We start from the raw sequence: 67,450 nt of genomic DNA, 5'->3' as shown, positions 1-67,450 counted from the left end.
AACAATAATGTCCAGCAGTGAGGTTTTATCTACATCAACCTTAACCTCTACTTGAGTACCCAAGTGAAAAATTAATACTTTCTCCATCTGCACATATGTTGACAATCATATTACACCCAATGCACCAGTTAACAGTTATGAGTATTATACATATCAATGTATATTATGCAAACCCAAAAAACCTCATTTATAGGGGAGTCAAAAATTGTTCACTATCATACATAAACACATATACACAGATAAACTCGCACATATACACAGATAAACCCTAAAACAATGAATTAAGCCGCGAAAGATATATATGTATCGATTATATAGAGTAATTGAAGGTGAAATGCATACCTTATACTTTGATCAGTGTTGAATTAAGTGGCGAGTGGCTGTATTGTTCACTATCTCGATCGATCCCCTCTTTCCATGGAACCCTAATCCCGCGTGTGTGTTTGGATCTGTGACATTAAACTCTCGTACCCCACTAATGACCCAAATTCATGTTTTTTTACTTTTAATTTATTTTATTTTAATTACTTTTTTTTAATTAAATCATAATGGATTAACGTTTTATTAACGTCAACTAAACGGAGTGGTATGTGATGGATGAAGTCAAAAGTTGGGTGTTACCACTTGGAAGCCCAAAATAGTCATTGGTACCATTTGGAAAAGCCAATTCTACAATGGTACCATTAGGAATTTCCCTTAATCATTCATCAACGTTACATTCAGATTTGCCAAATGACCCTTTAGTCACTAGTTGCAGTAAGGGTCATTTGGCAAATTTGAATGATTTATATCTGAAAGATTAATATATCTATATGATCTGAATAAATCTGAAATATGAATGCTGAGTGAATAATATTATTTGATATATAAATTTTCATAATATCTAAATGAAATATTTTCCCAATTTTACCCATCTGATTAAGTAAGGCTATTTGACAATTTTTGTTACATTATATTCAAATGAAATTTATTAACACAAAATATATATTATAAATTCTATTAACTTACCATATATATTATAAATTATAAATATATGTAATATGTAATATATAACTATTATATATTGGAAGTATTATAATATATATATTGTAAATTATCTGAGTGGGATGTTCTTCTCTAGGTTGATTTGACGGAATAAAACATGTAGCTTTACTCAAAAAAACAAAAACAAAACAAGCAGTAAACAAATGGCCCTAAGTTATGTCTTGACTTTTTATTCGTGTGAAAAGACTAATTTATCCTTTTGTCTAATATTTGTTAAAAATTTGTGATTTTGGGGAATCGAACTTAAGTGCACCAACCAACATCAATTTCATTCATACCACTACACTAGCTTGTCATTTTTGTTTTATTACCATATATATAATATGTATTTGACGTGTAAGCAAAAAAATATTTGATATTTGAATTTTTATATTTAGTTTTGATAATATACTCGCCTGTAACCCGTGCTGTGCACCTGTGTATTATAATAGTTAATAATTTTCTTATATGTGTTTGAATTAATAAATTATTGTGATATGTTGTTGAAGGTATTCAAAACTTGAACATTTTGTACCATGGATGGAAAAATATAGAAAAATCAAGCCAAATAAAATTGTTTAAACGAGTAAAATTCTTAAAATTGATGTAAAAAAGCATGCATGTTATGTTTAGAACACGACAATATTAGAAAGTTAATTACAGCGATAGTCAAGACGATAAATTAACTAAATGTTCATAAAATATATATATCAAAAATCATTTTAAATTCTATTATATTAAACTGGTCGCATCAAATTCTTCAAAAAGAAAATTAATCTATTTATAAATGGAATAAGTAGAAACTGTACCCATACAATTACTAGAAAATGATTAAACTGTACCCATACAATTACTACAATTACTGGTCGCATCAAATTCTTCAAAAAAAAATAATCTATTAGGGCTAGTTATATATAAAATAGTGACTTGTGATGTATAAACGGGTAATTTCTGTAATTAAAAATTGTGATTAAAAATTTGTTTGGGAATGGTTTTTTGTTTGAGGCAGATTTGTATTGCATTGGATTAAGAATCTCTCTCTTTCGGTCAAAGACTATTTTTTTTCATTTTTCAGCTAATTTGGTTTATATTGCATTAAGACACCCCTTCCCCCAGGTTTCAAGCTCATTTACTAGTATTAGGATTTCAAACTTATTTGTTAGTATTAAGGTTTCAAGCTTATTTGCTAGTATTATTATTGTCAGTATCAACAATATAAAATTTAATAATTTTTTGTGCATTAAATTATAAATTAATTAAAAACCTTTATTTAACATATTCATTTTTTTAATTTAAATATGAACAATACTTTTCTAACTTAAGAAAAAGAATAATAAAACTATACTCAAAAACTATAAAATTACATATAACAATAATGAGATACAATCAGGTTTCAATATGATCTATATTAGTAATTAAAACTTATAATCAGATATTTTTTCTATATTATCATTTAAAATATTTATTTTATAGATATATCGTGTGGTGTTTTGCACTTTACAATAATACTAATTTGTACATATTTCTTAAGAATAGCCTAATTCATCATACTGGCCAACAAATTGGTAGGAGCCCATATCGATATCATCCCTTACAAAGTTCTGTTATAGATATTTTGATATGCAACGCTCTTACCCTATCTTAATCGCAACTGTTTCTTATAATTTCTCTTCAAACTCCCATTTATTTGTAAAATTCGCAGTATTACTCCTCCATGTCAACAGAATAATTACAATTTTAAATAACTTTCGCTATTACCAGCAAATATAATCGTGGAGAGAGAGAGAGATCAGGTCTTTGTGGGAATAGATACGGGTTATTTTCTCTATATATTTTTTTTATCTAATATAGATAAAATAGTATAATTGGGCTAGAGTTAAATAGGGGTTCTTAAAAAGTTGTATCAATCCAGGCCCAAACTAGGCTTTGTATGGATATTAAATTATCCGGGCTTTTCCAAAATCAGGATTTTATCCAAACTTTTTAAGCTTCTGGCAGGCCCGTATTTTGATTGAAAAAAAGGAGGCCTATTTAAGGCCCGGGCCGAGCTTTTTGGACTTTTTTCCGAGCTTCGAATTTTTTGGACATTTCTATCTACAATAAAAAAATTAAAAAAATATGTACATCAAATGTAAATTTTTTTATATACATTATTTAAAATCCTAAAACATGTGCAATAAAAAAATTAAAGATACTTTTAGAATTATGCAACTAATTCAAATTATTCTCGTCCAAAAACATAAAATTAAACATATAACTAGTTACAATCATATATGATCTAAATAGGCATGTTCAAACTTATAATCATGTTAATTGTCTATTTTATCTCTTAAAATATATAATATATTTTGGATAGTTGCTTTGCGTATTATAATTTTTATTTGTATTTTTTGAATATTTTTTGTAGAACATTTTTATTCATCATATTGGGCCTAAAAGTTGTTCAGATGGCCCAAAATTTGGTTATAAATATTTCTTGTACAATGCTTTTACCCTATATTCACCGCAGCCGCGACTTTCCTCTCCATGTCCCTCTATCTATAAACTTTATCCTTTCCTCCTTGTGTCTTTGTATAACCGGATAATAAAGCTCAAGTTACCCTAATACCAACAAGTGAAGGCAATCGTGAATTGAAGTGATGTGATCGATGTTTGTAATATTATCCGAATTTTCATCCATTTTCCTATTACGCGTGAAAGATGCGTGAGATAGCAACTCGGTAAATCCTTGTTGATTGTGGCACATTTCATAATAGTGCTTATATGAATGAATTGATGGTTACCTGCTTTTTTTTTTAATATTTATACCATAATTTTGTTGGTTCTTGAATGTTTTATTTTCGATTGATTTGTTTGTTATTAAATCGAAAGTTAAACATAATTCAAGAGTTTTTTTTTTTTTTACAGAAGCTCAATCTAAGAGTTTGATTTTATTTGATATACATATTTAATATGTTTATATACATGTATATGAAATTTGCTACCCGCCGTTATACGTTGAAGCAGTTTAAATTTTGATTAAATTTGGTTTTGAAAAAAATCACAATAAATCATGTTCAAGTTGAAATTTAAATTTTTAGTTGTTATAAATCGCTATATCTATATATTGTATGCCAGCCTCGTGGAGGTAAAAAAATATCACATAATTTAGTATAAAATATGATTTTGCTACAAGAATTACTTTATTTGTATTAAAATCTGTTGTATCAATATATTATTTGCAAGTCTTGTTCTGATAAAAAAGATCATATGCTCTAAAATGAGTTTCTCCTAAATTACACATATTGTATATTTATAAGGTTTTGAATAAAATTCTTAAATGCTTTTACTATAGAAATCATTTATTATATGTAATTTGTTCTGATTTGCTTTGTAAATTAAGTTGCAGGAAATAATGAAGAAAATGCTCCAGAAAATCACACATGTATCCTCTTCTGGTAAGGTAATGTTTTATATTTAATTTTTTTTTTTATTATATTGTACCAGAATTTGTTTCCCATGTAATACGCATATATCACATATTTATTACTTATGTGCCAAATCTTATATCTTACAAATATTATTAGTGGATCTAATCGACATAATTACTTGGTACAGCTTGATGTGGATGGAAATGGAAGGAGAGATTAGAAATGGAAGGAGAGATCTGTTGGGTTTGTGGAGTCAGATTCGGAATAGGACTTGGTTAGAAATATTTGGACTCCTATTAGAGTTAGATATTTCAAAGTTAGACTCCTATTTTGGTTAGGCCAATTTCTTCTCTTATAAATACTCCCATGTAATTGTAAAATCACAACACAACAAATTGTGAGAGATCAATAAAATTAGTGTGGCTTGTGGAGTAGGATTTTCCGAACCACGTAAAATCTTTGTCTTGTGTGATTGTCGTTTATTTTTCTTGTTCTTGTTTATTCGCTTTTGGGTTTTGCTTTCGTTGTTGTATACTCAACAACTGGTATCAAGAGCCGAGGTTTTTCAGGCGAGTGGGAGCGATGGCAGAAGATGGGAAAATAAAGATCGACAAATTTGATGGAAGAGATTTTGGGTTCTGTAAGATGCAAATAGAAGATTATCTATACCAGAAAAAGCTACATGAACCGCTAGAAGAGAAGAAGCCAGCTTCAATGGATGAGACAGCATGGAAGTTATTGGACAGGCAGGCTCTGGGTGTTGTCCGATTAACTTTGGCGAAGAACGTTGCTTACAATATCGTCAAGGAAACGACAACTCATAGATTGATCAAAGCATTATCAAACATGTACGAGAAGCCGTCTGCGTCAAATAAAGTATATCTGATTCGTTTGCTATTTGCCACGAAATTGAATGAAGGTGATTGTGTTGCTGATCATGTTAACGAATTTAATTCCATCCTATCAAGACTAACATCTGTGGATATTAAATTCGATGATGAAGTACAAGCCTTATTGTTGGTATCCTCTTTACCGGATAGTTGGTCAGGATTTGTCACTGCAATTTCTAATTCATCAGGGAGTGGTAAGATGACTTTTGATGGAGTTCGAGATTCGATTCTTGGAGAAGATATTCGTAGGAGAAACTCAGGAGAGTCGTCAGGTTCCTTGTTGAGTGCTGAGGGTAGAGGCAGAAAGACCGAAAGGGGACAGAATCAGGGGCGTCACAGATCGAAGTCACAAAAGAGAGGACAATCCAAAGATCGCAAGGATATTGTTTGTTGGAATTGTCAAAAGAAAGGTCACTTCAGAAATCAGTGTACGGCTCCCGCAGCTCCTAAAGGTAAGAAGAAAGAGGATGATTCGGCTAATATAGTTGAAGAAGTGGTGAATGATGATGCGTTAATTTGTTGTGTTGAATGTTCTGTTGAATCATGGGTTATGGATTCTGGTGCGTCATTCCATGCTACCCCTTGCAAGGATTTGATGTTAAATTTCAGAGCTGAAAATTTTGGTAAAGTCCGTCTTGCTGATGATGAGACTTTGGATATTGTGGGCATGGGAGATATTAATCTCAAAACCTCTTTGGGAACTGATTGGACGTTGAAAGATGTAAGGTACATTCCTGGACTGAAGAAGATGTTGTTATCTGTGGGTCAATTAGACAAGGAAGGGTATCGAGTTACTTTCGGAGACGGACAATGGAAGGTTATAAAGGGGAATCTTGTTGTTGCTCGCGGAGAGAAAAAGGGGACGCTGTATATAGTTGAACAATCTAGCTGTGAAGTAAATTCAGTTGCAGATGAGATTGGTTCTTCGACTTTGTGGCACCAAAGGCTTGGACATATGAGTGAAAAGGGCATGAAGTTGTTAACTTCTCAGGGGAAGATTCCAGAGCTGAAGAATGTGGAAGTTGGTTTCTGCGAGGCATGTGTTCTTGGAAAACAGAAACGGGTTACTTTTGCAAAATCAGGGAGGACACCCAAGGCGGAGAAGTTAGAGCTGATTCATACGGATGTATATGGTCCAACAACAGTTGCATCACTAGGAGGATCTCGCTACTATGTCACTTTCATTGATGATTCCACTAGAAAGGTATGGGTTTATTTTCTGAAAAATAAATCGGATGTGTTTGTTACTTTCAAGAAGTGGAAGACTGAAGTTGAAAATCAGACTGGTTTGAAGATTAAGAGTTTGATCTCAGATAATGGTGGTGAGTATAGTAGTGATGAGTTTAAAAGCTATTGCGCAGAATATGGGATTAGAATGATTAAAACTATTCCAGAGACACCACAACAGAATGGAGTTGCGGAGCGCATGAATAGAACCTTGAATGAGAGGGCCAAGAGTATGAGATTACATGCAGGGTTGCCAAAGATGTTTTGGGCAGATGCAGTTAGCACAGCGGCGTATCTCATAAATAGGGGACCTTCAGTTCCTTTGGGGTTCAAGATTCCTGAAGAAGAGTGGCAGGGAAAGGAGGTAAATTTTTCACACTTGCGAGTTTTTGGGTGTGTTTCTTATGTGCGTGTCAAAGATTCTGACAGGGACAAGCTTGATCCGAAAGCGAAGAAGTGTATCTTCATTGGTTATGGCTCAGATGATATGGGTTATCGTTTCTGGGATGAACACATGAAGAAGGTTGTTAGAAGTAGAGATGTTACTTTTAACGAGAATACAGTATATAAGGATAAGCTTGCGGTCGATTCTGGATTTACAAAGGAACAATCTGAAAAAGAGAAGGCAGTGCTTGATGATATTACAGAAGAAGATCTTGCAAGAAATAGTGGGAGTTCTGATAATGTTCCAGTTACTCCAGAGGCTGAGGTAAGAAAATCTAGCAGAACTGTGAGGCCACCACAAAGATTTTCACCTTCAGCATATTATATGTTATTGACCGAGGATGGAGAGCCTCAGTGTTATTCAGAGGCAGTTCAGGTGGATGATTCAGTTAAGTGGAAATCAGCCATGGAAGAAGAGATGAATTCTCTTGAGAAGAATGATACTTGGTCTTTAACAGAATTACCAGCAGGGAAGAAGGCTTTACAGAATAAGTGGGTGTTCAGGATCAAAGATGAACCTGATGGCAGCAAGAGATACAAAGCAAGGTTAGTAGTCAAGGGGTATCAACAGAAAAAGGGTATTGACTATACTGATATATTTTCTCCGGTTGTTAAGATGACTACTATCAGAATTGTGTTAAGTATTGTGGCTGCTGAGGAATTACATCTAGAGCAACTGGATGTTAAAACCGCGTTCTTACATGGTGATCTTGATGAAGACATCTACATGGTACAGCCAGAGGGTTTTCAGATAGCTGGAAAAGAAAACCTTGTTTGCAAGCTTATAAAAAGCTTGTATGGTTTGAAGCAAGCACCACGACAATGGTACTTGAAGTTTGACAGCTTTATGATGAGGAATGGGTACACAAGGAGTGCAATGGATCATTGTTGTTATTTTAAACGGTTTGACTCATCATATATCATATTGTTGTTGTATGTTGATGACATGTTAATAGCAGGATCAAACATGAGGGAAATCAACAAGTTAAAGAGACAGATGTCTGAAGAGTTTGAGATGAAAGATATGGGTGCAGCAAAACAGATACTTGGTATGAGCATCATGAGGGATAGATCTGAAGGTACATTAAAATTATCCCAGGAGAAGTATATCGGGAAATTGTTGGAGAAATTCAGTATCCAGGATGCGAAGACCAGAAGTACACCGTTGGCGGCTCACTTTAATCTTACAAAGAAGCAGTCACCTAAAACGGATGAAGACAAGGAATATATGGCTAAAGTTCCATATGCGTCTGCAGTTGGTAGTTTAATGTATGCTATGGTGTGTACAAGGCTAGACATTGCTCATGCAGTGGGAGTTGTTAGCAGGTTCATGTCTAATCCAGGGAAAGAGCATTGGGAAGCAGTCAAGTGGTTGTTGCGCTACTTGAAAGGTACATCCAAGATTGCATTACGTTACAACAAGAAAGATGTTATCTTGGAAGGATTCTCTGATGCAGATTTGGGTGGATGTTTGGATACAAGAAAGAGTACTACGGGATATATTTTCACTTTGGATGGCACCGCAGTTAGTTGGATGTCTCGACTTCAAAAGAGTGTTGCTCTTTCAACCACGGAAGCAGAATATATGGCTATCTCTGAAGCAAGCAAGGAGATGATTTGGTTGAAGAATTCTCTTGAGGAGTTGGGCAAGAAACAGGCGGACAGTGCTTTATATAGCGACAGTCAGAGTGCTATTCATCTTGCGAAGAATCCTGTGTTTCATGCGAGGACAAAGCATATTCAGCTGAGATATCACTTTACGAGAGAGTTGATTAGCAATGGTACTTTGTCCTTGAAGAAAATCCTTGGTATAAGGAATCCTGCAGATATGTTGACTAAGGTGGTTACCAGTGAAAAGTTGAAGCTTTGCATAGCTTCAACTGGCCTTCAGAATTGATTGATGAGAAGGCGCCGCACTAGTTTGAGTTATTGACTGAAGTAGTGGATTTTACTAGATTTACAAGTGAAGTGAAGTGAAGATGAGGTCAGACTCCAAGTGGGAGATTGTTGGGTTTGTGGAGTCAGATTCGGAATAGGACTTGGTTAGAAATATTTGGACTCCTATTAGAGTTAGATATTTCAAAGTTAGACTCCTATTTTGGTTAGGCCAATTTCTTCTCTTATAAATACTCCCATGTAATTGTAAAATCACAACACAACAAATTGTGAGAGATCAATAAAATTAGTGTGGCTTGTGGAGTAGGATTTTCCGAACCACGTAAAATCTTTGTCTTGTGTGATTGTCGTTTATTTTTCTTGTTCTTGTTTATTCGCTTTTGGGTTTTGCTTTCGTTGTTGTATACTCAACAAGATCATTTGCACATCATTTATTTCCCCTCAATTTTCCTCTGACCCAAAATGAGGTGAAGATTGTTTCTTCCCTACATTTTACAAATTTCATATAATACAAAAGAAATTGGAGTATTGGAGTACAAGATTCATAAAATATAATCTAGTCATTTGAATTTTAATTATTTTTGTTCTAAAATATTTGTAGACATCCTACAACCTGCCGATTATGTTTTAAGACATAAACATTGTAATCAAAAGATAGAACAGTTATTTTTATAAATCGTAGGACATTATATTCTGCAATATAACTTATAAGCAGAACAACAATCTTAATGCTTGTTAAAGTTGAAAGACTTTAATGATTAATTGACAATTATGTTTAATACTACATATAAATGATAAATTATATATAAATTTGGATAATAAGAGTAATTATTTATGATTAAACTAAAAAATTATGATTTGTACTCCAATACTCCAATATAAACAATGTTTTTATGTACTCCATATAACTTAACTCTAAAGATATATGCGTGCATGACTTAAATCTTTTCTTTACTGTTAATGATATACATGAACATGCACAAGTTGAAGGTAAGCAAGTTTCAAGAATGGTAAAGTCTCTGCCACAACATGAAATTTATTTTTTGAGACCAACGAATGAAACCAGAGGTAATTACGGTGCACCGCCGTTAGCACCACTACATCCACCAATGAGATTGTTTGCTTTTTGAAAAATAGAAATTATATATTTGTCGAATGAAAATATTATTAGAGAAAAGAAAGTGGGCCTACTAACACACATAAACCCTCATATTTTGGCCGCTTCACCATTTCTCTTTTTTTTTCTCAACCCCGTGTAAGGATATAAAGGTTAACTAGTTGTTTCATTGGCTTTTTTTGTGTGGATTTCAGCCAGTTGCTTGAAGGAAATTCTGGGAACATGTCTGGGTCTTCCCAGCAATTGCGTGCTCAAATGACCAATGTAAGTAACTAAAGTATATGTTCTTTCTATCTATGATAATAATATGCTTGCTGTATTGGAAGTTCATTGTTCATTGACTTGTGTCTGATTGATGCTTATGGGACATAAAGACTGAAGCGAACTCGGGCAACCAGAAATCTCGCAGTCACAGCCTGGATTGGGCAGTGCAGGTAACACTATCAGAGCACTTTTGTATGTAGAGAGTCCTTGTGAGTAAGAGTACTGCAAACTACCAGCAGGGAAGTGTCCACCCCCTCATCACTCCAGTGGGAGGTAGAGGTCATGGGTTAGGGTCTTATAGTCAGGATAAGTGCGTGTGTTTCTATAAATATACAATATATATGTTATAGCTAGCAAAATAAACTGTAACATCTCTTAATGTATAAACGGGTCTTATCACTAATCCATTCGATTGATTAGACAGTTTTCTAAAACTTCACCCATTAATATCTGCACAGTTGTTTACTGAACTTTTTTTCTGGCTGATGGACATCTTTTGGTAATTGAAATGTATACTGTATGACTGTATCATTTCTATTATACGACCTCTGTACTGATTTTTGCAAATAAAGACTATATATAAGAAGGAATGGGTAGCTATGATATTTACTCAATTGCCTTGCTGTTTCTTCAGGATTAAAACAAGGGGTCACTGGTCTTCCACAGAAGGGTTGGGCTCTGGTGAGTTATACATATATTATGTTCAGTACAGCATTGCTGTATTTTTTCACATCATAACATGAACGTGTATGCCTGACCATTTGTCATCAATCTGTCATAATTTAGGGAATTGATCAACTAAAGCCGAATTCAGGTCTACAAGTACATCAGCCGGATCTACTGGATCAGAATCGATTTCCCCTGTCCTCATCAATCCAGCAAGCATTAGAACAAGCTCAGGCACAAGGATGTATTGGAAGCTCACCTAATTATGGGTTTGGTGGATTACCACGGGGTGGATTGAAAGTAAAAGATGCTGAGCTGGAAAAAAATAAAGGATCGATGTGTTCACAAAAGGTTAAGAAAAAATATAAGATTGACTTGGCCAAGTATATGTATATATAATATATTGCCATAAGGCAGCCACCGGTAGATGCATTGCTTGCATATTATAAATTATTTCTCATCCATTATATATAGCCATAAGGCTGCTCAGCTATATATGTGCTTGCACAGCTTGAATGCTAATCTATAAATATTTCTCATCCTGTTTAAAAAACATGCCAAGAATGAGATAATCACTACATTATTGTAGTATAATCTTGATTTGGTAAGATAATCACTGCATTATTGTAGTAGCTATATATCTGATTCACTTTTATATGTTAGAAGAATCCAGGATGCTGCTGCACACCACTGAAAGAAGTTCATTAATATGTTCAAGCCTCAGTGGACAAATAGTCTTTTGTGGCACGTCCAGAATTTCAGAAGGTATAAAGTTTCTATATTTTATTTATTCAGAAGATTCTATTTAATGAAGAAGAACTTACAAGACGAAGACTCCACGAACAAACCTAATTCTTATTGTTTATTTGACGAAGAATATTTGATTTAAGTAGATACAGATGAATTAGACAGTACATCTGTGTATCAGTTACTCAAATTAAATATATGAAGTCAAGCAGAAGTGGTAGTTCATTCAATCGACAAATCAAGACGAAGTTATTAAAGTTTAAAGAAGACAGGAAGCAGTTCTACTGAAGATTGGGTGATTACATATTTAATGGACTATTATTTCACTTCTCAAATAATTATATTAATTATGTAATTTATTTATTAAATTAATTAACTCTTGAATTAATTTAATTTATGAGTTTATATAATTAACTTAATTAAGTGGATAATTTTCTATTAAATATAAACAACAATTACATTTCTAAAACATCTAAATCAACTCAGCAAGACAATCTAAGATTGTCTTGCCGAGTGTATCTCAAAACAGCCAAGACAATTCAATTGTCTGACAGTTTACTAAAGCCAAGCAAGACAAGACAATGGGTTTTGTCTTACCAATTGGGGTATTCGGCATGACAATCACTTTGTAAATCAAAGCATTTGTAAAGCTTTCAAGTTGTTCGTAACTTGCTTGATCGTTATATCCACAATTTTATGTGCTTTGATAACCTGGTTGTTTTAATCACTAATCTAAAATATACCCTGTCGAATTTATTCTACGAACATTAGTGGACATTAAAACTGAACCATATTAATTATATAACGACTTAAAACATTGTTATATTAATTAATTATAATCTGATTAACAAGTCATATTCCAATCAGATTCACTTCCGCGATTATTTGGTATCGATTGTATTCAACCCCCTCTTCTACAATCGTATCTGTACCTAACAGATTGACTAATTTTTCTTTTGTGAATAATTAATATATATTTTTTATTCTTGTCACATATTATATATTATAAGTATTCTTTACATTTTGTGTTATATAAAATATATTTAAATCTAATTTATTTAACAAAAATATAAAATGCTACTTAGACAATGTATGTTTTTTAGACGTTTTTCTTGTTTTAAGTTTTAAATTAATCTAAAAGAGAATAATATTTATGTGGTATATAATTATTCCTTTAAGTACATAAATATTCCTTTTAAGTACATAAATATTATTCTCTTTTAAGTACATAAATATTTTTCTTTTTTATGTGGTATATATACCACATATTAAATTAATTTAAAACTTAAAACAAGAAAAACGTCTAAAAAACATACATTGTCTAAGTAGCATTTTATATTTTTATTAAATAAATTAAATTAAATATATTTTATATAACACATAAATAAAGAATACTTATAATATATAATATGTGACAAGAATAAAAATTATATATTAATTATTCACAAAAAATAAATTAGTCAATCAATAAAAAAACTTAAAAAAAAGAATTAAATTTATAATAAAATACTAACATAAGAATGTATAGGTAATAATGATAATTTTAATAATAATCGACTAACTATTAAAAATATATAAACAAAGAATTCTAAACATACAATATAAAATAAAGTTAATTGTTAGTTATTCAAAACAAAATTAGTTTAATCAGAATAATCATCTAGATACATAAATTTAAAAAGGAGAGTATAATTTCATTTTTATTGAGAAGGAGAGACCTAGGATTTTGGCAGTTAATACATGTGTCTTCTGTGTTGTCCGCTATTATTTTCAGCGGATACCTCTGTGTGTCCGCGGAAAGACCTAGTGTCCGCGGTTATTTTCAACGGATACCTAAAAAATTCTCCTTTTGTATCAGCAGTTGGATCGGGGACACAGTATGTTGTGTAAATGTTCCCTGACAATCAATTGTCAGGAAACAGGACCCTATAATATATTGCCATAAGGGTACATGCATTGCTTGCATATCATAAATTATTTCTCATCCATTGTATATAGCCATAAGGCTGCTCAGCTATATATGTGCTTGCACAGCTTGAATGCTAATCTATAGATATTTCTCATCCTGTATAAAAAACATGCCAAGAATGAGATAATCATTACATTATTGTAGTATAATCTTGATTTGGTAAGATAATCACTGTATTGTATTATTGTAGTAGCTATATATCTGATTCACTTTTATATGTATCTCGGATGAAAATGACCCAAATGCCACAATCATCCTCTCAACATGAGCAACTGCAATAGGTTTGATTTCTTTTCTATATCTTTAATAGGAATTTTTAAGAGGCCGAACTGAAATGTTAAAGTTTAGTAGCAAAACCTTCCATTCCCCTACCAACACAGGTTGGAGTGAGGCACAATTTTCAACAATGGAATTTTTCTGTTCTTCCCTATATTGTTCACTTTCTAGAAAGCAGGATTATTCACTCACCCGCCGCACCGCACACTCGATTGTTGGGTGGGCGGGGATTCTTATTAAATAATTAATTCTCTAATTAGCTGATTACTTAATATAAGTTTATTAGTCTATACTACAACAATTGTGTTATTAAATAATCATTATGTAAATTGTTAAGCATAATCCACATATTTGAATATTTGGTTTAATTATTAATGTGAAACCTGAAAAACATGCATAATATATATTTTTAATATAATAATATTTACCGAATCCCCCTGCACCTGAATCCCCATATTTGGATTGCCGAATTCTTGTATCCCCGTAACGCCCACTCACGTACCCGCACCCACACTCATGCTTCCTAGTTCGCTTTTGGGTTTGATTTAATTAATGCTCTTGTCTTGTTATTTCCATACAGAACAATAACAGAGAAAGAAAACAGCAGTCGTCTTCTGGACCAACTAATAGTAAGGGTAAGGTAAACACAATGGATCTTTCACCAAAATCCCCGGTATCGACTCATACCCCTGGCGATGAGAAAAATACTGCTAGTAGTCCGCAGCATGTAAGCATTGGACAAAAAGGGTTGATGATGTATGGTTCGGAAACAGCAGGTCTTGCATCACCTGAAAATCAGTTGGTAGGCCCTTCTATGTTTCACAAACACACTCGTCAATCTATATGCTAGTGTCAATTTGCATCTTAGAAATACCAATGTTAAGTACTCTTCACTTTTTATCATTGGTTGCCTTGTTTCCATCCAAGCTATTCAGCTCTTTTGATGATTGGTGGAGAGAAGGTATTTATCTATGTATTTTTGTTTCCTGCGACCTTGTTTTAAATATTGCACTTAGTCTACCATTATGGACTTGTCTTTTGGATGATTAGGTTGGGGGTACTTTTTTCGTCATACTTAAATGATCTTAATTGCCATGAGCCTAGTTTGAACTAACTTGCTATGCTGCAATCTTTCACGTTCTGTTACTTCAATTTTAATTTTAAAACTTGCAAATGACTGGACCAATAACTGTAGTCGATATTGGTACCTCAATACAACCAATCATTTCTGGATGTGTGACACTTGACATTGTAGACTTTTAAATAACACTATATAATGTATTTGTTTCCTTTTTATACATAAAGCTATCTGTACTTTGCTAACACTATATTCTTTAACATTCTGTACAGGGTTTAGAGTTGTGGAATATTGCTGAGAATAAAATCATGACAGTTCGAGCACATGAAAATATGGTTGCTGCTTTAGCACAGTCCACTGTAACATGAATGATTGCTTCCGGAAATCACGACAGTTCTGTCAAGTTATGGAAATAATCTTTCTGGTAAATTAACTGAATTATCTCAACCATCGACGCAATCTCTCTTGAGGAAACTGTGTGAAAGTTCTGAGTATCTCTCCTGAGGATACTGAATGTTTTGTGTTGGTAGTGTCAATGAACGATATAATACCTACAACTTCATTTTGTTATAGAGATAGCAGATTAGGGAGGAACACATAGTGAGCTGTTCAGAAGATTAAGAATCCTAGAATCTTCTTAGCTATGGATATAACAATAACAGTAGGAAAATAATGGTACTTTTGAATTTTAATGATTATTTTATTTTGGATATTCAGATAAGTCCTAAATATGTTGCTTCTTTTTTTCTTTGGGATTTAATGGGGTAAGTTATACGGATACTGATTACTCCATCCCACCATGTATGTGTTTCCTGTATATGAACTCTGGGATAATGGTATGCTACTGCAGATCTGTTGCATTCTTTGCATAATTGCATTAGTGTCATTGGTGATGACAGCCAACACAGAAAACTTAGAAGTAGATGATGGATCAAGAGATAAAAATCTTGATACAAAAACATTTCATGAAATTAAAGTTGCATTTGCTTTCCTGTGACAGAAGAAAATAACACTGCAACCAAATTATCAATATCGATGAAACATAAGAATATAAAAACAAACCAATTCTTAATTACAAACTAAAAACCAGTTCCACAATCACTATTTGCAGCTATATGAATCACCCGTTTATTCTTCATTAATTACTATTTTATACATAAAATCAGCAATTTTGTTCTTCATAATTCAGAAAATCTACTTATGTTAAGTATTGGTGGTCGACTATTGACGAGCTCTTATAGTTGTCGGAGATCCGTGATGGTAGTAAGTGATGGAAGGAGGTGTGTGATGCCGGTAACTTAAGGGGGCTATATGTTTGTGGATGAAAGAGGCTGAATAGACCTGAATAGAATCATTCAGTTATTAAGTTCGTTTGTTAAATTTTTTGACCAGCTCCATATGCAGAACGATTCAAGAAAGTTGCTGACCGAGTAATCTAAATTTCACAGGTTGCAGCGCTCAACCAAAAAAATTTTTGTATTTGCACTTTTCCATGTTATTTTATTTTATTTGTGTTTACAAGATACCTAAATATAATTAAAAGCACATGCAGGTGGTATGACAATAGGTAGATCATCATATGCAGGCCATTGGTTTTGGTCAGGTATGGGGTTAATGCTAAAACTATAAGAAAGCTTGTATGTCCTAACAGAGTACCATGCACAACCCAAGTGAAAAATTAATACTTTCTCCATCTGCACATATGTTGACAATCATATTACACCCAATGCACCAGTTAACAGTTATGAGTATTATACATATCAATGTATATTATGCAAACCCAAAAAACCTCATTTACAGGGGAGTCAAAAATTGTTCACTATCATACATAAACACATATACACAGATAAACTTGCACATATACACACATAAACCCTAAAACAATGAATTAAGCCGCGAAAGATATATATGTATCGATTATATAGAGTAATTGAAGGTGAAATGCATACCTTATACTTTGATCAGTGTTGAATTAAGTGGCGAGTGGCTGTATTGTTCACTATCTCGATCGATCCCCTCTTTCCATTGAACCCTAATCCCGCGTGTGTGTTTGGATCTGTGACATTAAACTCTCGTACCCGACTAATGACCCAAATTCATGTTTTTTTACTTTTAATTCATTTTATTTTAATTACTTTTTTTAATTAAATCATAATGGATTAACGTTTTATTAACGTGAACTAAACGGAGTGGTATGTGATGGATGAAGTCAAAAGTTGGATGTTACCACTTGGAAGCCCAAAATAGTCATTGGTACCATTTGGAAAAGCCAATTCTACAATGGTACCATTAGGAATTTCCGTTAATCATTCATCAACGTTACATTCAGATTTGCCAAATGACCCTTTAGTCACTAGTTGCGGTAAGGGTCATTTGGCAAATTTGAATGATTTATATCTGAAAGATTAATATATCTGAATGATCTGAATAAATCTGAAATATGAATGCTGAGTGAATAATATTATTTGATATATAAATTTTCATAATATCTAAATGAAATATTTTCCCAATTTTACCCATATGATTAAGTAAGGCTATTTGACAATTTTTGTTACATTATATTCAAATGAAATTTATTAACACAAAATATATATTATAAATTCTATTAACTTACCATATATATTATAAATTATAAATATATGTAATATATAACTATTATATATTGGAAGTATTATAATATATATATTGTAAATTATCTGAGTGGGATGTTCTTCTCTAGGTTGATTTGACGGCAGTAAACAAATGGGAATCGAACTTAAGTGCACCAACCAATTGATTTGACGGCAGTAAACAAATGGGAATCGAACTTAAGTGCACCAACCAACATCAATTTCATTCATACCACTACACTAGCTTGTCATTTTTGTTTTATTACCATATATATAATATGTATTTGTCGTGTAAGCAAAAAAATATTTGATATTTGAATTTTTATATTTAGTTTTGATAATATACTCGCCTGTAACCCGTGCTGTGCACCTGTGTATTATAATAGTTAATAATTTTCTTATATGTGTTTAAATTAATAAATTATTGTGATATGTTGTTGAAGGTATTCAAAACTTGAACATTTTGTACCATGGATGGAAAAATATGGAAAAATCAAGCCAAATAAAATTGTTTAAACGAGTAAAATTCTTAAAATTGATGTAAAAAAAGCATGCATGTTATGTTTAGAACACGACAATATTAGAAGGTTAATTACAGCGATAGTCAAGACGATAAATTACCTAAATGTTCATAAAATATATATATCAAAAATCATTTTAAATTCTATTATATTAAACTGGTCGCATCAAATTCTTCAAAAAGAAAATTAATCTATTTATAAATGGAATAAGTAGAAACTGTACCCATACAATTACTAGAAAATGATTAAAATGTACCCATACAATTACTACAATTACTGGTCGCATCAAATTCTTCAAAAAAAAAATTAATCTATTAGGGCTAGTTATATATAAAATAGTGACTTGTGATGTATAAACGGGTAATTTCTGTAATTAAAAATTGTGATTAAAAATTTGTTTGGGAATGGTTTTTTGTTTGAGGCAGATTTGTATTGCATTGGATTAAGAATCTCTCTCTTTCGGTCAAAGACTATTTTTTTTCATTTTTCAGCTAATTTGGTTTATATTGCATTAAGACACCCCTTCCCCCAGGTTTCAAGCTTATTTACTAGTATTAGGATTTCAAACTTATTTGCTAGTACTAAGGTTTCAAGCTTATTTCAATCAATAATTTATTTCAAAAAAAAAAAAAAAGGTTTCAAGCTTATTTGCTAGTATTATTATTGTCAGTATTAACAATATAAAATTTAATAATTTTTTGTGCATTAAATTATAAATTAATTAAAAACCTTTATTTAACATATTCATTTTTTTAATTTAAATATGAACAATACTTTTCTAACTTAAGAAAAAGAATAATAAAACTATACTCAAAAACTATAAAATTACATATAACAATAATGAGATACAATCAGGTTTCAATATGATCTATATTAGTAATTAAAACTTATAATCAGATATTTTTTCTATATTATCATTTAAAATATTTATTTTATAAATATATCGTGTGGTGTTTTGCACATTACAATAATACTAATTTGTACATATTTCTTAAGAATAGCGTAATTCATCATACTGGCCAACAAATTGGTAGGAGCCCATATCGATATCATCCCTTACAAAGTTCTGTTATAGATATTTTGATATGCAACGCTCTTACCCTATCTTAATCGCAACTGTTTCTTATAATTTCTCTTCAAACTCCCATTTATTTGTAAAATTCGCAGTATTACTCCTCCATGTCAACAGAATAATTACAATTTTAAATAACTTTCGCTATTACCAGCAAATATAATCGTGGAGAGAGAGAGAGATCAGGTCTTTGAGGGAATAGATACGGGGTTATTTTCTCTATATATTTTTTTTATCTAATATAATAGATAGATAAAATAGTATAATTGGGCTAGAGTTAAATAGGGGTTCTTAAAAAGTTGTTTCAATCCAGGCCCAAACTAGGCTTTGTATGGATATTAAATTATCCGGGCTTTTCCAAAGTCAGGATTTTATCCAAACTTTTTAAGCTTCTGGCAGGCCCGTATTTTGATTGAAAAAAAGGAGGCCTATTTAAGGCCCGGGCCGAGCTTTTTGGACTTTTTTCCGAGCTTCAAATTTTTTGGACATTTCTATCTACAATAAAAAAATTAAAAAAATATGTACATCAAATGTAAATTTTTTTATATACATTATTTAAAATCCTAAAACATGTGCAATAAAAAAATTAAATATACTTTTAGAATTATGCAACTAATTCAAATTATTCTCGTCCAAAAACATAAAATTAAACATATAACTAGTTACAATCATATATGATCTAAATAGGCATGTTGAAACTTATAATCATGTTAATTGTCTATTTTATCTTCTAAAATATATAATATATTTTGGATAGTTGCTTTGCGTATTATAATTTTTATTTGTATTTTTTGAATATTTTTTGTAGAACATTTTTATTCATCATATTGGGCCTAAAAGTTGTTCAGATGGCCCAAAATTTGGTTATAAATATTTCTTGTACAATGCTTTTACCCTATATTCACCGCAGCCGCGACTTTCCTCTCCTATGTCCCTCTATCTATAAACTTTATGCTTTCCTCCTTGTGTCTTTGTATAACCGGATAATAAAGCTCAAGTTACCCTAATACCAACAAGTGAAGGCAATCGTGAATTGAAGTGATGTGATCGATGTTTGTAATATTATCCGAATTCTCATCCATTTTCCTATTACGCGTGAAAGATGCGTGAGATAGCAACTCGGTAAATCCTTGTTGATTGTGGCACATTACATAATAGTGCTTATATGAATGAATTGATGGTTACCTGCTTTTTTTTTTTTTAATATTTATACCATAATTTTGTTGGTTCTTGAATGTTTTATTTTCGATTGATTTGTTTGTTATTAAATCGAAAGTTAAACATAATTCAAGAGTTTTTTTTTTTTTTTACAGAAGCTCAATCTAAGAGTTTGATTTTATTTGATATACATATTTAATATGTTTATATACATGTATATAAAATTTGCTACCCGCCGTTATACGTTGAAGCAGTTTAAATTTTGATTAAATTTGGTTTTGAAAAAAATCACAATAAATCATGTTCAAGTTGAAATTTAAATTTTTAGTTGTTATAAATCGCTATATCTATATATTGTATGTCAGCCTCATGGAGGTACAAAAATATCACATAATTTAGTATAAAATATGATTTTGCTACAAGAATTAATTTATTTGTATTAAAATCTGTTGTATCAATATATTATTTGCAAGTCTTGTTTTGATAAAAAAGATCATATGCTCTAAAATGAGTTTCTCCTAAATTACACATATTGTATATTTATAAGGTTTTGAATAAAATTCTTAAATGCTTTTACTATAGAAATCATTTATTATATGTAATTTGTTCTGATTTGCTTTGTAAATTAAGTTGCAGGAAATAATGAAGAAAATGCTCCAGAAAATCACACATGTATCCTCTTCTGGTAAGGTAATGTTTTATATTTAATTTTTTTTTGATTATATTGTACCAGAATTTGTTTCCCATGTAATACGCATATATCACATATTTATTACTTATGTGCCAAATCTTATATCTTACAAATATTATTAGTGGATCTAATCGACATAATTACTTGGTACAGCTTGATGTGGATGGAAATGGAAGGAGAGATCAGAAATGGAAGGAGAGATCATTTGCACATCATTTATTTCCCCTCAATTTTCCTCTGACCCAAAATGAGTTGAAGATTGTTTCTTCCCTACATTTTACAAATTTCATATAATACAAAAGAAATTGGAGTATTGGAGTACAAGATTCATAAAATATAATCTAGTCATTTGAATTTTAATTATTTTTGTTCTACAATATTTGTAGACATCCTACAACCTGCCGATTATGTTTTAAGACATAAACATTGTAATCAAAAGATAGAACAGTTATTTTTATAAATCGTAGGACATTATATTCTGCAATATAACTTAACTTATAAGCAGAACAACAATCTTAATGCTTGTTAAAGTTGAAAGACTTTAATGATTAATTGACAATTATGTTTAATACTACATATAAATGATAAATTATATATAAATTTGGATAATAAGAGTAATTATTTATGATTAAACTAAAAAATTATGATTTGTACTCCAATACTCCAATATAAACAATGTTTTTATGTACTCCATATAACTTAACTCTAAAGATATATGCGTGCATGACTTAAATCTTTTCATTACTGTTAATGATATACATGAACATGCACAAGTTGAAGGTAAGCAAGTTTCAAGAATGGTAAAGTCTCTGCGACAACATGAAATTTATTTTTTGAGACCAACGAATGAAACCAGAGGTAATTACGGTGCACCGCCGTTAGCACCACTACATCCACCAATGAGATTGTTTGCTTTTTGAAAAATAGAAATTATATATTTGTCGAATGAAAATATTATTAGAGAAAAGAAAGTGGGCCTACTAACACACATAAACCCTCATATTTTGGCCGCTTCACCATTTCTCTTTTTTTTTCTCAACCCCGTGTAAGGATATAAAGGTTAACTAGTTGTTTCATTGGCTTTTTTTGTGTGGATTTCAGCCAGTTGCTTGAAGGAAATTCTGGGAACATGTCTGGGTCTTCCCAGCAATTGCGTGCTCAAATGACCAATGTAAGTAACTAAAGTATATGTTCTTTCTATCTATGATAATAATATGCTTGCTGTATTGGAAGTTCATTGTTCATTGACTTGTGTCTGATTGATGCTTATGGGACATAAAGACTGAAGCGAACTCGGGCAACCAGAAATCTCGCAGTCACAGCCTGGATTGGGCAGTGCAGGTAACACTATCAGAGCACTTTTGTATGTAGAGAGTCCTTGTGAGTAAGAGTACTGCAAACTACCAGCAGGGAAGTGTCCACCCCCTCATCACTCCAGTGGGAGGTAGAGGTCATGGGTTAGGGTCTTATAGTCAGGATAAGTGCGTGTGTTTCTATAAATATACAATATATATGTTATAGCTAGCAAAATAAACTGTAACATCTCTTAATGTATAAACGGGTCTTATCACTAATCCATTCGATTGATTAGACAGTTTTCTAAAACTTCACCCATTAATATCTGCACAGTTGTTTACTGAACTTTTTTTCTGGCTGATGGACATCTTTTGGTAATTGAAATGTATACTGTATGACTGTATCATTTCTATTATACGACCTCTGTACTGATTTTTGCAAATAAAGACTATATATAAGAAGGAATGGGTAGCTATGATATTTACTCAATTGCCTTGCTGTTTCTTCAGGATTAAAACAAGGGGTCACTGGTCTTCCACAGAAGGGTTGGGCTCTGGTGAGTTATACATATATTATGTTCAGTACAGCATTGCTGTATTTTTTCACATCATAACATGAACGTGTATGCCTGACCATTTGTCATCAATCTGTCATAATTTAGGGAATTGATCAACTAAAGCCGAATTCAGGTCTACAAGTACATCAGCCGGATCTACTGGATCAGAATCGATTTCCCCTGTCCTCATCAATCCAGCAAGCATTAGAACAAGCTCAGGCACAAGGATGTATTGGAAGCTCACCTAATTACGGGTTTGGTGGATTACCACGGGGTGGATTGAAAGTAAAAGATGCTGAGCTGGAAAAAAATAAAGGATCGATGTGTTCACAAAAGGTTAAGAAAAAATATAAGATTGACTTGGCCAAGTATATGTATATATAACATATTGCCATAAGGCAGCCACCGGTAGATGCATTGCTTGCATATTATAAATTATTTCTCATCCATTATATATAGCCATAAGGCTGCTCAGCTATATATGTGCTTGCACAGCTTGAATGCTAATCTATAAATATTTCTCATCCTGTTTAAAAAACATGCCAAGAATGAGATAATCACTACATTATTGTAGTATAATCTTGATTTGGTAAGATAATCACTGCATTATTGTAGTAGCTATATATCTGATTCACTTTTATATGTTAGAAGAATCCAGGATGCTGCTGCACACCACTGAAAGAAGTTCATTAATATGTTCAAGCCTCAGTGGACAAATAGTCTTTTGTGGCACGTCCAGAATTTCAGAAGGTATAAAGTTTCTATATTTTATTTATTCAGAAGATTCTATTTAATGAAGAAGAACTTACAAGACGAAGACTCCACGAACAAACCTAATTCTTATTGTTTATTTGACGAAGAATATTTGATTTAAGTAGATACAGATGAATTAGACAGTACATCTGTGTATCAGTTACTCAAATTAAATATATGAAGTCAAGCAGAAGTGGTAGTTCATTCAATCGACAAATCAAGACGAAGTTATTAAAGTTTAAAGAAGACAGGAAGCAGTTCTACTGAAGATTGGGTGATTACATATTTAATGGACTATTATTTCACTTCTCAAATAATTATATTAATTATGTAATTTATTTATTAAATTAATTAACTCTTGAATTAATTTAATTTATGAGTTTATATAATTAACTTAATTAAGTGGATAATTTTCTATTAAATATAAACAACAATTACATTTCTAAAACATCTAAATCAACTCAGCAAGACAATCTAAGATTGTCTTGCCGAGTGTATCTCAAAACAGCCAAGACAATTCAATTGTCTGACAGTTTACTAAAGCCAAGCAAGACAAGACAATGGGTTTTGTCTTACCAATTGGGGTATTCGGCATGACAATCACAAAGGGATTGTCCTACTGAATACACACCCATGACAAGACAATGTTAATTGTCTTGCCGTGTGTATTGATCCACTGCCAAGACAATTCCAAAGCCAAGACAATTTCAATTGTCCTGCCGAATATATAGATTGTCTTCCCTTGCTTTGCTTTGTCTTGCCCATGACTAGTTTGTCTTACCCTTCTTATTTTGTCTTTCCAACACTTGTAATCGTCTTATCTCTTAATTGTCTTACAAGTTCATTCCTTTGCCTATATATATGGCTTAGTTTCTTCATTTGAAAGTGTTCATCACTTTGTAAATCAAAGCATTTGTAAAGCTTTCAAGTTGTTCGTAACTTGCTTGATCGTTATATCCACAATTTTATGTGCTTTGATAACCTGGTTGTTTTAATCACTAATCTAAAATATACCCTGTCGAATTTATTCTACGAACATTAGTGGACATTAAAACTGAACCATATTAATTATATAATGACTTAAAACATTGTTATATTAATTAATTATAATCTGATTAACAAGTCATATTCCAATCAGATTCACTTCCGCGATTATTTGGTATCGATTGTATTCAACCCCCTCTTCTACAATCGTATCTGTACCTAACAGATTGACTAATTTTTCTTTTGTGAATAATTAATATATATTTTTTATTCTTGTCACATATTATATATTATAAGTATTCTTTACATTTTGTGTTATATAAAATATATTTAAATCTAATTTATTTAACAAAAATATAAAATGCTACTTAGACAATGTATGTTTTTTAGACGTTTTTCTTGTTTTAAGTTTTAAATTAATCTAAAAGAGAATAATATTTATGTGGTATATAATTATTCCTTTAAGTACATAAATATTCCTTTTAAGTACATAAATATTATTCTCTTTTAAGTACATAAATATTTTTCTTTTTTATGTGGTATATATACCACATATTAAATTAATTTAAAACTTAAAACAAGAAAAACGTCTAAAAAACATACATTGTCTAAGTAGCATTTTATATTTTTATTAAATAAATTAAATTAAATATATTTTATATAACACATAAATAAAGAATACTTATAATATATAATATGTGACAAGAATAAAAATTATATATTAATTATTCACAAAAATAAATTAGTCAATCAATAAAAAAATTAAAAAAAGAATTAAATTTATAATAAAATACTAACGTAAGAATGTATAGGTAATAATGATAATTTTAATAATAATCGACTAACTATTAAAAATATATAAACAAAGAATTCTAAACATACAATATAAAATAAAGTTAATTGTTAGTTATTCAAAACAAAATTAGTTTAATCAAAATAATCATCTAGATACATAAATTTAAAAAGGAGAGTATAATTTCATTTTTATTGAGAAGGAGAGACCTAGGATTTTGGCAATTAATACATGTGTCTTCTGTGTTGTCCGCTGTTATTTTTAGCGGATACCTCTGTGTGTCCGCGTAAAAAACACGCGGAAAGACCTAGTGTCCGCCGTTATTTTCAACGGATACCTAAAAAATTCTCCTTTTGTATCAGCCGTTGGATCGTCGATCCAACGGCTGGGACACAGTATGTTGTGTAAATGTTCCGTGACAATCAATTGTCAGGAAACAAGACCCTATAATATATTGCCATAAGGGTAGATGCATTGCTTGAATATCATAAATTATTTCTCATCCATTGTATATAGCCATAAGGCTGCTCAGCTATATATGTGCTTGCACAGCTTGAATGCTAATCTATAGATATTTCTCATCGTGTTTAAAAAACATGCCAAGAATGAGATAATCATTACATTATTGTAGTATAATCTTGATTTGGTAAGATAATCACTGTATTGTATTATTGTAGTAGCTATATATCTGATTCACTTTTATATGTATCTCGGATGAAAATGACCCAAATGCCACAATCATCCTCTCAACATGAGCAACTGCAACAGGTTTGATTTCTTTTCTATATCTTTAATAGGAATTTTTAAGAGGCCGAACTGTAATGTTAAAGTTTAGTAGCAAAACTTTCCATTCCCCTACCAACACAGGTTGGAGTGAGGCACAATTTTCAACAATGGAATTTTTATGTTCTTCCCTATATTGTTCACTTTCTAGAAAGCAGGATTATTCACTCACCCGCCGCACCGCACACTCGATTGTTGGGTGGGCGGGGATTCTTATTAAATAATTAATTCTGTAATTAGCTGATTACTTAATATAAGTTTATTAGTCTATACTACAACAATTGTGTTATTAAATAATCATTATGTAAATTGTTAAGCATAATCCACATATTTGAATATTTGGTTTAATTATTAATGTGAAACCTGAAAAAAATGCATAATATATATTTTTAATATAATAATATTTACCGAATCCCCCTGCACCTGAATCCCCATATTTGGATTGCCGAATTCTTGTATCCCCGTAACGCCCACTCACGTACCCGCACCCACACTCATGCTTCCTAGTTCGCTTTTGGGTTTGATTTAATTAATGCTCTTGTCTTGTTATTTCCATACAGAACAATAACAGAGAAAGAAAACAGCAGTCGTCTTCTGGACCAACTAATAGTAAGGGTAAGGGAAACACAATGGATCTTTCACCAAAATCCCCGGTATCGACTCATACCCCTGGCGATGAGAAAAATACTGCTAGTAGTCCGCAGCATGTAAGCATTGGACAAAAAGGGTTGACGATGTATGGTTCGGAAACAGCAGGTCTTGCATCACCTGAAAATCAGTTGGTAGGCCCTTCTATGTTTCACAAACACACTCGTCAATCTATATGCTAGTGTCAATTTGCATCTTAGAAATACCAATGTTAAGTACTCTTCACTTTTTATCATTGGTTGCCTTGTTTCCATCCAAGCTATTCAGCTCTTTTGATGATTGGTGGAGAGAAGGTATTTATCTATGTATTTTTGTTTCCTACGACCTTGTTTTAAATATTGCACTTAGTCTACCATTATGGACTTGTCTCTTGGATGATTAGGTACTTGGGGGTACTTTTTTCGTCACACTTAAATGATCTTAATTGCCATGAGCCTAGTTTGAACTAACTTGCTATGCTGCAATCTTTCACGTTCTGTTACTTCAATTTTAATTTTAATACTTGCAAATGACTGGACCAATAACTGTAGTCGATATTGGTAACTCAATACAACCAATCATTTCTGGATGTGTGACACTTGACATTGTAGACTTTTAAATAACACTATATAATGTATTTGTTTCCTTTTTATACCTAAAGCTATCTGTACTTTGCTAACACTATTTTCTTTAACATTCTGTACAGGGTTTAAAGTTGTGGAATATTGCTGAGAATAAAATCATGACAGTTCGAGCACATGAAAATATGGTTGCTGCTTTAGCACAGTCCCCTGTAACAGGAATGATTGCTTCCGGAAGTCACGACAGTTCTGTCAAGTTATGGAAATAATCTTTCTGGTAAATTAACTGAATTATCTCAACCATCGACGCAATCTCTCTTGAGGAAACTGTGTGAAAGTTCTGAGTATCTCTCCTGAGGATACTGGATGTTTTGTGTTGGTAGTGTCAATGAACGATATAATACCTACAACTTCATTTTGTTATAGAGATAGCAGATTAGGGATGAACACATAGTGAGCTGTTCAGAAGATTAAGAATCCTAGAATCTTCTTAGCTATCGATATAACAATAACAGTAGGAAAATAATGGTAGTTTTGAATTTTAATGATTATTTTATTTTGGATATTCAGATAAGTCCTAAATATGTTGCTTGTTCTTTTTTTTTTGGGATTTAATGGGGTAAGTTATACGGATACTGATTACTCCATCCCACCATGTATGTGTTTCCTGTATATGAACTCTGGGATAATGGTATGCTACTGCAGATCTGTTGCATTCTTTGCATAACTACATTAGTGTCATTGGTGATGACAGCCAACACAGAAAACTTAGAAGTAGATGATGGATCAAGAGATAAATATCTTGATACAAAAACATTTCATGAAATTAAAGTTGCATTTGCTTTCCTGTGACAGAAGAAAATAACACTGCAACCAAATTATCAATATCGATGAAACATAAGAATATAAAAATAACCCAATTCTTAAATACAAACTAAAAACCAGTTGCACAATCACTATTTGCTCCACAATCACTATTTGCAGCTATATGAATCACCCGTTTATTCTTCATTAATTACTATTTGATACATAAAATCAGCAATTTTGTTCTTCATAATTCAAAAAATCTACTTATGTTAAGTATTGGTGGTCGACTATTGACGAGCTCTTATAGTTGTCGGAGATTCGTGATGGCAGTAAGTGATGGAAGGAGGTGTGTGATGCCGGTAATTTAGGTGGGGCCATTTGTTTGTGGCTGAAAGAGGCTGAATAGACCTGAATAGAATCATTTCAGTTATTAAGTTCGTTTGTTAAATTTTTTGGTTTAAGACTCCTAGCTATTCGAGTTGTTCTTAGATCCATTTATAATATTTGTAATAAATAAATTTTAATATATTTATAACAAATAAGTGATATAAATAGGGTCCTGCTCATGGGCAAACTAATAAAATACAAACTAATGCGATTAAGCAGGATGACAAGAGTTTTGAGACCGGGGACAGACCCCGAGATGGGCCTAGACGGGGTCTAAGTGGGGCCTAATAGGGTCGGGGTAGGGCCTAATGGGACCGTGGCGGGGTCAAGTTTTGGCTCTTAAGGCTGTGTAGAGCATGTCCAGTGCATGTGCGGAGCCTTGGCAAGTCTCTAGCGTTCGCAGGCTGTATTGAGAGGGGGCGAGGGTAGGCCATAGATGGATGATAACATATAGGGGTGAGTGATGACATATAGGAGGTGGGTGATATTGTGTAAGTATAGTTTCTTTTGGTTTGTATTTTAGTTTTTATTCTAGTGGTGTATATATATAGGGTAGCACTCCATAGCATACCCTTTTATATGGAGTTAGGTAGCACACCATTATAAATATATACATAATATATATTATATTATATTCTTTATGGAATATAAGTACAAATTTTGATTATTAAACCTCCCGGGGCCCGCTTAAGCTTCACGAAGACTCCGCAAAGGCCTTGGACAGGCTCCAAACAGCCTTAAAAGCTAAAACTTGGCCCCACCATAGTCCCACTAGGCCCCGCCACGACCCTACTAGGCCCCACTCAGACCCTGTCTAGGCAGTTTTGATTTCCATTGGATGAAGACTACTCTCTCTCTCTCTCTCTTTGGGTCAGAGAGTTTCTTATTTTCCTACTAATTGGTTTATATTGGATTAAGATTCACCCCCTCAAGGTTTAAAGCTTATTTGCTAGTATTAAGGTTTCAAGCTTATTTGCTAGTTTTATTATTGTTAGTATCACTAATTTAAAATTTAATAATTTCATGTGCATTAAAATATAAATTAATTAAAAACCATAATTTAACATACTATTTTTTTGTAATTTAAATATGAACAATACTTTTGTAACTTAAAAAAAAAGAATAATAAAATTATGCTCAAAAACTATAAAATTACATATGACGGTAATAAGATACAATCAGGTTTCAATATGATATATATTGGTAATTAAAACTTATAATCAGATAAATTTTCTATATTATCATTTAAAGTATTTATTATATAAATATATCGTGTGGTGTTTTGCACATCACAATAATACTAATTGTAAATATTTCTTGAGTTGTCTAATTCATCATATTGGGCCAACAAATTGGTAGGAGCCCATATCGATATCCTCGCTTACAAAGTTTTGTCATAGATATTTTGATATGCAACGCTCTTATCCTATTTCAATCGCAGTTCAAACTCTTATTTATCTGTAAAACTCGCGGTATTACTCCTCCATGTTAACAATATAATTACAATTTTTAATAACTTTCGCTATCACCAACAAGTGTAATCGTGGAGAGCTGAGAGAGAGAGATCGGGTCTTTGAAGGAATAGATAAGGGATTATTTTCTCTATAAATTGTTTGTATCTAATATAATATATAGATAATATAGTATAATTGGGCTAGATTTAAGTAGGGATTCTTAAAAAGTGGTTTTAATCCAGGTCAAAACTAGGCTTTATATGGATATTAAATTATCAGGGTTTTCAAAACCAGGATTTTATCCAAGCTTTTTAAACTTCGAGCAGGCTCGGATTTTGAAAAAAAAAAAGGAGGCATGTTTAAGGCTCGGGCCGAACTTTTCAGATTTTTTTCCGAGCTTCGAATTTTTCAGACATTTCCATCTACAATACAAAAATTAAAATTATGTACATCAAATGTAAATTTGTTATATACATTATTTAAAATCCTAAAACATGTGCAATAAAAAGATTAAAGATACTTTTAGAATTTAGACAACTGATTTAAATTATTCTCGTTTAAAAGTATAAAATTAATATTAAACATATAATTAGGTATAATCATATATGATCTAAATAGGTATGTTGAAACTTATAATTACGTTAATTTTCTATATTATCTTCTAAAATATATTATATAATTTGAATAACTGCTTTGCATATTATAATTTTTATTTGTATTATTTAAATTTTTTTTTGAAGAACATTTTTATTCATCATATTGGGCCTAAAAATTGTTCAAAATGGCCCAAAATTTGGTTATAAATATTTCTTGTACGAACGCTTTTACCCTATATTCATCGCCCTTCACCGCAGCCGCGGCTTTCCTCTCTATGTCCCTTTATCTATGAAATTTTTGTTTTCTTCCCTTGTGTCGTTATATTAACTGCTAATAAAGCTTAGCTTACCCCAATACCAAGAGGTGAAGAAAATCTTGAATTGAAGTGATCTGATCGATGTTTGTAATATTATCCGATTTCAAATCCATTTTGCTATTTCGCGTGAAAGATGAGTGGGATCGCAACTCGGTAAATCCTTGTTGATTTGTGGCACATTAGTACATTACATAATAGTGATTATATGAATGAATTGATGGTTACCTGCTTTTTTTTCCCTTATTAAAATATTTATACCATAATTTTTTTAGATCTTGAAATGTTTTATTTTCGATTGAATTTTTTGTTATTAAATTGAAAGTTAAACTCAATCTAAGAGTTTGATTTTATTTGATATACATATGTAATATGTGTGTATACATGTATATAAAATTTACTACTCGTCATTATATGTTGAAGCAGTTTAAATTTTGATTAAATTTGGTTTTGAGACAAATCACAATAAATCATGTTCAAGTTGAAATTTAAATTTTTAGTTGTTATAAATCACTATATCTATATATTGTATGCCAGCCTCGTGGAGGTACAAAAATATCACATAATTTGGTATAAAATAAAATTTTGGTACAAGAATATTATTTTATTTGTATTAAAATCTGTTGTATCTCTATATATTATTTGCAAGTCTTGTTCGGATAAAAAAATTCATATGCTCTAAAATGAGTTTCTCCTAAATTACACGTATTGTATTTTAATAAGGTTTTAAATATAATTCTTAAATAATTTTACTATAAAAGTCATTTATTATATGTAATTTGTTCTGATTTGCCTTATAAATTAAGTTGCAGGAAATAATGAAGAAAATGCTCCAGAAAATCATGTATCCTCTGGTAATGTTTTATATTTAATTTTTTTTGATTATATTGTACCTGAATTTGTTTCCCATGTAAGATGCATATATCACATATTTATTACTTATGTGCCAAATCTTATTTGTTACAAATATTATTTGTGAATCTAATCGACTTAACTTTGTGCAGCTTGATGTGGATGGAAATGGAAAGAGAGATCAGTTGCACATCCTTGATTTCCCCTTGATTTCCTTGGACCCAAAATGAGGTGAAGATTGTTTCTTCCCTACTTATTACAAATTTGATATAAAGATATATGTGTGCATGGCTTAAATCTTTTGACTACTGTTAATGATATACATGAACATGCACAAGTAGAAGGTAAGCAAGTTTCAGAAACGGTAAAACCTCTGTGAGATTTACTGGAGGTAATTACCATTTAGCATCATTATCAGCAACACTACATCCACCAATGAGATTTTAAAAAATAAAAATTATATATACGTCGAATGAAAATATTATTAGAGAAAAGAAAGTGGGCCTACTAACACACAACAGCGCGTCACGCTGGACAAACCCAAAGCCCAAACTGCCGTATTATATATATTTTGGCCGCTTCACCATTTCTCTCTTTTTTTTTCTCAACCCCGTGTAAGTATAATTCTCTTCTTTATCGTCAGCATGTGCATTGACTGTGTTTATCTCGATTAATTTGATTATTAGTGTTTGAATCGTAAAGGATTGTTTTTTAACTAGCAGGGTTTTGTTGTGAATTGATCTGATTTCTTTTAGACAAAGAATTAATGATTTTTAATTAGTTGTGATTTTTGATTAAGGAATCTTGATTGGATTGACCATGAAGGTTTTTGATTATTCTGGGATTTTTTCCAGGTGAATTTTGTTGTAAAGATTTTATTTTTGTAGTTTTGCAGGTTTTAGTTGACATCAGGACTGTTGATTCACTCTTTGGTCGTGAGAATTCAACCCATAATGGCACAGCGTGACTGGGATGCTGACAAAATGTATTGACTCTCTCTCTCCCTCTCCCTCTCCCTCTCCCTCTCTCTCCCTCCCTCTCTCTCCCTCTCTCTCGCTCCCTCTCCCCCTCCCCCTCTCCCCCTGTGTGTGTGTCTGTCAATGTGTGCATCTTAATTATTTCATTTCATGTGTGTATGCTGTAAATTTGGCTTGAAAGTTGAAATATTGATTGTTAAAGTTGTGATTTTTGGATTTGTTGGTGTTTAGGCTTGATGCCTACATATATGATTATCTTATGGCAAAAAAGCTACATGCATCCGCGAAAGCTTTTAAGGCTGAGAGGGCGGTTCCAAATGACCCCGTAGGTAATGTATATACTGATCAAATTTCGGTTTGGTTGTTTTGTTTATTTTGGAGTTGTTTTAATTAAAATTTTTGATATGCAGCTATCGGTGCGCCTGGAGGATTTCTCTTCGAGTGGTGGTCTCTTTTCTGGGACAGCTACACTGCAAAGTCAAATGAAGCTGCTGCTTTGCAGGTTGAGGTGTTTACAGAATGTTAAATGATTTATGTTGCCCCTAATTTGGAATGTTATTATATGATTATTTATTGCCATAATTTCTGTCTGATTAACATTGTGCTATTTTGTTTGATAAAATTTTAGACGCAACAAAGTAGAGCAAGAGAGAACCAACAGCAGTTGCAACTTATCCAGCAACAGAATGCTCAATTACAGCGATGGGATCCTAGTCATTCTTCCCATGGTGTCCCGGTAAATGCTATGAACTCTGAAGGAATAATGGGACAGCCTTCAGCCAATTTCCTGGACATGAAAATGTACAAAGATTGGATAAACCAGGGGTATATTCAATGGAACTATATATTGATTAAGGATATATAGATTAACTAGTTGTTTCATTGGCTTTTTTGTTGTGGATTTCAGCCAGTTGCTTGAAGGAAATTCTGGGAACATGTCTAGGTCTTCACAGCAATTGCGTGCTCAAATGACCAATGTAAGTAACTAAAGTATATGTTCTTTCTATCTATGATAATAATATGCTTCCTGTATTGGAAGTTCATTGTTCATTGACTTGTGTCTGATTGATGCTTATGGGACATAAAGACTGAAGGGAACTCGGGCAACCAGAAATCTTTGCCTTCACATGCATCAACAATCCATCGGCAAGCAATCTCGCAGTCACAGCCTGGATTGGGCAGTGCAGGTAACACTATCAGAGCACTTTTGTATGTAGAGAGTCCTTGTGAGTAAGAGTACTGCAAACTACCAGCAGAAAAGTGTCCACCCCCTCATCATTCCAGTGGGAGGTAGAGGTCATGGTTTAGGGTCTTATAGTCAGGATAAGTGCGTGTGTTTTTATAAATATATAATATATATGTTATAGCTAGCAAAATAAACTGTAACATCTCTTAATGTATAAACGGGTCTTATCACTAATCCATTCGATTGATTAGACAGTTTTCTAAAACTTCACCCATTAATATCTGCACAGTTGTTTACTGAACTTTTTTTCTGGCTGATGGACATCTTTTGGTAATTGAAATGTATACTGTATGACTGTATCATTTCTATTATACGACCTCTGTACTGGTTTTTGCAAATAAAGACTATATATAAGAAGGAATGGGTAGCTACGATATTTACTCAATTGCCTTGCTGTTTCTTCAGGATTAAATCAAGGGGTCAGTGGTCTTCCACAGAAGGGTTGGGCTCTGGTGAGTTATACATATATTATGTTCAGTACAGCATTGCTGTATTTTTTCACATCATAACATGAACGTGTATGCCTGACCATTTGTCATCAATCTGTCATAATTTAGGGAATTGATCAACTAAAGCCGAATTCAGGTCTACAAGTACATCAGCCGGATCTACTGGATCAGAATCGCTTTCCCCTGTCCTCATCAATCCAGCAAGCATTAGAACAAGCTCAGGCACAAGGATGTATTGGAAGCTCACCTAATTACGGGTTTGGTGGATTACCACGGGGTGGATTGAAAGTAAAAGATGCTGAGCTGGAAAAAAATAAAGGATCGATGTGTTCACAAAAGGTTAAGAAAAAATATTAGATTGACTTGGCCAAGTATATGTATATATAATATATTGCCATAAGGCAGCCACCGGTAGATGCATTGCTTGCATATTATAAATTATTTCTCATCCATTATATATAGCCATAAGGCTGCTCAGCTATATATGTGCTTGCACAGCTTGAATGCTAATCTATAAATATTTCTCATCCTGTTTAAAAAACATGCCAAGAATGAGATAATTACTACATTATTGTAGTATAATCTTGATTTGGTAAGATAATCACTGCATTATTGTAGTAGCTATATATCTGATTCACTTTTATATGTATCTCAGATGAAAATGACCCAAATGCCACAATCATCCTCTCAACATGAGCAACTGCAACAGGTTTGATTTCTTTTCTATATCTTTAGTAGGAATTTTTAAGAGGCTGAACTGAAATGTTAAAGTTTAGTAGCAAAACTTTCCATTCCCCTACCAACACAGGTTGGAGTGAGGCACAATTTTCAACAATGGAATTTTTCTGTTCTTCCCTATATTGTTCACTTTCTAGAAAGCAGGATTATTCACTCACCCGCCGCACCGCACACTCGATTGTTGGGTGGGCGGGGATTCTTATTAAATAATTAATTTTGTAATTAGCTGATTACTTAATATAAGTTTATTAGTCTATACTACAACAATTGTGTTATTAAATAATCATCATGTAAATTGTTAAGCATAATCCACTTATTTGAATATTTGGTTTAATTATTAATGTGAAACCTGAAAAACATGCATAATATATATTTTTAATATAATAATATTTGTCGAATCCCCCTGCACCTGAATCCCCATATTTGTATTGCCGAATTCTTGTATCCCCATAACGGCCACTCACGTACCCGCACCCACACTCATGCTTCCTAGTTCGCTTTTGGGTTTGATTTAATTAATGCTCTTGTCTTGTTATTCCCATACAGAACAATAACAGAGAAAGAAAACAGCAGTCGTCTTCTGGACCAACTAATAGTAAGGGTAAGGGAAACACAATGGATCCTTCACCAAAATCCCCGGTATCGACTCATACCCCTGGCGATGAGAAAAATACTGCCAGTAGTCTGCAGCATGTAAGCAGTGGACAAAAAGGGTTGATGATGTATGGTTCGGAAACAGAAGGTCTTGCATCACCTGAAAATCAGTTGGTAGGCCCTTCTATGTTTCACAGACACACTCGTCAATCTATATGCTAGTGTCAATTTGCATCCTAGAAATACCAATGTTAAGTACTCTTCTATTTTTACCATTGGTTGCTTTGTTTAACTTGAATGATTGATGAAATATGCATTGTGTTCTTAAAATCTATGTGCATAAGATAATCAAGTCTGTGATATATATCCAAAAAGTGGTAAAGTTTATGAATGACTTGATAGTTGATACAAAACATTGTCTGATGCACAAAGAACATTTCATATCGCAGGATGACATAGAACATATTGGAGATGAGGGAGATGTCGACTCCTTTTTGTCTAATGATGGTGAAGATGGACGGACTTTATACGACAACATCAAACAAAATCTTACTGGACATAAAACGGAGTCTTCAAAAGGTAATAGTTTTTTTTGTTGATTATGTTTTCAGAAATCTAGGCTTTTGCACAGAACTGTTGACTCTGGTGTTTTCGTCTCCTATATCAGGATTCTTCCTTGAAGAAGTTGGTTGTATACGGACCAGAGATAAAGTCACATGCTGCCATTTCTCTTCAGATGGCAAGCTGTTAGCTAGTGCCGGACATGAAAAGAAGGTAACAGAAACCTTATTTTAAACCTTATTGTCTCTGTTACAACAGAGTAAAGGTGAACGAGAATATGTGTATGTATATAAGTGTTGGTCATGTGACAGGCTGTTCTTTGGAACATGAATAACTTGCAAACCGAAAGCACTCCTGAAGAACACCAGGACGTGATTACAGATGTGCGTTTCAGGCCTAATTCATCTCAATTGGTGACAGCTTCACTTGACAAGTCTGTGAAATTGTGGGATGCAGCTAATGTAATTATCTACGCTCAGTTGTATATAATTGTTGTTTTAGTTTATAATAGTACTCAGCCATTGAACCGTCTGACATAAGTTTTTATTATATAACCTCTTATTTTTCCTTGCAGCCAAGCTACTGCCTGCATGCTTATACTGGGCACCCCTCTCATGTTATGTCCCTAGACTTTCATCCAAAGAAGAATGACATGTTCTGTTTTTGTGATAGTAACAATGAAATTCGTTATTGGAACATCAATCCATTTTCATGTACTCGAGTTTCAAAGGTTAGTTTGTGAAACTTATATACGTTTCTTCTCGCAGACAAATGCAAATTATGTTAAATAGTAACTTTTTATCTTTCATTTTTTATGTATTGCTCATGTCAGCAAGGAGGTAGTTCACAAGTGAGATTTGAACCGGCAAATGGACGCTTATTAGCAGCAGCATCAGATGAAGTTGTGTCCATCTTTGATGTTGAAACTGACATGCAAACACATTTTTTCCAGGTTTGACATTTTAATGCTATTTGTCAGTGTTTAGTGTTACCAAACCTTAATATACTGTTGGTTTAAGGCTTTGGGCATATCTTCTCATGTGTTGATTACAAAATTGATGATTGATTTGACCCCCTTTCTCTCACCTGTTATCAGGGACATAGCGGTGTGGTTAACTCCCTATGCTGGGATCTAAATGGTGATTATTTGGCTTCCGTTTGTAAGGAGTCTGTGAAAGTCTGGTCGCTGACCTCTGGCAAATGCGTTCATGAACTTAGCTCAAAGAGTAACCAGTTTCATTCCTGTGCTTTCCATCCAAGCTATTCAGCTCTTTTGATGATTGGTGGAGAGAAGGTATTTATCTATGTATTTTTGTTTCCTGCGACCTTGTTTTAAACATTGCACTTAGTCTATCATTATGGACTTGTCTCTTGGATGATTAGGTACTTGGGGGTACTTTTTTCGTCATACTTAAATGATCTGAATTGCCATGAGCCTAGTTTGAACTAACTTGCTATGCTGCAATCTTCCACGTTCTGTTACTTCAATTTTAATTTAAAACTTGCAAATGACTGGACCAATAACTGTAGTCGATATTGGTACCTCAATACAACCAATCATTTCTGGATGTGTGACACTTGACATTGTAGACTTTTAAATAACACTATATAATGTATTTGTTTCCTTTTTATACCTAAAGCTATCTGTACTTTGCTAACACTATTTTCTTTAACATTCTGTACAGGGTTTAGAGTTGTGGAATATTGCTGAGAATAAAATCATGACAGTTCGAGCACATGAAAATATGATTGCTGCTTTAGCACAGTCCCCTGTAACGGGAATGATTGCTTCTGGAAGTCACGACAGTTCTGTCAAGTTATGGAAATAATCTTTCTGATAAATTAACTAAATTATCTGAACCGTCGAAGCAATCTCTCTTGAGGAAACTGTGTAAAAGTTCTGAGTGCCTCTCCTGAGGATACTGAATGTTTTGTGTTGGTAGTGTCAATGAACGATACAATACCTACAACTTCATTTTGTTATAAAGATAGCAGATTAGGGAGGAGCTCATAGTGAGCTCTTCAGAAGATTAAGAATCCTAGAATCTTCTTAGCTATCGATATAACAATAACAGTAGGAAAATAATGGTACTTTTGAATTTTAATGATTATTTTATTTTGGATATTCAGATAGGTTCCTAAATATGTTGCTTTTTTTTTTTTTGGATTTAGTGGGGTAAGTTATACAGATACTGATTACTCCATCCCACCATGCATGTGTTTTCTGTATATGAACTGTGGGATAATGGGTTGCTACTGCAGATCTGTTGCATTCTTTGCATAATTGCACTAGTGTCATTGGTGAATGGTGATGACAGCCAACACAGAAAACTTAGAAGTTTATTGCTCAATTGGTAGATGATGGATCAAGAGATAAAAATCTTGATACAAAAACATTTCATGAAATTAAAGTTGCATTTGCTTTCCTGTGACGAAAGAAAATAACACTATAACCAAATTATCATAAGTGATGAAACATAGGAATATAAAAAATTTCTAAATCGTGTGGTGCGCGTTTTTTCCACTAGTTAAAATATTAAAATTGATAAAGTTCGACAACGGCTTTGTATTTTACTTTTAAAAGAATTATCTCCACTCTAAAACCGGGGACAAAAATTATCAATGCTTGTAAACTCGTTTGCAAAAATGCCCCTTTTTCGGAAGTCGATGAGTTTTGTTGTAGATACCTTCACTCAAAAGATTTTACTTCATCCCTAATGAAGCTAAGGTTATGCTCATCTTTTAGTATTCTCTTTGCCCATTCATTTGGCAAGAACTGACACTGAAACCAATTGTCAATGATAGAGCTAGAATGATAAATATGATGAAACAGGTTTTAGGAAAATCAGTGAGTCATCAGCTAAATAGTAGGATGAAATAGCGATGAGTATTACAAGAACTAAGGTTGCGCTCACTTGGATGGAGTTCACAGGTTGCTTTGGGCAACATTGCCTTGTGTGCCTTGGTAGTTAAATACCATTGAAGAAATCAATATATAATGATCAGCAGCAACATGCTAGCAGACCTAGCATTGGAGGTATTTGTATAGCAAAGTTTGGAGTATGAGATAGGAAAAAGTAGCACATATTTAGATGATGTGCTAATTATAAGCACTTTCTTGGTTTCTTCCCCCTGAGTTGCTCTCCTCTAAGTATTGCATTAGACATATGCCAAAATGGCTCCACCTTTCCCATTGTGCTATCATGGGTCTTGTCCTTTGTGTTTGTGTTATTTCGGTGATTTTGAGCTATTACAAGTGTGTTTGTGTTATTTCGGTGATTTTGAGCTATTACAAGTGTGTTTTTGTTATTTCGGTGATTTTGTGTATCATGATTTTAGTTTCAGAAACTGAACTTCCTGGTATCAAGAAAATTAAACAGGAAATTAAGAATTCAGCACAAATAATGTCTACTAGAAATATATATATTGACAAAAAAAAAGAGTGTGCGCCTGGCCATGTCATTTAAAGTTTGCAAATATTGCATCTTAACCCCTACTTGGTGAGATTCTTGATTTCTTTGTGTCTGCAACATTCACACGTACTTCTTTCTTGATCTTGAAAACTTCAAATCTACGAACTTCATCAAAAAGGTACGACGTCTGTCCGAGAAAAGAACATACCAGAAACCCCACCAGCAGGCGATAAGGCTAGCCTCACGGGACTCTGAGCACCTTCTTCTGTACTTAAAATGCCTGTAAAACAATTAATCCCCGTCTTCACATAGCCAGGGCAGACAGAATTGATCATGAATCTGGGGTACTTCTTGGCCAGAATTCTTGTATATGCATTCAAGGCTGCTTTGGATAATGTATAGGCAGATAGATAAGAGTTCCAGCCCTTGGTTTCTAACACACCTTCTTTAAGATCTTGTAGAAATTCCTGCAACAGTCTGTCCACTCGCTCTTCAGTAAGGTTTTCAGCATCACTCAAAACTCGATTGGCACCCTCATTAGTTACGAACTGAAACAAGGCAGTAAACAATTCTCAGTGACTGATTTGGAGCATTGTGGAAGTCCACTTGCACTTGGAAATGGTCACTTGCAGAGATTTAGATATCCACGCACAGCGACTCCACCAAGGCTTGAGCTTGTAGACTCTTCTGGACAAAAAAGTATGGTGTACCATTGGAACTATAAGAGTCCCTTGAGAACATTTAACAGTTATTCAATTTAAATAACTAAGCATGTAGAACAGCAAAATACCCATGAATTTTTTTTTTCCAAAACTAACATTCAAACACAATAACGTATTGAAATGTTTAAAAAGACACACAAACGACATGGGGAGGGAGGGCGGGTAATAAGTTACTTTTATTTTTAGGTAAATTTGGATAAAAAAAACTAAATATTCCTTCTCGGTGGCATTTTATGAATATGAGGCATAGTAACAAGACATATCCTAGTCTTTTTTCCAGTTCTACCTTTAGCACCCCGGTCATGGAGGAGACATTGACAATCCTTGGCGAATCAGATAACTGAAGAAGGAGAAGAAACGTATCAACCATCTTTCTTGCACCTTTGTAATTTACTTTTATGCATTCTTCTGCAGTATCATAGGTCCGGGTTGATACCTCATTCCAGTTTATTAGGGGTCCTTTCTGTGTCAACAAGATCAATTGAAGCATATATTGATCATATTATTAGTATGCAAACATTCACTTTAAGAGACATCTAAGAGTGTGTAGTTCACTATGCCTCACTCTCTCTACAGCAAATGATTTTACGACAATGAAAATACAAATAGTCTTTCTAGATAATAAACTTGTGAGTTGTGATATTCCAAAAGATCTAGAAATTTTCCAGAAGTTGGCAAAAATGGTCACACGGTTGATTGAAACGCTCACCGCATTGAACACTGCAGCTTTTACAGCATTGCTATCCAATATAAGCCCAACAGTTGCTGCATTGTTCACCTGCAGGGGTTCCACGTCTTGTTAATACTGAAATTAAGACCTCAGATACAACTTCCAAGTGCTTGCCTTTTCTCAAATTATACTGCTACTTCATCAAATTTCACTTCGTATATATAAAGAACATAAATTGTTTTATGATCAATGAGTGGTATAGAGTATAGACACCATAAAATGCTTTGACAAGTTACAGAGTGCATGCACAACGTAACAGAAGCGTGTAACAACAAAATAGCCCACAGAACAGCAGTTTGTTTGGTTTAAACATAGTCATATACCTCAGAAGCTGATGTATAAGCTGTTGATCTGGTAGTGGCCCTAAAATATGTCCATTGGAAGTGCAAAACAAGAAGGAAGGAAGTTGGATGTTCCAATAACAATAAAAAAAACAATTTTTTGTTGATTCTCTTCAGAGATTTAAATACTCTGATATCGGCAGACACCCATGCCTCTATGTTGTTGTTACCAAAAACAAGTAGGGGTATTAACTAATCCACTAAGCTACAAAGATAAGGATCAGATGAACAAACTAAACTAATCAGAATATCAGATCATAGGCATCTCAGACTACAACTTGGGAATTCTTAATCAGAAAAAATGGCCTAATGATTTTATCATTTACGGCGATCTTGGTAGAACTAGACCTTCCTCATCAACCATATATCTTGAATAAGGGATTGCATGTAACACAAAAAAAAAAAAAAAGGTGACTTGACAAACATACCAAGATATCAAGCTTTCCAAAATGGGACTCGACAAAATCTGCAAGAGAAGCAATGCTGGCTGAGTCCAGCACATCAAGCTGATGGAATATCACAAAGTCCGCAAGACCGGATTGGTGAAGATTTTCGACAGCCTCCATTCCCTTCTTCTTATCTCTAGCAGTTAATACCACTGTGACCCCATTAAAAGCTAATTGTCTGCATATCTCTAAGCCTATTCCTTTGTTTCCTCCTGTCACCACTGCATACCTATTCATGCAAACTCATTCATCAAATATAACTTCACTTTTCAACATTTTAAATCAACCAACTCTTTTTTGGGTCTTCGTCCCTGACATGGGTATCGCAGGACCTCTTAACCGGCCTGCCATCTTCTGGCCGCGGATTAATATCCAGCGGCCCTCTTAACCGGCCTGCCATCTTGTTCTGGCCGTGGATGAATATCCAGCAGCCTGGATTATAGCATACGTCTAGCATTTTTTCAACACCGGACGCTTGTTACTAGACGGGGTTAAAATTTTATTATAATCATGAACTCTAGATATTCATTCAACGACCAGAAAATCAAGACGTCCTGTATGTCATGAACAGAACCCCTCTTTTATACACTCATATGAATGTTGATATATATCAGAAGAAAAGTGATAGCATGTACCTCTTTGTTGCAAGAAAGCTTGAGTCTGCCATAGTTGGTGGGCTTCAGCTGCCACTGCGTTGTGTAAATGACTCCTTGTTATTCTCTGTCTTGATCACACAGATTTCTTGTTGTACACATGTTTTTTTGTCTGTGGACGGCGCTAATACTTTATTAATTTTTCAGTTTGCATCTAGTAAAATAAGGTATCCTATGATTAAGAACTAAAGATTGCAGTGGAACTCAAATAGGATGCGGGAGGATCGAGATGTATATCTCAACTGACTCAACAAGATCTCCCCTCTGCTATTTACAGCAGCACCTTTTTACTAAACAAAAATAGATAGGAAAATTGTGTCGAAAGTCTAAAAAGCATATTCTCTCAACGACAGATTTCTCAACAGCGGCTACTCAGCACATGATATGTCGGGTAAGTTTATACTCCCTCCGTCCCTTCCCTCCGTCCCTTCCATTTCTTTACGCTTTCCTTTTTGGGTGTCCCATCCAATTCTTTACATTTCAAAACTTACCAAAAATAGTTAATGAGTCTCACCACTTCTCCACTTTTCTTTCCTTTTCATATTACTTTTACTCCACTATCTTCTTTTTATACATTAAAAATCAATGGGTCCCACCACTTCATCCATTTTTCTTCCTCTTTTTCAATACTTTATACATATTTCTTAACCTCCGTGCCCAACCCATTTGATAAGAAATGGGAGGGACGGAGGGAGTATATTATATTGATTATAGATTGTTAGATGATGCATCCCATAGTTTGATTTATAAGAAAAAATTGTTATGTTCAACGTTTTTTCCTGTTGATATGGTAAAATATTGTCCAAGTTAAAAAAAAAAAAGAGCTAGATAGATAAATATTAATTCTTGTCTTCTAGAAGAAACCTCTGAACATGTAAGTACTGAGTACTCAATGTTTTAGTGTCCAGCGAAATAAAATAACATTTGAACGTGATAAAATTTTGTTATAATCATATATGTTGGATGCATTATCCACGGTCTAAAATCAGTGTATTATACAAATTTTATGTGACATGTAATGCTAGGGACCACGATTTTTTAGAGAATGCAAATTCTCGAATCACTATGTTATACAATACTTTCTCACACATATGTGATGAAATTTTGTTATAATCATATATGTTGGATGCATTATCCACGGTCTAAAATCAGTGTATTATACAAATTTTATGTGACATGTAATGCTAGGGATCACGATTTTTTAGAGAATGCAAATTCTCGAATCACTATGTTATACAATACTTTCTCACATATATGTCACAAATCATGATCTTTCTGAAGATTTTCTGAATGAAAAAAGTTATTTTAAACTTTGCAAGATTATGACAAACTTTATTTGATATCAAATAATTACATGAATTCTGCAACCACATTTTCCAGCAAGCATTTGAGCAATTTTAAACCGCAATCAAATTTGTAAAATTAAATTCTGCTTCGATTCTGTTGAAATATAGGTTGTTTTTTTGCAAGCATCAGAGCAATTTTAAACCACACTCAAAATTGTAAAATTAAAATTCAACTCTTTTGCAATACAAATTAAGATATATTTGAAACATTTATCTAACATTTTAAGTATTTAGATGAACCGGTTCTTAACATGATATTGAAATTCTGATTGAGTTAAGTCTCAAGTTATCCACTTTTCAAGACCAAAGATAAGATTTCAAGTAAAGAAAAGTGTAGAAATATAACATAACATCATTTCGAGCCTTTATCTAGCATCTTAAAATTTTACATGCATCACTTCTCAACTTTTCAATATGTTAAATAAATACTGAATGCCTTGCTGAAAAGCATCTTAAACTGTATAACCTGATTCGCCAAAACGGAATGCCTACTTAATAATTACCTAAAACAGTAAGACCTGGTTCCCCATGCGTTTCGTGCCCCTGATAGAGATATTGTGGGTGTTTGGGAACACTCACTTCCCACTTTTTTTTTTTTTTTATAAAAGTTGAGTTCAGCTTGCTGACGTTTGGCTGCATAAGTCGGAAGGGGCTTCTCAGCCTTTTGGAGTCAGAAATTGGAAGTTACAAATGCTAGTTTTTTTTTTGTGATTTGTATATTTATGAAGTTTTTAAATTTTTAATATGTAATAAATTTTATTTATTAATATTTCTTGTATTTTTAAGATTTGAATTTTTTTTCTAATTTATAAATTTAAATTACCACACTCAATTGATTTATAAGTGAAGTTATCCAAACACTTTTGATAACTTATAAGTTAAGTTCGCTTATCACTTATAATTCTCTTCTTTACTTTAAGCAATAAGTCACTTCTTTTAAGTTAAGCCAAACGGCCCCATTAATTATTTTTGGATTTCCCCAACTTGCACAGTAACATCTACAAAGCTGGACCAAATCATCTGTAACTGTAGCTGTCAAAACTTAATTGAATGCCGTGTTGATAGTTGATTACAACAATATGCATAATTTTATATTAGAGGCTTGCAACTCATTAACAGAATATAGATATGTTCCTTCTACTCCGACTTCCCTGCTGCACAGGCCTTGTTTTCTTTGACAATAATTATCCCGTGGATGGATGAATTGATCTTGCGCTGCAATAGCTTCTTCTGGTACTGGAGTGCTTCATCTTTCATGAACGAGAGGACTGTAAATGGGATACCACATGTTGCGTCTAACATGTTCTATAATCTCTTCCTGCATCAAACATCACAATGCTGGATTAATACCAAGATATAATAATTCATAATGTAGGCTGTAAATCATGTGGTTTTTAGTTCTATTTTCGCATGCCTCCAAGGGATCCAACCAGATAATTCATGTGCCCCAAAATCAGTTCAGGTTGATTATAATGGTATTTCTTCCTATTATTTTCAGGTAATTATTGCACTATGCTTGTATTAAAGAAAAATGAATGTGCTCTTACTTCTGACATGTGCTCGAGCTCTTTAGCTCCTACATCCCCATGTCCTTCTGCTAGTCCTTCACCAATTGCTGCTCGTAAAACAGCTGCTGCAACCTCTGCTGTAATATCTCGAATACTGCAACCATCCGCATCAAGTTCAACATAAGAGCTGGCTATAACACTATTAAATCGGTAATAATACAAATGTGTCTGGCGACTTGAACTGGTCAATGATCCTAACTTCTACAACACCTAAAAAGCAATTGTGAATGCGATATACTGGGATAGGCGACTTGGTTTACCAGGAAGACGTGAGTAGGTTGCACTCAATTTAGGCTGCAGGGATACCTAGTGGGTGTTTGGGCAGGGAGAGGTCCCCCTATTTTATGCTAGAAGTAAACTTCAGGCTTGTGTTGAGGTGTTTGTATAAAGAAGCTCACCTACTTATATTGAGCTTATTCATCAGTCTGTAAGTTGTAACACCTAACCTTTTCTTTTCCACTTTCTCTCTTATCTACTTGCAATTGTATTAACCACTGCATAAATAAGTAATGGACCTTTGATACGTTGATGTATGCTTTCATTTTTACAATTCTCTAATTCAGTGTTATAAATTGAAAACATTTATTCTACTACATTATTACGAACAAAATGCAGAGCTCATGTATACTAGTCATAAAGAAATAAGAAAAGAAGGTATGGACGATGATACATGGAGTGCAAAACATATGAATTTGTGACTTGAGTTTCACGTATTAAAAAAAAAAATTATATTAGATGAGTCGATTTTAAAAACAAGTAACTTATAATTTCAAATTTACAAAACACTTCACTAACTTATACTCCGTAAGTAACTTATCCAAACACTGAAATAATTTGCAAGTACATATCTACTTATCACTTATTATCTAATTATCACTCAAAAGGAATAAGTAACTTATTTGAGTCAAATGGCCCCATAATATTTGCATCATTATTCAATAAATTATTTACTAAAGTTTATGCACAAAACTGTTGGTATTCAAACAGAAGCACTTGTATATCGCTTACACACTCTATATCACATGCGAGATTAAATGTGCACAACGAGCAGGTTATTACAATGAGAATGCTGTGACATTAAAGCATTACTGCCATAGACCCAAGTGAGACATTCAAAAAAAATATTCCATGTTCTCTTCGAATGCACTAAAATTTCAAGACTTCAACTGGTGGCAGCATAGTAAACAACAATTAGGTGGTTGACATTTACTTAATAATGGTTGCCGCCAACTATTAAGTTCATTCATTGGAATCAACTATCGTACTGTTATTTTTTCTTTGCTAATTACAATCCTACAGCTTACATTTAGAAAAGAGGCATTACGGATTAAAACATTACCTATTAATAGAAGGATATAAGATGCCCATTTGAATTTCTTCATCTTTCATGTAGTTAGCGAGGCTGCAAAAATAAACAGCATCAAACATATCGCCAAATCCAAATCATGTTTAAGGAAATTTATTTATATTTGCTACTGATCATATTATGCACCAGTACCCAAAAAAGAGGAATCCTACAGATATTAAAAATTACTGGAGGATAATGCTGGAGTTGCTGAAAAAAAACACTCATGCTGAATAGAGACATAAGTAGGCCTTTTCTCAATATAAAAATTAATGGATGCATATATCTGATCAACTAAAACCAACTTCCCACAAAGCCCAAACACAGCTGACGAGATTTCAAAATGCCATTTACATGCACACTAGACTTAGTAATTAGACCCAGACAAATGGCTACTTGAGAAGAAGAAAGGGACATAGAAGATGCACTACCATTAGTAACATACTAACATATAAATATATAATTACAATAAATATCGAAGTATTGAAATACAATCCCTAAATATCAGATGTCAGAATAATATGTTGTACCATTCAGCAGCTGCCTGCAGCATTCCATCAGAAATATAGTGAGCACCGGAGAGCAGTGAACCAAGACCAATCCTGAATCAAATTAAACATGTCAAACGTCTACAATACTGGAAGAAAAGTGCTTGCTGCAATGTGACTATTAACACGAACCCCGGGAACAGATACATATTATTTGCTTGATTTACATGGCCTACTTTTCCGTTTCCTGCCAATAAATACATCATACACAAATTGTTAGGTCCAATGTACTTTAGTAGGATAAATAGGAGGTGTGTAGTGATGTATTGGTTGGGATCTCATCATAAGAAAGGGTATATAGACTGCTGCTTCCGTGTTAGAGGATCGAGTACCATGAAGTAGAAGTAGCATTAGGAGAAAGAGAATTACCAAGATCAACATTTTCAAAAGGGCTCCCACTTGCAAAGACGATATTTTCACCAGCATGCTTGAAAGCATCAATAGCAGTGCACTCGGCTGTTTCACAGGATATGCAAAGTAACAGCTTGGTTATCAGTTTTTAGGATCCACAAATTAAACAATGATGACTCGACAAGATACCAAAACATACCTTTCGTCGTAGGATTTGACATTGCAAATATAGCAGGCTTAATGGAATCTGACTCTCGCATGGCCTTAAGTACCTGTGCAAGTGCTAGGAATATTTAGACCCTCATCAAATTCTAATCTTAGTTGCAACTTACAATGCAGAAAACTGTGACACCCTCACGATTAATGTCATGCTTCCTCATAAACCACATCTAAATTTAGCAACTGATGGGAAGTTATTCCAGGAAGATGGTCAATTGAAGACTTGGGCAGAAATTCTACCAGGTCTTACTTAGACAGTTAAACTAGATTTGTATAATAGACTTTTCTGGATTTTCCTAGTGAGGAACTGATATAAGAGGGCTAAAGAAATCACTGCTGATGCCCTGATGGATCTAACACTAATGACAAACAGCCTTTGTGTTGTTGCCACTGGGACTTCGATAATGTCATGTGTGACAAATAAAAGTACCGACAATACTTAAAAAAAAGCTATAATATGATTTTTATATTATTTGGTAGTAACCAGCTCTTCGAAAGTAACGTTCGATGAATTATATTAACACATTTAAACAAATATGCAGCAGCCAATCAGACAGTTGCATGAGTATGTAACTTCACTACTTAAGTTAAGCTCACAGAAGCATACATTCATATATCTAAGTTACATTAATAAAAGTAAGATAATGTTATGATAACATAAAGCTCTAAATTGATAAAGAGGAAATCTTCAGAAGAAATGTACTTGCCTCTTCATGGAAGACACCACCAACTCCAGATAACCCAAGAAGGACATGTGGTTTGACCTTTTTAACCTGAACAAGAAGTTCCTCAGCAGGGGGATAAAAAGGTTTATAATATACTATGTATGGGTTTTATGGCTAATCTGATTCCACGTGCAAGTGAAAATAACCACCTATAATAACTCAGTACAAGAAAAATAACCACCTATCATAAGTCATAATTCAGTTATGAGTGAAAAAAAACCACCAATGACTCAAAAAAGTAGGATTTTAATTGTTAACAGACGGATTGCTATGTTGTAGTGCAGACCTTACAAAAATTTATAACAAGTGGATTTTTCTTTTTAAATATGGGATTTCACCAGTCTCAGATCAGAAATTCCAGTATTAAACATATAAGATTGAATTATTACCACTTCAACAAGACTGGCTCCCTCCCTAAGTCCCATTTCCTCAGTTTCAGCAACGGATTTTGCAAATGGTGCAGCTGCAGGATCAATACCTTTCCTCTCTTTTGTAAGAAGACCCTGCATCACAATTTACAGTAACAGCACATGTGTAAGAAAGAAGCAACATTTTGACTATCCAGCAAATAATCATATTCAAATGTATTTTAATTTGTCAGGCTTCATATTCTGTCATGCAGGCCCTTTTTCAAAAAAATAAAATGAATTCTCTTTCTTATACAACATTAAGACACATGTGTCTAGCAGCAAAGAAATTAAAATAATTGAAGCTGTACTGATCTTCCTTCCCTCTATATTACTTATTACAGATGCAAATTGTATTCCAACATGTTATAAGGACCAACCCATATTAGAAATAATGATAAAGAATGAAAGAATCATATGTGTTACTGAATCATACATCTTTGTCAAGCAGAAAGAAGTGAGGATTAGCTCCTGATCCAGCAATTCTTGACACAGCCTGTATGGCCATATTAAGAACACCAAGACCAGCACTGTAACCATGTGAAGGATAGCTTGTGTCAGAAACATCCATACCAATTTTGCAGTCACAGTTCAAAAAAGCAATTAACTAGCTTGGTTATGCTTTACCTCCCGGCTCCAACAACAACTATCTTTTGGTTCGCGAAGTCTGTTAAAGGCCGACCTTGTGCCCTCACAGTTCCAAGAAGTCCAGCCAAAGCAACTCCAGCAGTTCCCTGCAGAGTTTATCAAGGTAAAAACATTTAAAATTTTCAGAAAATATTTTCTAAAGTAAAAATGTGTAGACATAAAAAAATGTAACTTTATTCACCTGTATATCATCATTAAACATGCAAAACTTCTTCCTGTACCTGTGCAGCGTTTCAAAGGCCCACTTCATTTGGAAGTCCTCAAACTGAGAAAATCTTGTACATTTAGCAATGATGTACATGTCAATGTCATTAAGAACTCAAATCTCATGATAAAGACAGACCTGCACAATTGCCTTTGGCCAACGTGCATGAACAGCTTCCATGAATTCATCAACAACTGATAGATATTCTTCTCCTTCCAGCCTAGGTTGTCGTAGTCCTAAATCTGTCAAACTAATTTTAGGTGAAAAGAAATTTTCATAAAGTCTACGGCAGCTATTCCTAGAGATTTTGTATATTGCTTTTACTTGGATTAAATACCAAAACTTAAAGTTTTACTTTAACATCTTAGAAGGATGATTAGCAGCTAGATAATTAATTAATAAGCAAACTAGAAGCTACTGCGATTAAAATGTCTTCATCAGTCGAACATGTATAAATCGGCCCAAAAGAACTCTATTTTTGATTAATAAATACTCCAAAATTTTGAGTGGCAGCCCACATGGCTCATACCCGAAACATAAGTTACAAGAAATGCAAAGTTGCCCTCAAGAATTTACCGACAAAAAAGATATAAAAGATATAGAAGGTTACTTACATAGACGATCTTCAAGAAGCTTTTGATTGTTGGTACCAACATCAAGCATAACTGGAAGTATCTGCAGGAAATGAACACAGTCAAAATTTACATTCATACACTACACCGACGAAAGTTCTGGATTAGGATTTACTAAACAACACTTCAGCACATCCATGAATACAATGGTTTCTGTTCAAACAGATATAGCAAGTGATTTTGAACAGAACATACTCTCTGTGGATTGATACCAGCAGCAGCAACATACATATCAAGTTTTCCAATAGGAATACCAATTCCCTGAACACCGAGATCACCTAGCCCAAGAATACGACTACCATCCGTCAGTACGATCATGTCAACCTGTATGCAGCGAAGAATAGGTTATTTATGAGATATATGCTAATATACATTGTGCTCTTTGCTTTTAAGCTTGCATTTGCTGATATAGCCATTGGATCGTTTTTCTAACAGAAACAATTATGTTACTTTTATCTGTCCCTATAGAACTTAGGAACATCAATTACTTTGTATTGAACACTCTCCCTAAGAATCAAACTGCTACGAATTACAACTGAATTAGACACTGTTTACGCTCATAAACCCTAGCCCCAATTCAAGAGGGGGTCTCTCTCCCAAAAGATACTACTACACAATTCTTATCTGATGCCTTCCACTAATTCCTCTTTCTTTTTATTTACTCCCATCTTTCCTCCAGTGAATTACCAAACCACCCTTTTACTTCTTGTCTTTGACATTCCTGTCCTTGCCCTTCTTACGAGAATAAGTCAACAAGTCGTGTTCTTTATGCCCATGTATTGCACAAACAAGAAATAATCTTGCTCATTTCAACTAAATTTTACATAAGTGAGATACCAATTTGCCTTCTTTCTTTTACATTTAACTTTAAAAATTAAAACATGCATATTAATATCCTTGCAATATTTCATCTTAAGTTCAATCAAGTGGGTTTAGGTACAGATCCTTCATAGATATTTATTTATTAATAAACTGACTCCAAGGCGCACATTTTCAATACAGATATAGAAAAGACCAGTATTAGTGTAACAAATTTGAACATAGAAAAACTAAACTTGATTTCTTTGTTCAGACAACTGCAATGTATCACACCAATCCAGCTATCTGTTTGTTTGAAATAAACTAGGGTGAAATGTAACAAGAGTTGTGATGATAATTAAATGTGAAAAAAAAAATAAAATAATTAAAGGGAGATGAGACTCGAGGTGACATTTAGGAAGTTAACAATAAAAGTTGTCAAGAATGTTGATTTAAAAATGAAAATTCGTAACCAATCTGATACAGAATGTCAACAAGTCCATTGCATGGTAGATTTGTTCATACATATGTTTTAAAGTTTAAAAAATGAGACCACAAAGATTCGGTCAGCTTCTTCGTAAGTAACTCCCATATTGGATTTTTTTAAATTAAAAACTAAAGGCAATCTGCACGAGAGATTATTATTTCACAGATCTACATATTACCTGCTGAGCAGGCCAGTTATAGATCATAGACATCATCTCTCCTTTATCTTTGGCACTGAAGTACATTCCACGCGGACGTCTAAATAACCCTGAATAATTTTGACATACCAATCCAACAGTTGGAGTGTATATTATTGGAGCAAAATCTTTAATGTTATCAATAAGAACCTGTAAGGAAAAATGAAAATGCTTTAAAATATAGAACCGATATACCACTACTTTAATATTCAAATAACATCAACCTTACTCGGTAGTATAGTGTTTCATTCCTGTCATGCAGCCTGTTCAAAATCCTCCATTTTGCTAAAGACACAACACCATAAGATTGACCCACGGTATTTTTTTCGAGTGATCGGTACGACTCCACTAGTAATACAACAAAACAAGAGAAAGGATTGTGTTAACATCTACAGATTGAGGTCCACTAAGCCGACATGCATAGTTTAACATATAGAAGTACAGAGTGCATTAAACACATAAACAGGTAACAATAAAAGAATACCTTTTCTTAGTATTTTAGTATATGTCTACCATCAAAATATTTACATGAAATTTAGGAGTACTAAATCATTTAGTACAGACCCATATCTGCCAAGAACTGCTGTCAATAAAACTTAAAAATTAAATAAACTGAGCTTGAATAGCCAAAGATCGACTCATCTCAGGTTGTTTACAGCCCTACTTGCAGATAAATAGCAATACGTAATAACACTATCACCTCAACAAGAAAATTAGTGCAATTTCACTCTGGAAGACTGGAAGTTAATGGTCTGAAGGTATCAACAGAAGCTGGCACTCATGACAATATATATAGCAGAAGATGCCTTTCTAGATTTTAGTCCACAGAGGCAGTGACACAGTGTTAAGTACTGAAACTAGCAAACAAGCTGTTTTCTTTTTTTTTTTGCAAGGTAAAACTAAGCTGCTTTGATGTGTATTAAGTGCAGATAATTATTTAATGCATTTATAACCTGTCAAAGATTTTAAAAAGTAACTCCTATATTGATACTAATTAAAACATCAAAAGAAATATAGGCAATCATATAATCTGGGTCATTGTACATCCCATCATGCCAGTCTCTGGAAGATTTGGGTAAGGAGAAAAGGCAAAAATAACAAACTAAAATAATAATTATCTCCATATTATCAACTTACTAAAACGATCATATTGCTGCTCAAAAGATACTACTCGAGGTGGGAGGAGACCACGAAGTCCAAGTCGGTCCCTTTCTGTTATCGGAAACCCAGTATCCTGCCAGTAACAATTTAAAATACATTAATGGAAAAAAAAAATAAAAGTATAGCCAGATATCAGTGCTTTTAGTTTTTAATCATCTAAGACAGTAGCAGACTTTTATTTCCACATTAGATGGTTAGTTATCTTCTCTTCTACTAGGCTAAAAAGAAATTTTTTTGTAAAAATCATAAATTTCATCTTACATGTTCTGTCAAAAAAAAAATAAAAAAAAATCTTGCATGTGATAAAGATGGACCATAGGCTTCGCAATGGAAATTCAAAAATGTAAATTTTCCTTGCAAAAACTAATTCACGATAAAAATTGGAGAAAACTTGTTTTACTGAATTAGTAAAACGTTGCCAAGAGAATGTAAAAGCGGGTAAAGCCAATTCCGTGATGTACAGAAGCACACGAAAAGGAAAAGAAACGACTATACAAAAGAACCAGACATTACTAAATGCCAATAAGTACTCAGAACTACCTGTGATTATCCACTAATACCACAATATATTCCTAACCAAATATTCCCCAGATTCATTTCGAGCATTACATAGCCAGATAAACTTTAAACTCCATAGGAGTTAGTTCTTGCCTCTACTTCAATATAAGCCAAAAAATCAGTTATAAACTCCAGAAATATGGTTATATCGTATGCCCATTGGTGGGGGCTGACTATCGTTTTGTCCATCATGGGTCATGCTGTTTGCAGTTCCTGTGGTAGGTGCTAGCTCACAAATTCTTGCTAGAGCGGATCATGCAAAAGAAGAAATTTCCCCCAGGCCTGTTGATCAAAGTCATAGTTATAGCAGTCTCACCATATTGAAGATATGGCGTCCAGGAACACTCATAGGGTATAGCATCAGTGTCATCATTTTCTGACTGTAAACAGCTGTTTAATTACATATAGTTAACTAATTATATATGATTTTCTATGTAATACATAGTACTAATTCCCAAAGCAATGTTACATAGGTCGAGGTTCAATTCGAAACGGGGGACAAAATAGGATACGCGAAACATTAGTTTTAGTGAATCCCGTACGACAGAACGTTTGGGTAAGAAGGAACGTATGGGTACGATCGGTTATTTTGTAAGAAAATAATATATAACTAAATATTTTTCTAAGGTAAATATACAGTTTTAATTAATAATTCACACATTTATCTTTATGAAATTATATTAAATAAATTTGTTTTGACTTGCGTATTATTAATGTACTAATCATTTGTGATTTATAAAGTGATTGGGCCTGAAAATGGGTTAATTCATAAGACTTCATGCATTTGCAACACTAACAGTTAATTCATATGAAAAGGTATTGGGCCTGGAGATTAAAGGCCCCAAACACATGTATACTTTAGTAACCTTTTTACATGAGTGGCCATTTGTGTTACATATAGATACGGATATACACTCAACTGCCGTTCTTTTTCTTTTTCTTCGTTCCTTTTCTTCTTCTTTTCATCATTGTACAGACAATTACATCAAACGAAAATTCGTTTCAATGTCCTACAGTATCATCTCAATCATAGATCTGATTATTCTCAACAAGAACCATGCATGTTCTTATGGAACGCTGCTTCTGGTATTTCTGGTCCCGATCCCCGGCGTTTCGACGTTCCGGTCACGTTAATTCCGGGATCGGTGACGAACAAGTCGGGTAGGTGGCCACGTCCCGCTTTCCTTGTTTCCATGTCCCAAAGAATTCAATTAATGTACTTAGTAACTGCTACTAATATATAGTTACTCCCTCCGTCCCTTTTTAGTTGTCACATTTCCATTTTTGTTGGTCAAATTGACTAACTTTTGACCAAAGATTATAAGTCACTCTTTCATTATTTTAAAAAACTGAAAATTAAATCTTAAAGTAGATCAAAAGTTATTTCCAGTGACATATTTTTTTTTTATTTTTTCAATTGATAAAATATTAATAAATTTCTGTCAAACTTTGGTCAATTTGACCAGCACAAAAAATGTGACAACTAAATAGGGACGGAGGAAGTATTGAATTGCAGACTATAATATTTTTGAATATGTATCACAAATAATCTGATTGGTTACAATGTCACATATACAGGTGCAAGCCGAGTTTTGCCTGAGCCGATCCGCTCCGAATTTTCTAACTGAACAAAAAGCGATGTTCAGAATCGGCTCGTTAATAAACGAGCCGAACACGAGTTTGCTCACGAACAATTCGAGAGGAGCTGAACTTAAGCGGACTCCGAATTGAGCCGAGCTGTCCGCAAAGAATTCATATAAATTTTTTACTCAAACAATCCTAATTCATAAAATATAAATCAATAATTTACGAGTTCCATCCATATCAGTATCTTAGTATCATAATAATCATACACTCAAACTAAAATCTGCACTTGTTCCATCTTTCATGTCAAGCTTCTAACAATAATGGTTTGAAATTTTCATTTTAAAATATTTATTTTATTCATGACATTTCAATTCTAAGATATACACAAATTTTATCAGAACCTAGTCAATTTAGACGAGTACGAGCCGAACTCAAGCTGATCCCGAACTAAACGAGTCGATCTCGAGCCGAACAAACAAAAAGCTCGACTTGGGTTCATTTACTAACCAAACAGATTTTCATGTTCAAGATCGGTTTCTTTCATGGTAATTCATAGACCATATATTTATTCAGACTGAATAAAAAATGCTTAACATACTTTTGCCAAAGAAATGTTGGCTGCCAAGTTAAGAAGTGAAGATCTAAACATGAAAATTGATCTGATATAACTTGCAGTATATTTTTACAAAGAATTCACAGCTGATACTTAATTTATAAATGTTTTAGGTGCCATATCATCATGCGGGTCTACTAACAGGACACAGCAGTGCTGTAATAACCATGAATGAAATTATTGGTATAATGGTATCTCCCCTGATCTTTACTAATAAAACATTCAGTTTGTGTTATCACACATTCTTTTCTTAGTTGTGCACATATGCCTCCACATAGAAACGAAACCACAACATCAATGAGGACTAACACAGATCACCAAGGACATGTCGACATAGTCATACCCTTGACAGAAAAAAATTCACGAAAATAATTTCTTCTTTATGCCCAGATATCTTTTTCCTCTCAAAAACCTAACACCATTATCATATTTAAAACAACTATAATTTGTAGTGTCCTCCGACCTGATAATTTGAATAATCTATCAAGGTTAAAAGTAATAATTTATTGAGAAAATGTAATAATTCATCGAGCTTATTAATTTATGAAGGTTCTATTGTATTCACATCCTCCAATACCAAATCCTAAAGGTATCACTAAAAACAAATCGAACTGCACTCCTCCACACAAATACACCATACAATCATCCTCATACAGAATGCTCGCATAAACAGCACACTAACCACCAAAAATTCTAATTACAATAATTAAATACAGAACATTATTAATTTAGCTTAAAATTTTCAAATTTTATGAATTTATGGAGCTTAAGAACATAACAGCACCACAAAAAATCGACTTAGCAGCTTCAGACTCGGAGAATTTTATTTATATAACGAGCTGAAAAACGTAAAATTCAATTTACCAAGCTTAACACACAAGGTAAACATAATATTACTACTCAACTAAATATAAAAATACAGCAAGCACTAATTTATCGAATATTAATTTATCGAGAATTGTAACGGACCTTGTTAAACCAAGGATCATGAAGCACATCAATCCCACGCTTATGAATAATCGACGGCAGCGGAACCGCCGACGAGTAGCTCCGTGAATGTCGGAGATTCGAAGCCGCGGATCGAACCAAACCTCTCCACATTCTCAGCCCGATCTAATAGTCGACAAAAATATCAACTATTTTCTTCACAAATCAACACCAATCAATCAGTTTATATAGATACAGGGGGTGTGTGTATATGTCGAATTGATTCTTGCTGTTTCGCTTTATGCTACGCGGCTACTTGTTGATGTGAATAGCAGTAGTGTCTCCAAATTCGATATAGAAAACTTGCTTTATTATTAGGAGAATTATGTTTACATTTCTTTCTTTTTCTAGTTTGTGCTTTCCTTTCTTGCCTATTTTTCTATTGCTCTTTTTTTTTTGGTGCAGAGTTTGTTTTATACTACCTTTGTCAAAAACATAGTTTCATATATATTTTTTGAAAATTTTCTTTATTATATAAGAATTGAGAGAGTAAATAATTATTCAGATTAAAAGAAAATTTAATATAATTTATCGAGCATTAAAATGTCTGTCAGGTGATTTAGACATGTTTATTAAACTATACAAACCGTCTATACAACTCTGCAAACTGTGATTTTGATTTCTTGTTACGTAGGTGTGGGATGACATTTTCACAAATATACAAAGGCGATTCAAATCGCACCACACCGTAACTTTTGATATAGAATCATATAATTTATAATTACAAATATTTATATTATTACACACACATATATATATTATCAATATATATATATTCAATCTTTTCATATATTTTTTAGTAATTTTATATTATAACTTAAGATTATTTCTAATATTTCAAATTAAACATTTTTAGTTGAGATTTAGCTACCGTACATATAAATTTGTAAAAATTTATCCATTAAAAAAATATTTTAAATACATATAATTTAAAATTATATTTATATTTTTATTAAAAATATTTTTTTTAAATAAATAAACCGCACTGCACCATACCTCATTTTTGTGGTGTGGTTTTTATGTTACGTGGTGTGGTTGTGATTTGAAATTTTAACCAAACCGCATACGCGGGTTGGTTCGCGGTTTTAGGAAAAAATTGCACCACCTGCACCACGAACATCCCTATTGTATTTTGTGGGATTGTCCTCGTACATGAGCTTATGTGATTATATTATTTGTAGAAAGCCTTTCAAGGGTTACCTGAGGATGCTCACATATCTTAATCATGTATTTTAGGAGCTTATCTTCATCGAGGAATCGAGTTGATCCTGTATCCTGGTGCATTATCCTGTATTCTAGTTGGTTAGTTGGTTAGGATTTACTTGATTTTGATGATAACATAACACTTAGTATTTCAAGCAATTTGTCCAAGTATTGTAACTATCAACGGATGACCTTGATCCGTTGATAGATCGTGTGTCAACTGATATTTAATTTGTAGCATGTTCAAGTTAGATACTTTGATAATGGATAAATCCTATGTACTTGTTATCTAATAGTCCAACGATCCATCAATGATATAGAATAGGGTGGCCAATTGTAAATATTTTATGCCATGTAATTCCAAGTTAAGGATCATCAACAGATGAAGAGCTAGCAAATATCAACGGATGAAACTATTGGTGTTTTGGGCAGATCCACACGAACAGGTGAAATAATGATGTGATTTTTCATATAGTTTTTTTATATCAGTAGGTAAATTATAATTTTCATGCAATTTTCATATAGTTTTTTATATCAGTAGGTAAATCCGTATAAACATGCATGTATGTGTTTTTCTTTCTTTTTTTTGTAGAAAAAGGCTGTGACAAATACGGAAAATCATCGTAAATGCTATACGGACACACACACACTGCTGGTCCCGTATCGTTTGCCCAAATTCGGAAGAAACTGGTACACATACTATATACTTTTGTTTGGCATTATAATTCCCATCAGATCAAAACGGTCTTATTATTTATAAAGATAGAGATATCTTATCTTATTTAGAATTCAATTCAATAATTATAATTGAATGTGTGCTGAAATTATCACATTTGGCAGCCCGAAGCATCAGATGCAGAATTTTTTTTAAAAACTCGCAAGAGAAATCCCAAAAACGAGTACAAGTCCGGTACTGTTGTGATGAACTACAGACTTGTAAGTAACTGATTTGTTAGTCAATCCAGTAAAAACATGTTAATTGGTATCTAATGTGAGTATCTCATCATGGCGTTATTTTGAGGAGAAAATTGAAAAAGCGGTGAATACAGGGGAGGGTATTCTAACATTGATGATCTTGTCACTGATGGTAAAACACATGGCCCGTCTTGGCTTATTGGACAAAAAATCAAGTTTGCCGAGGTTTCAACCCCTCCTGCCACGAACACTTACATCCAGGAGTTGACATCTCTAATCAGGCAAAATCTCGTAGTGGAAATTGAAGCCAAGGTAAAAAAAAAGATGTCCAGGAAGAAGTAAATCAAAGCTGGCTATGGTTCTGAAAAAGTTAAGCGAGGCAAATCCAAATTTACAAATTAATTTAGGAGATCTTTGTGCCACCATTTCTAGCGACAATGACAATGGTACTCCGTTGACCAGGGATGCAAACTCTTAGGTTATAATGCAGTTATCATAGTACAATAAGTGATCTTTTGATACTTATTATATATTAGATGTCGTTGTTTATCTAGGACAACTATGGATATTTACTTTTGCTGAAAATGGTAGTCTGATGAACGGAGGTGTTTCCTCTTAGAACTTACCTATGTATGTCTAGCAGTTGAACATTTGCAACTGTGATATATATTTTGGTACTTAATTATCTAGATGGTGAGTTCATCTTTGGTGTTAATCTTTTGTGTTTGATGATTTAGATTGGAAAAGAAGTACATTATCAACTTTGGTGTTATTCTTTTGTATTTGATGATTTGGATTGGAAAAAAAGTACTATAATGGCTGTCATATATATAAATAGTACATTTCAAATTGGCCATTACAAAACTGTTGCAGTAGCTATAAAAAAACGTTGCAAACAATATAAAAAAACAATTGTCATCATTAAATAAACTGTTGCCAAAATATGAGTCAGCAGTGGACCCCACGTGGCAGTGGGACATGTGGCAGTAGGGCCACGTGGCAGTGCTCCAACGTGGATGTAGCGCCACGTGGCAGTGGGACCCACCAAGCAGTGCTTGATGGGTCCTTTTTTGCCTTTTTGGCAACGGAATTAAGTTGTTGCATAAACTGTTGCCTTTGCTGGCTAAGGCAACGCCGAAAATACTAACAGCCCAAAACCGTTGACATTGCAAATTTTTAGCCTGCTGCAACAATTTATGGGCCTCTGGCAACGTATTTGTAATGTTGTTGAAAGCCATTTATGGCATGCTGGTTCTTGACAAAGATATTTACTTTCACTGGAAAGTAAAGATGCATCTCTATTTGATGTCTCTTGATGAAGGGTATGTAAAATGCATAGAAAAAGAGTCTCATGTTCCTATGAAAGTATGCATTGGAGTTGGAGCTGATGATGATGAAAATCTTGGCAAAATGATTCCCAAGCCTGTGAATGAGTATTCACTAGAGTATACCGAAGAGGTACACAAAGACAAGAAGACTATGAACATTATGTTTTATGATCTTGAGCAAGATATGTTTGATAATGTCATCAAATGTACCACATCTAAAGAAGTCTGGTATACCATCAGAACTCTGTGTTAAGGAACAGAGCAAGCTAGGGAAAACAAGATGTAGCTTCCCATACAACAATATGAGCACTTCCACTTCAAGGCTGGTGAAAATTTGAGTGAAACATTTAATAGATTTCAAAAATTATTAGATGGTCTAAAGCTCTATGGAAGGGTCTACCAAACCAAAGACTCAAATCTGAAGTTTCATAGGGCTCTTCCTAAAGAATGGAAACCTATGATAGTCTCTCTCAGCAATACTCAAGAATACAAGGATTACATCTTGGAGAGACTGTATAGAACCTTAAAAACCTATGAGTTTGAAATGGAACAGGTGAGAAAATTGAAAAGGGTCACTACGTCATAAGATGCCTTTTCTAACATAAAATTTTTGTTTCATAAGGGAACATTTATTTTGTGATAATATTTTCGCTGTTGTCCTACGGGGTTTAAGGCAACATTTCATTTGCCTAAAGAAACAACAATATATGTTAGCAACGAGTATTTAAGCCAACATGTTATTCTCCTATTCCAACAAAAAATTGTGTTAACTTTGAGTAATTTTCTCAATAGAGACTAAGTGAGAAGACATTATGTTTATAATCTCTAGGCCCTCCTAGGAAACATCCCAATAGAGACTGAGTGATGAGCTATTATGTTTGTATTTAAATCTTTTGTTAGTCAAACAACGTTGCAATGAAGACTACAAATCAGGAGTGATTGTTTAACTCTAGTAAATGAGCTACAAATCCAGAGAGCAGAGACAAAGGTAAGTTATAGGTGATCCTAATTGAAACGAGTTGATAAGAAAAATCACTATCAAGTTATGTTATGCCTCTAGAAAAAACTAGACTTGAACACACGAACTTGTTAAGCAAGGGGTTAGAAGGGGTTCTCTATTGCATGCATTAAAGTTGGCGGGGACATATATTCTCATGCAAGTTTGTTTGTGTCCAACCACTTTAAGATGAAATATGTTTTACTCTCTACAAGTATCAGAAGAATAAATGAGAATAAGCAGTATTAACGTGGGCATAGAAATATTATTAGTATCTTTTGAGCCTAACAAGAAAAATAAATAGCTCATGTCTTTTTAAGACGCTTTGTAAACACCAGAGCCAATGAAGGGGTGAGAGTTTGAATTTAGTTCATTGGGGGAGATGTGAAGACAAGACTCTTCAATATTGGAGGTCTATAATAAGCTCCTCAACACTATTAAACCATCACTTTCATCTTGTATAGATTAATAGTATTATGGATCAAGGGTCGAATTTCCCAGATCAGGGTTTGCTAAGGTGAATATCCACGTTGTTTTCTATAATCAACCACTACCAAATGGAAACAAAACTATGGCGGCTATGGTCATTTTATATTACAAGAGACGTATTATGATGGTTTTAGGTACTGTTGGACATCTCAACCCTAGAGAAAATGAACTCTGGGAGATCTTGTTAGGCCTGCGAGAAACTTATGGTGTAAGAGTGAACAAAGTAGAGCTTGAAACTGAATCAGCGAAGGAACTCAGAGTATGGGAGGACTGGCGTTGGTTGATCAAACAACTTAATTAGCGTTTAAAGGTCAAAAATCTGGTACTCAACAAGACAGTCATAGTGCCAAGTCAAAACATATTGGCTAGATTTTTGGCGGAACATGGCTATTGTTAAAAAAATTGGAGTTTTAAGGATATAATTTATTATATTCTTGATGTTAATTCTAAAATCTAATGATTGGAAGCGGTTCCATGATATGGGAACTTAACCTTTCATGTACGGTTTAAAGAATTTTTCTTAATGAAATCCATAAAGAAATAGAGTTTAATTTAGTGGTTTGAAAGAACTTGAAATGAGAATGTGTTATTTGTCCCACATAGAAGAGAATAAAGGGGGTTGGTGGCTTTATATAGTATTTGTATTACACACATGGGTAGTATACAACTAATAAGGTGTTAATAGTGCATGGTGTTGCCATGTGCTTCACGCACATACACACAGGCGCGCGTGCGTGCCGCCGCTCGCCTCGCCACACACCAGACCAGGTCGGGTCGAAGGGCGATTTGGACGAATGTCTTGGCGTCGACCTGGTGAGGAATTCTATTCTATATCTGTAAATGAATATATTGTTGTTTTAATGAATTAATTTATTAGTTGTATTGCGGACAGATTCATTAAATCTGGACAGTAACTCTGATAAATACATTCAAATTAAATCAGTATACTGGTGGATAAATAACAGTTACGATTTTATTTAAATGATAAAGTAGACGTTATGTGACCGTTTTGATTTTATTCTAACGTTACATACGTTTTGATTCTTTATTTGAATTAAAAATCGTCAGTTTATTATTCTCCGTGTTTAATTTTGTGGCTTTAGTTACAGCGGCCTCGTAATAAATAGTGAGCCTGGACAGTTGAGTTGAAACACACTGAATACACCACACCCATCAGTCTCCTTCTATCTAAAATCACAGTCATCCCTCAATCTATAGTTAGTACATCTATCATTATGTGAAGGTCCAGCTTTAGAGTGCGGTTTCTCCGGCGACTGAGATACCAGTCGAAGTTAAGTTTGTTGTTAGTGTGAACACCAAGCTCGGAGCTATTTTATCCTGGAAGGAAAATTGTAGGCGTCCCAACACAGTGTAAGTGGGGGCAATTATCTCTCGAGAACAGTCAGGACTTCGTGCAAGGCCTGACGACTCAACTGTATTATTTAAAAAATACTTCTGCACACAGTTATAGCTATGGTGAACAGTATGTCTTCTGTCTTATCTTTGTCAATCTACTCATTGATATGTATGCGATACACCTTCATGTTTTGTTTCATTAACTTTGGGCTTGGCCTTGGTTTGTTAAACATTTTATATAACTGCCTCCATATTGTTGTAATATTATTTACCTCCAACATTCTTAAAGAGATGATCTATTATATAATATTTAGCATAGTGGTTAACTAATCTACTCTACCATAGATGGTACTGATTCTGGTGTGTTTGTTGTGGTCATCGATTGGACCACTTACCGTTTCCCACAACACGTTGAACTAACAGGCTTACCTGAGAAATTCAATAATGGCGTCGTTCTTTTCTCGCTGGCAGAAAAGGATATAGTTGGGGTTGACGGTAAAGGGTTTGTGGATTTTCTCTAAAACACATGGATAAGACACCCTATGAATTATGTAAAAGCAAGAATGCTAGTCTTAAGTATCTCCGTGTGTGGGTGCTTTGCTAAGGTACTTGTCCCTGAACACAAGAGAAAGAAACTTGGTCCGAGAATCGTTAATTGTATCTTTCTAGGCTATCTTGAAACCACTACAGCTATGAGATTTTTAGTATTAAAATCTGACATAAATGGTATAGTGGGTAACACCATAGTTGAATTTCGCGATGCTACATTCTTTGAAGATGTATTCCCTATGAAGACCAATATACCTCAACATACTTCTGAGAAAGATCCTACTCACACATCAGGTTCTATTCCCGATCATGTGAAAAGATGACAAATGTGTGGGCGGAACCGGGTAGTAGCTCTACTCCCGTGGAGAAAGAGAAACCTGGGAGGAGTAAGCGTTCAAATGTAGTCAAGGATTTCGGAAGCGATTCCATCACCTACACTGTCGAGGACGGACCTTTAACTTTCCGACAGGCTATGGATTCTTCTGAGTCTAGACACTAGAAGGGCGCTGTAAAGAGTGAAATTGACTCTTTTATTTCTAACGGAACATGGGAGTTAGTTGATCTCCCTCCTGGGTGTTCTATTGGGTGCAAATGGATCTTTAAAAGGAAGATGAACCCTGACGGCTCAATAGAGAAGTACGAGGCTAGACTGGTGGTTAATGGTTTCAACTAAATGGAAGGAATTAATTTCTTTGCTACATACTCTCCATTTGCCAAAATGATAACAATCTGAATTCTTATAGCATAGGCTTCCGTACATGGTCTTATCATCCATCAAATGGATGTAAAGACAGTTTTTCTTCACGGTGAACTTAAAGAAAAGACTTATATGGATCAGCCTGAAGGGGTTTGTTGAATCTAGCAATGAGGAAAGTTTGTAAGTTAATCAAATCTATCTATGGCTTAAGACAAGGTCCCGGGGACTGGCCCAAAAAGCTAGCTAGATATACAAGTTGTCCGAACAGAACTCATTGAGATGCTCTTGATAGAGTGCTTAAATATCTAAAAGGCACAATGTATCTTAGTTTACATTAGGAGATTTCCTGGTGTACTTTAATGGTATAGTGATGCAATTTGGATAGCTAAGAAGTCTGGTTCCAATGGAGAGACTGGATACGTGTTCACCCTAGGAGGTGGAGCAATATCGTGGAAGTCATCAAAATAGATTATATTGAATTGGTATATTTTTGAGTCTAAGTTGTGTGCACTTGATGCCACGGGGATGGAGGCTGGATGGTTACACGGACTTAGTTATGTCTGTGATACTTGTAGTAAGCAAACCGCTTCCTACGATTGTTATTCATTGTGATAGTCGAACGACTATCGACAAGATTAGCATTGAAAAGTACAATGCTAAAACAAAGAGACACATCCAAGTTAGACTAAAGCATATAAGGGGTTTAGTGTTTGATAGGATTATAGCTATAGAGTCATTAAAACTCAGGATAATATGGTTGATCCTTTGACTAAATTGGACTAGAACCTACAGTGGTCCTTAAGTCGAGGTTGGGGATGAGACTAACAACCCATCGTGATTCATCAACAGCATGTGGGAACCCAATACACATGAGAGGAGATCCCTCGATGTGTATTACATGTGGTAATAACAATCTGTAAGGGTGAATTAGTAGTACCTTTGCTACATAGATGATACTTAGTATCTGTGTCTATCCCATGTAAACCTAGAAAGTATTGTAACTGCTGATTAGTAAGAGTTAAATAACTCTGAATGGGGTCGGGCCAATAAAACGTGATGGTAGCATTACATCTATGGAGATGCCCAGCTAAGTGAATGTAATTGTGTGGTCGCAATTAGAGGAAACGGTTATTCCTTGAAGCATTCAACGAACAGGTTCGAGACAAGACCATTAATGTCTCAAAGTCGTAAATTGGCACTACAGCCTTTGACTTGTTGTCGTCTATGGAGTATTGTTACACTAAACGGATAAAGATTCAAGGTGAAACATTCCATCTAAATCCGATATCCATCGAAATAGAGGACTTGAGAGGGATCAAAGCCGGAAGAGTACCGACTCTGAAAAACAAATCATGATGAGAAACCTATATACATTGGATTTCTGGGGAATTGTTAGAAAAACTGGAGTTTTTAAGGATATAATTCATTATATTCTTAATATTAATTCCAAAATCTAATGATTGGAAGTTGTTCCTTGATATGGGAACTTAAAATTTCATATATGGGTTTAAGAATTTTTAATAATGAAATCCATAGAGTAATAGAGTTGAAGTTAGTCACTTTAAAGCTCTTTACAGCCACTAAAGATCTTTCTCATTTAAAACTCTTTCAAGCCACTAACTTTAACTCTATTTTTCTATGGATTTCTTTAAGAAAAATACTTAAACCCATACATGAAAGTTTAAGTTCCCATGTCAAGGAACAACTTCCAATCATTAGATTTTGGAATTAACATCAAGAATATAATAAAGACTCACGACTCCAATTTTTCTAACAGTCGCAACAAAGAAGAGAGCCCAATAAGAATCTACAAACCCTTTGGAAGGGTGACTGGGTGAGGATTGTAGGGGTGAGCAAACCTCGGTTCGGTTTGGTTTTTGGGTAAAACCGAAACCGAAGGTCCTCGGTTTTAAAAATTGAAAACCACAATCGAACCGGCGATTTTGGTTTTAAAATTTCAGTTTTAATCGGTGCGGTTTCGGTTTTAAAACCACAAAAAATTAAATTAAGAAACATACTTCCAATTTAATAAATAAATTAGCTAACTAGATTAATGGTTGAGGAGAAATTTTGAAATTTAAACTATCGCTTGAACAAGGAACTATTTATGATATGTTCAATTGTATACAATGAATGATAATATAAACAAAATCCTAATCATATAAATTAACTTAATGATACCGTACTTATAATAACTAAAATATTTATTTGTGCTTTATTGACTCTGACAATCATACTTATATGTTTAGACTTATGAGATTTATACTCACTGCTCCACTGTTGATAACTCATAGTATACTATGAGATATTAATTTAGTTTATATATTTTTTTATAAAATTGTATAAGTGAATATTATTTATTAATTTTTTAATAATCGGTTCATTTCGGTTTTTTGGGGTTTGGTTTTCACTTAAAACCGGAACCACATTCATTAGAATCGGTTCGGTTTTAAAATATTTGATTTCGGTTCGGATCAATTTTATGTGGTTCGGTTTTTTATCGGTTTTACCAGTTTCGGGTTCGGTTTGAATTCGGTTTTTTTCTCCCCTAGAGGACCGTAGGTGACACTTAAATACTGGGCCTGGTCACGCAGAGGAAGGTTTCTTCTGTGCTTCATTCCATTTCTGTAAGTCTATGGCTGGTGAAATGGTCCTAGGGCAGGACCTGCGAGGCCATCTCGAGCAGTTGTGATCCAAAAATTTAAATTTGGATCACCAACTAATTCAAATTTCTGAACAACTCCAGCAGCGTGATCCACATTCTGATCCAAATTATTTTTTATATATTATATTACATAAATTTTATATTAAACTATATAATCTT

General features: G+C 33.5%; 4 protein-coding genes across 6 annotated transcripts; 2 read left to right on the top strand and 2 right to left on the bottom strand.

The window, feature by feature from the left end:
• The first annotated feature begins 9,859 nt into the window (after nt 1-9,859).
• LOC135146811 (uncharacterized) lies at nt 9,860-27,700 on the top strand. Its single transcript, XM_064092080.1, has 12 exons — nt 9,860-9,900; nt 10,202-10,271; nt 10,382-10,441; nt 11,058-11,288; nt 14,510-14,731; nt 15,280-15,366; nt 15,858-16,000; nt 22,160-22,229; nt 22,340-22,399; nt 23,016-23,246; nt 26,784-27,005; nt 27,557-27,700. The coding sequence occupies exons 1-12, from the start codon at nt 9,860-9,862 to the stop codon at nt 27,698-27,700; spliced, it is 1,581 nt and encodes a 526-aa protein (XP_063948150.1).
• A 4,853-nt stretch (nt 27,701-32,553) lies between these two features.
• On the top strand, nt 32,554-38,235 carry LOC108216979 (transcriptional corepressor LEUNIG_HOMOLOG-like). Its single transcript, XM_064092622.1, has 17 exons — nt 32,554-32,826; nt 33,050-33,147; nt 33,229-33,326; nt 33,447-33,643; nt 33,726-33,801; nt 33,897-34,005; nt 34,470-34,516; nt 34,622-34,852; nt 35,169-35,222; nt 35,798-36,019; nt 36,295-36,424; nt 36,513-36,619; nt 36,718-36,867; nt 36,981-37,136; nt 37,239-37,307; nt 37,503-37,700; nt 38,092-38,235. The coding sequence occupies exons 1-17, from the start codon at nt 32,795-32,797 to the stop codon at nt 38,233-38,235; spliced, it is 2,118 nt and encodes a 705-aa protein (XP_063948692.1). The 5' UTR covers nt 32,554-32,794.
• Nucleotides 38,236-39,739: 1,504 nt separating this feature from the next.
• Nucleotides 39,740-43,083, bottom strand: LOC108217820 ((+)-neomenthol dehydrogenase-like). Of its 3 annotated transcripts, none has more exons than XM_064091124.1 (5): nt 42,694-43,082; nt 42,041-42,612; nt 41,251-41,319; nt 40,828-41,004; nt 39,740-40,367 (listed from the first exon to the last, which is right to left on the bottom strand). In XM_064091124.1, exons 2-5 carry the CDS (start codon nt 42,293-42,295, stop codon nt 39,990-39,992), a joined length of 879 nt encoding a protein of 292 aa, XP_063947194.1. In that variant the 5' UTR covers nt 42,296-42,612; nt 42,694-43,082; the 3' UTR covers nt 39,740-39,989. The 3 variants fall into 3 exon arrangements, with proteins under 3 accessions (XP_063947194.1, XP_017246197.1, XP_017246198.1); XM_017390708.2 differs by having other exon boundaries at nt 42,041-42,287; XM_017390709.2 differs by lacking the exon at nt 40,828-41,004 and having other exon boundaries at nt 42,041-42,287; nt 42,694-43,083.
• A 1,992-nt stretch (nt 43,084-45,075) lies between these two features.
• On the bottom strand, nt 45,076-57,419 carry LOC108218977 (NAD-dependent malic enzyme 59 kDa isoform, mitochondrial). The gene is made up of 19 exons (XM_017392177.2): nt 57,075-57,419; nt 53,324-53,420; nt 52,416-52,534; nt 52,169-52,336; nt 50,901-51,029; nt 50,688-50,748; nt 50,212-50,315; nt 50,050-50,133; nt 49,848-49,954; nt 49,657-49,750; nt 49,203-49,316; nt 48,796-48,861; nt 48,069-48,141; nt 47,888-47,974; nt 47,651-47,705; nt 47,501-47,572; nt 46,965-47,027; nt 45,605-45,719; nt 45,076-45,375 (listed from the first exon to the last, which is right to left on the bottom strand). The coding sequence occupies exons 1-19, from the start codon at nt 57,204-57,206 to the stop codon at nt 45,304-45,306; spliced, it is 1,812 nt and encodes a 603-aa protein (XP_017247666.1). The 5' UTR covers nt 57,207-57,419; the 3' UTR covers nt 45,076-45,303.
• Between the last annotated feature and the right edge of the window lie 10,031 nt (nt 57,420-67,450).

The sequence above is a fragment of the Daucus carota genome, chromosome 4 (assembly GCF_001625215.2).
Source record: "Daucus carota subsp. sativus chromosome 4, DH1 v3.0, whole genome shotgun sequence".
In the NCBI taxonomy this organism is placed as follows: Eukaryota; Viridiplantae; Streptophyta; class Magnoliopsida; order Apiales; family Apiaceae; genus Daucus; species Daucus carota.
This window is presented reverse-complemented; position numbering and strand designations above follow the sequence as displayed.

Excerpts from the sequence above, each read along its gene's own strand:
- LOC135146811 (XM_064092080.1), top strand. The coding sequence starts at position 9,860 with ATGAACATGCACAAGTTGAAGGTAAGCAAGTTTCAAGAATG. Across the intron at positions 11,289-14,509 it reads GATCGATGTGTTCACAAAAG|AACAATAACAGAGAAAGAAA; the intron begins GTTAAGAAAAAA and ends ATTTCCATACAG. Across the intron at positions 15,367-15,857 it reads CTGCTTTAGCACAGTCCACT|ATCTGTTGCATTCTTTGCAT; the intron begins GTAACATGAATG and ends ATGCTACTGCAG.
- LOC108216979 (XM_064092622.1), top strand. The coding sequence starts at position 32,795 with ATGGCACAGCGTGACTGGGATGCTGACAAAAT. Across the intron at positions 33,327-33,446 it reads CTGCTGCTTTGCAGGTTGAG|ACGCAACAAAGTAGAGCAAG; the intron begins GTGTTTACAGAA and ends ATAAAATTTTAG. Across the intron at positions 36,620-36,717 it reads GTGCCGGACATGAAAAGAAG|GCTGTTCTTTGGAACATGAA; the intron begins GTAACAGAAACC and ends GTCATGTGACAG.
- LOC108217820 (XM_017390708.2), bottom strand. The coding sequence starts at position 42,725 with ATGGCAGACTCAAGCTTTCTTGCAACAAAGAG. Across the intron at positions 42,288-42,693 it reads AGCTTTCTTGCAACAAAGAG|GTATGCAGTGGTGACAGGAG; the intron begins GTACATGCTATC and ends TTGCATGAATAG. Across the intron at positions 41,005-41,250 it reads AAGCTGCAGTGTTCAATGCG|AAAGGACCCCTAATAAACTG; the intron begins GTGAGCGTTTCA and ends TTGTTGACACAG.
- LOC108218977 (XM_017392177.2), bottom strand. The coding sequence starts at position 57,206 with ATGTGGAGAGGTTTGGTTCGATCCGCGGCTTCGAATCTCCGACATTCA. Across the intron at positions 53,421-57,074 it reads ATGATCCTTGGTTTAACAAG|GATACTGGGTTTCCGATAAC; the intron begins GTCCGTTACAAT and ends TGTTACTGGCAG. Across the intron at positions 50,134-50,211 it reads GGCCAAAGGCAATTGTGCAG|TTTGAGGACTTCCAAATGAA; the intron begins GTCTGTCTTTAT and ends AGATTTTCTCAG.